The sequence below is a fragment of the Camelus bactrianus genome, chromosome 1 (assembly GCF_048773025.1).
Source record: "Camelus bactrianus isolate YW-2024 breed Bactrian camel chromosome 1, ASM4877302v1, whole genome shotgun sequence".
Lineage (NCBI taxonomy): Eukaryota > Metazoa > Chordata > Mammalia > Artiodactyla > Camelidae > Camelus > Camelus bactrianus.
In genome coordinates this window covers 82391468-82463556 of record NC_133539.1, presented here as the reverse complement: position 1 = coordinate 82463556, position 72089 = coordinate 82391468, and the positions used below count along the sequence as shown (strand labels likewise).

The window sequence follows — 72089 nt, the reverse complement described above, 5'->3', positions numbered from 1 at the left end:
CCACGTTTTTAGCATATGATTCTCATGGTGCTTAGCATTTTACGGCCATTAAAAAAATCACTAAGATCAAGTGATATTTTTTAAAAAGTACTTTGCAGAGCAGGAAATAATTCTTTAGTATTTTTTTATTTTCAGCGTTCATGGCTTTCTAAATCTTAGTAAGATTTATGTAATAAAATAATAAGTAGTCTTATTTTTTAATGGGAATATTAAGGAAACTGAGGCTTTTTAAAATTAAGGAAATTAAGGAAGATAATTAAAATTAATATCTAAATAAATGAAAACTTCTGTTGATTCTTATCTTACCATTTCCAAATTATTGTCCACTTGTACAATATATAAGCAAGAGATGAACCAAAGTCCATTGATTAAATGGAATTGACATTATAAAAATAATATACTTTGTAGATGTGAATATATGCAAATTGATGGAAAGTATATTTGTTATTTCCAACTCAGTTATTTCTAGAAGCAAATATTTTCATTTGTTCAAGATTTATGCCAAATACAGTCTTCTGTTAATTGTTATAAGATAGCATATAGTATTTAATGCTATCATATTTTTAACAAATGAATCACCACTTCATTAAGCTAGAGATTCTAATTTTTTACAAATCCAGTAGATTTGAATTTTTCACAATTTCTTTAGATCAGTGATGTTCTGGGCAAAAAAAGGAGAAGATACTGATGAAGAAGGAATATTTCCTATTGTTTTCTTTGGAAATCTGTTGTTTACATGGAAAAAGTGTCCTTGGAATAAATCCTATTATATTGCATTTCTATACTTATATGCTTATCTTACAGAAAAAGAGCTCTCAACACTATAGGAAAAATAAATTTCAAGTGCATGGTGGATCAGAAGTGTGTCAGTATCAAAACAAATGAGGGTAAAAATAGTTCTAAAGCAAACTTTATTTTCTGTATATCATCTTCACACTCAAGAGAGGTCACTAATAGTAAGTCAGTAAGAACTTTAGTAATAAAACTTGAAAGCTGACTTTATATTTTTTAAATAGATGAAGAGGATACAAAGATGTGAAGATATAAAACCAGCAGCCACTTAAGAAGACTCAGAGGCAGAGTCATGAAGTTCATTACCATAGGAACGGAGCGGGTGAGAACTCCAATCATGGAAAAGGCTGGGGGGCCTGGCTTTCGTCCCACATTTCCTTTTTTCAGCTACTTATTTGAGACATTTATCCCTGAAACTGGACTTTGTGGGAAAAGAATGGAAAACTTAATTCCAGATCATCCCCTTTGGTTAGCATCTTAAAAGCCAGGCCTGGAGGACCTGCTCCCAGTTGTACAACAGGAAAGTCCCAGCAAGTCAGGAAGAAGGTGGCCTATGCTTTGGAGCATGCAGAGTATTCTAGAGACCAGGAGAGGAGAACTGTCTTAGATGAGTAGAGGGGAAACTAAGCACAGAAGCACTCTTGCTGCACATCTCGTGGGGTTTCCTGGAAGACTTCCCAGTAAGGTGCCCTGGAACAACCTAGGACTGCCAAGAGGCCAGGTGGAGAGAGAGCCAAGTTAGCTTTCCTGAGTAACCCAGAGTGGGCTGGAAGGAGGTGCCTGCATCCCCTTGGGCAACATAAAAGTAGCAGGGACTCTGTCTGGGAAGCTTGCTAGGGTGGGTCACCAATACCAGGGCAAAAATAAGTCTGTGGTCAAGGGCTTTAGGGAAGACCACTTAAACCAAGGGGTGAACAGCCAAATCTCAGAGGCTCTGCTGGGTCAGATGCTGAGTCAGCAGTCAGGGCTCTGGGTGAGCAGACCATACGATGGTGTTCATGTGGGAAGCCAGCAGAGCCTCCAACCTGAGGTGGCACCAGGGGACCGGAAGGGCAGTATGTGGTCCCTCAGCACTCTCCAAGATCCCTTCCCCAACTCCTTCACCACAAGGACACTGCAAGCTGTCCATCCCCCAACTCCCATGCCATCTCAGAGAAGAAAAGAATAAAAAATTAAAAGGAGTCCGTTTGAACTTGGAAGAGACTAAGCCACCTGAGAAAGACTGTTTCTACATTATTGGAAAGGTTTGAATTTACCAGATTGGATTAAATGTAGTTTTCTCTCCTTTTATCTTTTGAAGTTGTACTTTTGAGGGAGACCAGATCAGCTGCAGGAAAATAAAGAGGCTTTTCTGTGTCCTGAGTGCAGGGGGCAAATTTACAATACTCCTGGGTGAGTACCAGAAAATCCCTGGGGCCATGGTGGCCTCTTATCCTCACTTGTTCCTCTCTTCCTGTGGAGCTTCCTCCAGCTATTCCCCAGATATCCAGGGCTAGCCCTCCAGTCCCCTCTCCTTTGGCAGTCATCGCCCTCAGCACTGTCATCTTCCTCTCTCACTCGCTGGCAGTCCCCTGACCAGTCCAGATGGGCACCAGCTGAGGGGCTGCAGCAGGGACCCACAGACCCCTTGCTATATTAGGAGCTATCTCTTCAGATGCTGTACTGTGGGGCAGGGGTGTCTCAGAGGAGATTCTAGAGCAACTGGATCAGGGGAGCTCATGGGGGCTCAGGGCAGTGGCTATTTTCCAACCAGAATAGGAGAATTTCACTATTGTAACAATCAGCGCAGTCGGACTGGTGTGTACTGACTGGATACCAGAAGCGTCTACCTCTTCTCTCCCACTTCCACTCAGAGCCCCAGACTCTTGGAAGCTACTGTTTCTCCCACTTCCCCCATTCCACCTGTCAGGGGTCCAGGCCTGCCTGCCTTCCTTAACATAGCCTCAGCACCCCTCATAGCAGGAGCCAGTACAGATGAGTAAGAGGAATACAACTGCAAGTGGGGATCTGGGGAATTTATGCAGGGCTGGGTCAGGAGAAACTGTGTCATTCGTGAACCCCATTGGTACTGTGATCACATTTCCCAGAAAAAAGAATTATAAATGACAGCTCCACGTTGAGATGAGCACCACTGTTGCACTGTTGGCTGAGTGCTTATGCCTTGGCCGGGAGCCTAATTTCCCTTTAGGATGTTTCAGGGATGGAACCAATGTTCCCGTTGAGCAATGTTATAAACAAGCCTTTCAGACACAAGCTCTTCTAATTTGAAGACTACCAGAGTGAAGAAAATATACATATATTATTTGTTAGCAGAAACTTCAATATACATATAATACAATAAGACAGTTTAGTAAAGAAATCAAGTCAAAAGGAAAATAATGGGAAAAACAAGATGAAGCCATAGATAATTTCTAGTTTTAAAATGTATGCTTAAAAGCAGGCCATAAATTTGGCCCTGAGCTTCCTAGCAGCCAATCCAAAATAAAGAGTCATTAGTTACATGATTCCTGAGATTTTGTTTTGGCCTGATTTCTCAGGGAAAGGCCCAATTATTCCTAGTACTATGGGCTGAGAAAAATTTCTTCCATGAATCCTCAACAGAGGACTCCATGTAATGTAGTTACCTAACACAATGGCTAACACTTAGTGGGAACCATCCAGGTACTTTGTCTATTTTGTTACCGTCACATCTCAGAAAAACTCTACAAGGCTTTTCTGAGATAAGGAAACTGAAGCTCAGAGATGCTGAATAGCTTGGCCAGGTTATATAGTTTATACATGGGGGTCAGTCATTTTAAGTCCCTGCTGTTGATCACTGCTTTATGAACAGTCATCCTAGAGTGAGGTCAATACGTCCCATATGGTGTTTTTTCATAATGACCTCAAAAGCCAATGATAAAAATGTGTCAACAAAGCAGTAAGTTATCTTCACACTAGAAGCCTAAAGCATTACTTGTATCACAACTTTAATTTTTTCATACTGAATTATTATTTTGTACTTTCCACTAGTAAAATTATTAGGAATAGAAAAATAGGGATGTTCTTTTTCATCCACAAATGTTTCTGTAGTAAATAGAACACGTCACATTTTCAAAATTCCCTGATTTCTCTTCTATATACACAGCTCTCGCAGTGAATGACAGGTTTTTTCACTGTCTATAGGAATTAAAGTGCAGTTGTCAACTCTAGAAGCTCCCTCCTTAAATAGACTACCGTCTTTTGTTTAATTTTGTAGCTCAATGGAAAATTAACTTTTTCCCCTGCTTGCAAAAGGAACTTTTGCACTTAAAACCTGTTGAAAAATACGAAATCATTCTATTTCCATCAAAGAAAAGCTTATTACTTATTCTCATAGTATTTTACTTTTGTGTCACATTGAAGAGTGGCATTAACTGAATGCCCACAAAGCATCTTAAAGGCTAAGGAAGGATTAAGGTAAAGGCTAAACGCTGAGACAGGTTTATGTACACTGCCATGCACTTTCCTGGGGCTTAACGTCTTTCCGCCTATCTGTAGAGGATATAGAGGGCAGCGTTTCTGTCATGAAATAGGACTAATCAACTTAGCTGAGTTCATATTTAAGGCAAGGTGAATTCATTGAGGCAGTCTGAAACAGGTGCTGGATGTGCTTTTCAGCCTGCAGTTAGAGAAGCTTCAGCAACTGGAAGACAGAAAGTCTTCGGATGTTTCTTCCACGAGCAATGTCAAAAACCACAAAGTCTTCACAGTGGATGTAAGTACACAAATCTACACTAGTCTCCAAATTGAGACTAGTTTCTTTCATAAAAATGTTTGCACATAAAAACTGAGGGACAATTTTGTCTCAAAAGGAATATGGTTCTATATGGGCCTGATGACCAAGGGAGACGTAAGGAAATATTCTTTCATGAATACCCTCAACAGCAGTCCTCCCAAGACCATTGGGCACACTATAACAATAAGACACAAGATGCTTGGGAAAAACTAAATTGTATAAAGAAATACTTAGAGTTATCTATAAATGTTATTGGTTTCATTACTAACAGAATGTTAGCTAATAAATTCTTATTTGGCTAAAGTTACTGAAGAGTAAAGATGCCATACTGCTCCTGCCAAATAAATAAATAAATACTGCCTTGCTTTAGTTTTTTTGTTTTTAAGTAAAAGTAAAAGGAAGTTTATTTAAGATAAAGTCATCTGAAAGTTGTATATAAATTTATTAAGTGTTTATCATCTTCAGAAGTACCTACCTCTGTGTATTACTGCTATAGTTTACTCTCCATTCTCATTTTAATGGCCTCCCATTACTGCAGATAACTATATGCAAAAAAACTGTCATCAAGTATGGACCATCAAATGTCAAGAGTACAACGTTTTGTGAAAAAACACTGAGGAACAATCAATGATAATCATAAAAAAGTCTCTTATGTTAATATTTCTTAACTCTAAAATATCTAAAATTCAGTTGAATTATATGAGTTACTGCTAGAATTTCACTTTAGTCTGTGTACAAATTTATATATAAATGATTTTGCTTCACAATCTTTCGAAGAAAATGAAGTATACAAGTATACTTGTATATATTTAAGTGTCATAACACTTAAATTATGTTGATTTCAAGAAGATAGGAAATTACGTAATTTCTACTTGCTTAATGATGACAAAGGTTTATCCCTTTTTATTATATTTGTAGTAGACCTAGAACTTTACATATCAAGAAAATGATGAACTGACGACATTGAGCTTCCAGAGGGAAAAGAAATAGGAGGTGAGGGAAGCATGCATATTCCATCTGTCTTCAACAATGCTTTCCAGGGTACGTGCTGTGATATGATGCATTGAGAAAAGTGCTGAAGTATATATGCCTTCAGTGAAAGTGAAATATGTGTTGGGGCTGCTGCCAAGCGCTCCGGTATTAACTGTCTTTGTAGTCAGTACTGCTTACTACTACAGTGAAAACTCATTTTCATTTATAATGTGCTAGTGTAGCAGAGAAAGTGCTTATTGTTATTTAAAACCAAAACTAAGTCTAGCTGCCTCCTAAAGTGAGATGTTGGTGGCGTAGTTCAAACCAGTAGAAAATAAATCTCTCAAATTCTCCCCACCCTTGGCAAAGGTGAGTAGGGAAGGAAGAGACAAAGAGACCCAGAGTCAAAGGCCCATTGAGGAAAAGCTCAGAGCAGAGTCAGGGAGAGGGGCTGGAGAGGCCTCTGCAAAATAAAGTGGGAGGAATTGCTTTGGAGTAGTTGGGGTAGCAGCTGAGAGAAGGTTAAAAAAAAACAAAACAAGAAGCCAGCGCTTGCATTGTCAAAATTACCAAAGGAATGTTTTACAATGGAGAAGTCTAATGTTCAATTTTAAGTTATTTTTGACACACCCCCTCCAATTGGCCAAGACCTCTGTAAAGTCAGCTACACAGATGTGTTACCTTGTGTGAGTGATTTTATGTGGATATTGAGGGCAGGGGACTGCATTCTGAGTCAGCATAGAGCAGAAGGGGGAAACAGCTCAGGGAGGTGAGCTATGAGGTAGACTGGGAGCCTTACAGGAGCATAAACTCAGAGCCCAAGCAGCCACGAAGATGAAATCCCCAGGATTGAGCAGGGCTGTGCAGAACATGTAGGATGGGGGCTGAAGGTGACATTAGCTGCTCAGATTTTAAGGAGCAATGTCATTTGTCCTGTTATAAATGACCATGATGCACATTTGGGTTGAAGATATTTTAAATGTGACTATTCCTTCCACTTGAGATAAGTGCTTGGATAATTTTAGAATTCCTGTGTGATCATCTCTGAAAATGTGTGTATCTACAATTAGAAACAATCAAATATTTTATGCCAATTTATTCATCTAGAATTACTTTAAATTTCATTTCAATTGTAGCGGGGAGGGTATAGCTCAGTGGTAAAGTGTGTGCTTAGTGTGCTTGAGGTCCTGGGTTCAATCCCCAGTCCCTCCATTAAAAATAAATAAATAAACCTAATTACCTCCTCCACCCCCTAAAAATTAAAAAAAAAATTTTAAATTTATTTCAATTAACAAGTGTATTTTAAATATCTATACAATTATTTTTATTTTATACAATTAAACAATATTTTATATAATTTTTTTTAACTCTCTTTTCTCAGCTAATTTTTCCGCTGAAAGTATTTGATAATGAAATACTTTGGGACAGCTCTCTCAGCCTTCCTAATTAAGAAAAAATTTCCTATTTATTATTCTAAGGCTGAAAATATACTCAAAAAAGTATGAATTACATTTTAGCATTAATATGCTCTTCAGAAGTTTCATTAATATAAGACACCTAGAATAGTAAAAATGTGAAGCTAGTAAGAATTGATTTATACCTTAAACAAAAGACTTCTAAGAATATCTCCCTCTAGTTTTAAGAATATATATTTTTCTCAGAATTATAGAAACATTTAATTCTAATGATCTACCTTTCAAACGTAAAAACCGTACCAAATACAGCAGCTATTTTAAAATTTTAATTTATCTTAATGAATATAATCTGAGAATTCACGCATCATACATGCTAAAGTTCATCGCTGGCCAAAGTCAAATTGTATGACATTAATGAATGGTCACAGTAAAGCCATGAAAGAAATATAATGGAATTGGCACCCGGCTGCTGTGCACAAGGCAGGCAAGCATTCTCAGTAGCAGCAGTACTCAGCAAGTATCTGCTGATTTGGCAAGGGCTTTAGTTCACGAAGTTCATGTCTTACTACTATGGCCCTAATCAGTTGAGACAGAATTAGCACTAGCTAAATCGTCTGTGTGCTGGCTGGAGGGGTTTGTTGAGGGTAAGAGTCTGAAGACAGAGATTAAAGAACCTTCATCCTCCTAAAGTGCTGGGCATCCAGGATTAAAGCTTCTAGGTCAGAGAAATCCAGCCCGAATGCAAACCTAAGCACCAGTGCATTCCCACGTTTGGGATTACCTGCCAGACACATTCTGCATTCAGGATGGATATCCCAGTCTATACTTTGACTCAAGAGCATTTCATCTGCTACAGCAAAGTCACATTGGTTCATAAATTGTCTGCATATTTCTAAAATAGAAGAAGATACCCAGAAAATGTGAAAGTAAATGTTTAAAACTCATGGGTTGATACTATGACTCAGGAACTCCAAAATGGTGAGTTTGTAGAAACACAGATTTGGAGCTTCAAGTATTTATCTAACTGACTGATAAAGAAGTGAAAGATCTGGTCAACCCAGAATATTTTCCTGGAAGTGTCTGATTATATTTGCTTTAAAATATAATTTGGTTTAGGGCAGTAAAACTGTTCCATATTAGATTATAACAGTGGGTACAAGTCATTATACATTTGTCAAAACCCAAAGAATGTAGAACATTTAAGTGAACCAATCCTAAGGAAAACCTGGACTTGAGGTAATAGTGATGTGTCCATGTAGGTTCATCATTGTAACAAATGTACAAATGTAACAAATCCGGTGCAGGATTTTGATAGTGAAGGAGGCTGTGCATGTGTCTGGGAGAGGTATACGTGAGTTCTCTGTACTGTCTACTCAATTTTTCTGTGAACCTAAAACTGCTCTAATAATAAAGTCTGCTAAATATATATATATACACACACATACACACACACACATATGTGTATATATATATAAAACTATAAAATATATCTATAAAATTTGGGACATACAAAAGATAACAAGCATATCATTAAAAAGTGTCTTAGTCCATTCAGGCTGCTGTAACAGAATACGTAGTCTGGGTGGCTTATAAACAAAGACATTTATTTCTCACAATTCTGCAGGCAGGGAAATCCAAGATAAAGGCCCTGGCAGATTTGGTGTCTGGTGAGGACCTGCTTCCTAATTCATAGATGGCCTTCTTCTCTCTGTGTCTTAACGTGGCAGAAGAGATGACAGAGCTCTCTAGGGTCTCTTTTTTAAGGGTACTAACCCCATTCATGGGGGATCCATCCTCATGATCTAAATCACTTCCCAAAGGCCCCGTCTCCAAATATCGTCACATTGGGGATTAGGTTTCAACATATGAATTTTGGGGGGATACATTCAGTCTACAGCACCAGAAATGATTTTTTAAAGGAAAATTGGGGCCTCAATAGTTATGAGAGTGATAAATAAATAAGCACTTGCTCACAAGTGTAAAGATGAAAAGAAACTAAGGAAGCCAAACGGAGGCAAGAACCATAACAGTCAGGTGTGGTAGATGCCAGAGACTCGTTGTCCTTCCTAGGGACCTTCATGACATAGGAACATTTCCCTCGATTTGGGAATAGTTTACAATTTAGGTAAAAATTTGGTACGTTGATTCAAGATAATAAACTGCCATATTGGAAGTATAACAAAAATTTATAGATTTTATTAAATTCCACTGGCATAGCAAAAAGAAAGAACACCAGATCCAAGCACCACAGAATCCACAACAAGTATGGTACCAAGGAGGGTAAATTAGATGAGACTTCTCTCTGATGCCTCATTTCTTCAACTCCATTAGCCTTGAGTCCCCCCACTCATTTCACAGAATGCATGACTAACAGTAAAAAAAAATCTTGCTGTGTCGTTGCAGACAATGGATCCTACAGAGCCTCGTAGAACTATGCCTATGCCTGGTGAACCTGGTAGTCCAGAAGAAAGGCATGTGTGTCGATTATCTAGTGGAATGACATTAGAAGGTAACCACATGGCCGCAACAGCACCAAACACCGTTGCTGCCTTATTCTATATTCCCTTCCTAAATTCACCTACAACCACAGAGGTCATTTCCCATCTCAAGCACCTGCATCTCTCTGCTTCTCAGTCTGAAGACTTTCCCTCACACCATAGGCGCTTGTTGGATCTAGTTCAGGCATAACCCAGATGCAAGGGATAACTGTGCCCTTCACCAATGGCTGACAGAAACCAATAGGCAAATGGCCAACTCCTTGTCTTTCACTGGGACAATTATAAGGTGTGTACTACGGGGTTTCTTAGCGGGTCCCCAGCAGGGTTGACGGCAGTGGTAACTCATACGTTAACTCACTCCTTATTGACTTCCCTTCCTGATCTCATTTGCCCACTCCTTCATGTAGGCTTCCGGGGATCAGCTCCCAAATGCATTCATGTCCTTGTCCAGGCCTGCTTTGGGGGAATCCCATCAACTTTTGGTGACTAACATCCATGACATTTCTCTGTGATGACGTGTGTGACATAGGGGGTGGTCAGCCTCTAACGCTGCTTGCCCCAGAGGGATTCTGCACTGCCCGCTTTCTTCCCTCTCCTTCCTCCAGATTTGTCTCAGGCATCACATAGAATGCAAGATGAGCACTATGTGTTATAGCTTCAGAGATTCTCTCCCACTCATAGGTAAGTTCAAACTCCTACCAGAGACTTTCAATTCATGACGCAAATCAAAGTTCAGTCATGTTTCAAAAGGAAACACCAAGCTGTGTTCCACATTGTTCTGTTGCATAATGGAGCAGGAGAAAGGAGGTGGCTGTCGCCAAATCTCAGATGTGCAGGACCTGAGATTTCAAGCTGTGGAGCAGTGTTCTCGCCAGAGTTGCAAGCCCACGGCTGACATACCTCTGGCCTGAGTTCTTCGTTGGCATTCTCACCATGGTTGGTAGGCAACAGGCAAATATTTTCATCCTTATCCTGATTTGTCCTACTCCGAGGCCACTATCAAAGAGGAAATTATATTGACCTCACAGAAATACAGTGAAAATAAATCCACATAAAGAACTTTAAAAATACATTTATGAATGGTGAAAGCTAGTGTTAGGTGTCCCATGGGCTTGAATTTCCAATTTGATCGCGAGTTGAGGTCTGAAAAAGAAGCTAAAGAAGTGATTGCTTATTGAAATATTATATTTTTAGTTTTTGAACCATATGAATGTATTAACTATTTTAAATTTTAAATCAAATATACACACAAGAAAGGAAAGAGAAAGACTACTATTTTGAAAAGCAGAACATTTTCTTCCTAATTTCCTTTTTTTCCCCAAACAGTTGTAGGTATCTTAATTTTTTTAAGTAATAATTGAGAATAAAGAAGTTAAACTGACCTGTTTGACTAGCTCTCACTTAATATATAAAATTATTCAAAGGACATTAATAATTAACAAGAAAACATAAGTCAAAATTTTGTCCCTTTTACAATGGTCCCTTTTTCTGATCTCTAGGTTTTAGATAAAATTATGAATGCTTATGTTCCTGTATATTTGGATAGAACTTGGTTGCTTACATCTAGATAGTCTCATGCAGTCAGCCTGTATGCACTTTAGTGAGATATATTTTTAGCATTAAGAAGATTTCCCCCCTCTTTTCTGTTTTAATCCTGTCAACTAAATAGGAATATTTTCTTCAAAGATTGAAAATATGAGGGCATACAATCATTTGTACCTCTGGAAATATAAAAATCAAAGTAAGTTGTAAGAAAGAAAGATGGTATTTCTATAATCTTGTGAAGTTGGTTTAATTTTATTATTGCTTGTAGTGTGATGTGGAATTACCTGTGGACTCTCCAACAAATTCCAAAGGCACACTGAGTTCTCCAGTTGTATCTGGGTACCTGCAGTGGAGGGATTTTTGTGTAACTAAAAGCCTGGTGTAGCAAGTCCTCCCATGTGTTGGGAAAATGCAAAACATGTTCATTATGTTCAAGAAGAATTCAAACAGTTTACAAAAAGTAGAGTTATCTGCTGACACATCTATCTGATTTTTTTTTTTTTAGAACTCCATCAGTGGCGAGAGATACTGATGATAAATCCAATGATGGCTGTGAACCCTTTATTGACAGCATCAGGGCAGCAGAGGATCCCACTGGTTCCTTCACCATTTGAACCTCCAAGTGTGGATAGGTATTTCTCTCCAGTATGAAATTCCAGTCATAGGAGAAGATGGATATCATTACATTTTTGAAGGCTGTTAACCCCAGTGCTGTATTATTGTCTAACATTACTTCAGGGAACCATGGTACAGGATATCTGCTGGCCACATCTTCAACAAACTTCCCATCACTTCCCCTTTGAGGCCTGCTTGACATCCTCACTCAGTAAATAGCTAATGAGCACTATGCGACAGGCATGGTATAAGTGCAAACATTGATATGGCCTGCTCAGGCTGCCGTAACAAAATATCACAGACCAGGTGGCTTAATTTTATTTCTCACAGTTCTGGAGGCAAAAAGTGCTAAATCAAGGTGCTGACAGGTTTGGTTTCTCCTGAGGCTTCTCTTCTTGGCTTGGAGACAGCCACCTTCTTGCTGTGTCTTCACTTGGCCTTTTTCTCTGTGTGCATGCGCTTATGGTGTCTCTTCCTCTTCTTATAAGGACACCAGTCCTGTTGGGTTAAGGCCCCACCCTTATGACTTTATTTAACTATAATTACCCCCTTAAAGGCCCTATCTCCAAATATAGTCACATGGGGGTTAGGACTTCTAACATAACGGATTTTAGAAAGGGACACAATAAAGTCCATAACAGTTGAGTATCCTGGATTTCTTGTGATAAAACAATTCTTTCTTTGCAATAAAAGTAAAACCATCAGTATTTTGGTTGCAAACCCTGGCAGTTTTCTATCTTCTCTTTAAAATATTCTGACATTCTGAGAAGAAAGTAAAATTCATTATTTATCTTTGTTCATGGAGTATGAACAATAGAGGTGAACTTCTAGAGACCACTGAAGTTCAGAGAAATAAATTGTCTACCCAGGTAGTCAAAAAGTGATCCCAGAGGGCAAAACTCAAGCCAGGGTATGTTCATGAAATGAGAAAAGAATATTGTGGTCAAGAACAGTATATTGGTCATGGAAAATCAGAGATTAGTGTTGATTTGATTAGATCTTTTCTCCCTGACGTCCCTAAAACTTTCTTCTCCTGCTTTCTCCGTTCTGTTGTCTGCTGGTTCCCTCCTTCCTTATAGAACCCTTCCTTCTAATCTTTCTCATCATATTTCTGCTCAAACTAAGAGCAACTGCAGGACTTTTGTACTCATTTTGAGAAGAGATGATGGAATCCCATATGGCAATAAAAAATCTGCCTATGCAATGGAAATTTAGTACAATTCCACTTTCATTTTATTTATTTTATATCTTTTTTCCCTAGAGATTTATTGCCTCCCACTGTAGCTCCAACTGACCCAAGGCAGTTTTGTATTCCTTCCCAATTTGGATCCTCTGCTGTACCAAATGCAAATGTGCCGAACATGCTGTCCAGTCACGTCTACTCAGGTATGAGCAATAGATGGCTGTCTGTGGAGCCACTGTGAACTGGATTGCTGCATTAAGCTTGCTGCCTAATTCACTGTTAATTTTGGAGGTAAAACTGTATGGTGATTAGGCTTGTAGTTTCTACTGTTGCTACCCAGGTGTAAATCATGATTCTACCACTGTGTGACCAAGTGTAAGTTGCTTAGCTCCTCTAATCATCAATTTACTGATGAAAAACATGAAAATCTGCAATTACTATCTGTTTTAGCTTACATGCAAGACACTGATGAGATCATGAGGAGGTGAGCTTTGAGTTATAGGCCTTGGGGAAGTTTGTATGTGGCCTGAAAGATCATAGTGAGGCCTTGCCTTTTATTCTGGGTAAGAGGGAAGACATTAGAGGAATTTGAGCAAAGGAGTGACATGGTCTGACTACTTACATTTTACCAGGTTCACTCTGGCTGCTGTGTTCGGGACATACTTGATAGGATTAAAGTTTTGGAGTTAAACTGACGGTCATTAATGGGCTATTAGGATAGTCAAAAGATTATGATGGATTTGCCCTGGGTAGTGACAGTAGGAATAGTAAGAAGTGGTTGGATTCTGCAATTATTTTTGAAGGTAGAAACAACAGGATTTTCTCACAGATTAGATATGAGATGTGAGAGAGGGAGAAGATAAAGAGGAGCAAGTAAGGGAGAAATAGAGGGAGCAACCAGTGAGGTGGGGGGAAACCCAGGAGAGTACAGAGGCCTGGAAGCCAAGCGAAGACAGTGTTTTAAGGAGAGAATGAGGAACTGTGTCAAGTAGCTGCTCTCAGGTCAAGTAAGATGAGGACTAAGCACATATGAGTAGATTGAGGTGTGTGGGTGTCCAGAGGTCACACTTTGTCTTCTGGACCCTGTTGGTATGCCAGAGGGATCATCCTTTTAACTTCTGTCTACATTCTATAGATCATCTCATATAGTCTCATGTATCCTGATGACTCCCAAAATTCTACCTCCAGGCTGTCTCCAAAAACTGCCAGTATTTGAACACAAACAGGCAGGCTGACCACCTGTCCCAGAGACATAGATCGGTCTCCCACCTCAAGGCTGATGTGTAAGAGAGTAAGCAAGGGCAAGGTAGGGCCTTAGTCCTATAGAAACTAAGCTACTAAGTAAGTGAGCAAAACAGGAATTAAAACAGGGATCTATTTCAACAACTGGGGTGTTAGGTAGGGAGTGGATTACTAGAACTGGACTAGCACTAAGTTTGACGTCACCTATTTGGGAAAGAGAAAGAAACATGCAATAGGTTTGATGAGTCCAGACGTCAGAATGTCCTGAGATCCAGGTAATTAGAATTGTGCCCTCCACACTAGTCGTCTCACATGGACGTGCTCTGCGTCCTTGGGCATTACGCCATGGGCTGGCAGTTTCATGCATGCAGGCTGTCTCAAGGAGAGTATATTGAAACCACTGAGCTATATAAAAACATAGGTTTTAGAGTCAGAAGGATTTTTAGAGGTCACCTCATCTAACCTCTGAGTTTTACAAATGAGAAAAAATCTCATAAAAAAGATACAGTATGGTTTATTACTAGGTGGGTCATTATTAATAGGAGTTTAATGAGTTCTGCTGGCTCAGTACAAAGAAAGTATAAAGAACAGCTCTAGCCTTCATGATACTTGCCCTCCTGTTGGCCAGCACAGATTTAGACATGTAAAACTATCACTGAACAAAATTCTATATGTAATAAGTACAATTTGTGTGTTTATTATTGCTAGAGGGTGATCTGTACTCCTGGGCTGGTCTGAGAAGTGTTTGTACAAATAAATGCATAAATAGAGGGTAAGGACTTAGAAACTTTTATAGCAGTTTGACAGGGTAATTTTACATCTACTGGTCTAATTATTTTAAAACGTTCTTGTATTATTTCTTGTTTTTATTTCAAGTTTCTAAGATGTTGTTTTATTGTATTTTTTTAAAGTATTGGTCTATGATGGCTTAGAAAATTTTTTAAAAAATTAGTCCTTCACCATGGATAGTTTGAGAAGCACCAGTAAAGATTCTAAGTGCATTAGGAGTCCAGAGAAAGAAAAAAATCAATATAAGCATGAAGTTATCAGGCGAGAATAGAGCCTTGAATCCTGTCATTATTCAAGACATTTTGGAAGGTTGACACAAAGAATGTAGTTGGTGTTCAATGCCATTGAAATTGTTTTGAAAAAAGTATTTACCCCAGCTACACCAAAAATTCCACATAGAGTACTTCATACTTTATCCACTTAAATCATTGCATTTATTTCCAGGGATTTCAGAGCATCAGGAAGAACTTAGTTACTTTTTTTTTAAAGGTCAACTAATTCTTCCTGTACCAAAAAAAAAAAAAAAAAAGCAAGAGATCCACAGTTAATTTAATCTTTTTCCTTTTGAAGTATGGCAGGGAAACAATTGCCGATCATGAGACCCCATACCGAAAGAAAAGAAATCTAGCATTGTCATGCCATCACCAAAGTGACTCTAAGATGCCAAACAGCCATGAACTGATATTGTTTCCAACATTGTGCTCAATTGGTGGTTTTTTGCAGATACTGCTTAAAATCATTATATTTTATTTTATTATTTTCAAATGGATGTTAATTTGCTTATGGGGTGAAATGGTGATTTTCTTGTTTAAGGTTGGGGCATTTTGCCACCAGAATCCATAAAGGCAATGGCTAGAAGGAATGAAATGATTCAAAGGCAGCATACTGCCAGGTAACGTAACAATGTTGTTTTCATTATTTTCTATTCATTCAATTGTTTGTTTATTCATTTGTTATATATATACTTTTATATGTTCATTGATTCATTTGTATTTGTATATATTGTTATAGTTGTGTATATATAGTCACTGATTATATGTGTATGTATATACCCACACACAGACACATGCACACATGCCCTGATTACTTACAAAAAAGTATTTCAGAAATATTACAAAAAGAAATATATACAAACATCTACATGAGTTGGTTAAGGATAAAAGCAAGATGACAACACAGTGAAGCTAAGTCTACAGATTGTAATAGTTTGTCAGTGTCTCATAATTAAAATGCTTAGCTGTGATTCCTTGGAAATTCATATTGGCATTTCTGTCTTCAGTGACTTCAGTTCTGCCCAAAGATAGGGGCCAAGCTTGCCAACCCCACTTCAGACTACACTACAGTATTAGAGCCCAAAAGTGGCCTTGAGGAACGAGGAGAAAGAAACACACAGCAGTAATGACTAGGGTACGGCTGTGGGTGAGAGAAGGCATCAGAGTCAACCTTCTCATCACCAAACACTAAAGGGTCCAGGTGATGATGACCAATAAGCAAAGTCACCAAGTCCTCCCTCTCCTCCCTCCCCCGACCCCAACCACTGGCATTAATTTGTAACAGTTGAAACTTACTGTGTTTCTTGAGCCTCATTAAAATTGTACTGAAGTGTTTAAAAGCTTCTTCCCAGAACTTTAGTTTCTTTGAGGATTAGTCTCTGGCAAGAAACTACACTGTGCTGCATTATCCCTAACGCTGCTAGATTTGCCAAATCTATTAGAGATGATGCTCTAAAGACTGGCCTTGGACTTCCATCATGAGTTTCAGCCAGACCCTCCACCCTCTGGTCTTAAGCCAAACTCTCCTGCCCAGTAGCTTCGTGGGGGACTTGTGCTCACACCTAGCAAACTTCAGATAGGTCCCAGGAAAAGCAGAGGTGCTACCTTAGGGAAGGCAGAGAGCCATTCAAATTCTATTTCTGATGGTTTTCTTGAGTTCTGTAAAATATACTGTTTTGTTTTTAGGATGGAAATGGAAATGCATGCCATTTACCAGCAAAGGAGAATAGAGAAAGTTAATTCCAAGAGACTAGTAGGCCTAGGGATGCCATTCCTCTGTGGCCCCAGTACCCCAGCTGGCCCAGCCACCTACCACGGCAGGGGCGTGCTCCCTGCCGGGGACCTGCATTTTCACAGGAGCACCCTGAGAAACCTTCAGGGAAACCCCATGGTAGTGGCAACTAGTCCACGCTTTCTAGAGAGCTGGGGGCAGAAATGTCGTCGTCTCAAGAGAGGTACAGGGAGCCAGAAGGTTCTAGACAGTGATACCGAGAATTCCAAAAGTCAAGTAGAAGAAAAACCCGTAGGCCAGACTCACACAGTTCCCTATGAAGAGGACGACTATGCAAAAGACCCAGAAACGGACCCTCTCAGCAATCAGAAGTTGGGTGAAGCCATTGAAAAGCCAGCTACAGCTCTTGCCAACACCTGTGGAGAGCTGGAGCCCGGCCACGGAAAGCCCTGGGGAGCTCATGGCACTCCCCTGGAAGAAAAGGCCTGGGCTGATGGGAAAGAGAAGCCTTCAGAGCAGGTGTTTGCAGCCTGTGTTGAAAAGAATGGGGTTTCCCCTCCAGCTCCTCGACCATCTCTCCCAGGTAGGTGTCCAGGGGCCAGTAGCCAATAGCCGATCCTCATGAACTGCAGGTCATTGAGTCCATGAAGTTATTACATAGCAAACTGCAGCCACTTCTTTTTATCCTTGTTTTTCTTAATCCTGTTTAGAATTACCACTTCTTGAAGTCACTTCATTGCATTAGGTCCAATCAGCCTTAACAGTGAAGTTCACCTCAGTTTATATATTGCTATATAGAGAATTTTTGGCAGAGGCTGGGAAGGTAAATATGAGGAAGGAATTTTTAATTAAAATTTTAATTTTTTAATTTAATGTAATCTCTTTAACATGAAATAGAGGGGCTTCTTGCTTAGAAGTATGAATTCTATCTCCCATTTTAAGTGTGGAAAAATAGACAACCAAACCGAAGCACTTTCAGTGCCCATTATTGTTATGATACCTTCTTACCTGAAAGTATTAGCATACTGTCCCTCCAAAAACATGCTGAATAGTTTTTCAGAACTGCTTTAGATAAAAATATTTTAAAACACAGGGATTTGGGGGTATATGTTATCTAACCACCATGCCAGCTGCTTCTCTGACAAAGTATAAATTTGCCATTTTGACGAAGATGTAGCTAAATTCTTGTGTGGCCTAGAGAACATAGTAAATCATATATCACCATAGAATATGGTAGTATTAATCTGGGGAATGAAAGCCACCAGGTATTTATACTGGAATCTGAGAAAAGCTGGAGGAGTTCTGGACCCTTGGCTTTTATTTACAATAATGCTGTCATTAAAGGTCCTTTCAAGGAATAAAAGAAAGGAGGCAGCTAAGCGTTTTTAGCAATCATCTCTCAGTAACTCAGTATCTTTCAAGGGGGTTACATACAAATCTGCGTAAAGGGACGGCTCTGTGGCAATGGGATATGGGGAAGTAATGTAAGTACACATAAAACTGTGCTCACAGAGTTCCCCTTTCCCCTGGAAATTTTATACCACAAAATAGTCTCCTTTCCATTTTGAAGGAACACATGTGCTGCTTACAATCAAGGAAGATCTATCTTTGGATGAAGATATTCAGAAATGGACCGTGAATGATGTATACAACTTCATCAGTGGCCTTCCAGGTTGCTCAGACTATGCTCAGGTGACTTTAAGTATTTTCTTAAAGTTAGGCATTTTGAAATATATGTTCTTCATAATGAGTTCTGTCAAACTTGATTTTGACCCCAGAGAGGGTTCCTAATAATCTTTTCCTTTTTATGTCATTGGCTCCCCTGAAACGGGAGCCTCTGATTGGTCGTGTGCCCACACCCCAGCTGCAGGGGAGGCGGGGAAAGCCAAGGTCTGCCTGTAGTTCCCGCCCCATCAAGACTCCCGAGATATGGGAATTCTCACAAAATTAGGTTCAGAGGCCAAACATCCAAGAAGAATGAGAGAGGTCTGCTGTATTCTCTACTTGTCCATTTAACAAACGTTTTAGGGGCATGCGTTTCTGTGTCAGAAGTTTTTGGGCTACTCATCATACATAACAGAAATACATACTTTTTTCTAAAAAGGACAAGGAAAATACATCTGAAAAGTAGGAAATTAACTCTTTTTAAATTCCATTTTTATGCTGGGGCAGTATATAAAAATGCCTACACACAAAATTCAATCTGGTAAAGAAACACTATTTCTAAAATTATAATGAAATGTTAAGATAGTTGGAAAGTAAAACTAGTCTCACTTATATGGGAAAATTAGAGATAAAAATGGTGGGTTGGCAAGTTTTTGAAGCTTATGACAATGCTACATTTTCATGCAAATAGTTTACTTTTTCAAGTGATTTAATAATACAATTCTAAGCAACAATGTGACTACTAAATTTGGTATCATTATCTTTGGTTTACAGATTAAAGGAAAAGCAAGAAAAGGACATTATGATTGAACTACATCATAATTTGCTAATGTTAGAGATAATCTTTTTAATCTCATTTTGTAATAGCATTTTCCTTCAGTGTAATGCTGTTAATTTTTTTTTAATCTTTTTTTTTTCCCATTCTTTTTATGGAACCAATGGAAAAGTCATATAGACTAGTAATTTAAAGTATGGCTTATAGGTGCCTGGCTAGTTCAGTCGGTAGAGCATGAGACTTAAAGTATAGCTTACAAAGCCAGAAAATACAAGTTCAAATCCTGGCTTTTCTACTTTCTAGGCATGTGACCTAGGACAAGTTGCCTCTCTCCTCAGTGCCTCAGTGTTTTCATCTGTAAAATGGGGATAATAATATAATATATTCTCAAAGAATTGTTGTAAATGTTAATGCCTGGCACCTTGTAAGTACTCAATAAATGTTATTTTCATCATTATATCAGAGGCTTCTAGAGAAAGCAGAACCTTAAGTTACTTATGAGGCTAGTTGTATTGTTTAAGTCACTTATTTTATGTTTTTGTATACCTGATAAAAATTTTTTTCCTATTTTTTCGTATTCAATGAGTATAATCTTATTTTTTTTATTAGACATTAACCCTGAGAAAGTCACTTTTTAAATTTATCTATGCCACTTATCATGTACCACATCAGCCACTGGTACAGTGAAGTTACCAAACTCTGATAGCCAGAAACAAGCATCCCTATCCGTAACGAACATTTGATTGCTGACTTCTGATGGACTGAATTTGTTTGAACTCACTATCCTTAGTCAGTGACCCACAGTCAGAAAAATGCAATTTATAATAACCACTCTTGTAATAAATAACGTTACATGCATTTTATACTTTATAATCCCAAACATCCCCTTGTAGATACATAGAAACCCCATAAACATGAATACTCCAAACTTTGCTGACTCATTATCTCTCACCACCAGGATGTCATTACTTCCTTCCCACCCCAAGAAGTGGTACAGTTATTTCTAGGCGTTTCTCAAATGTGTTTGGGATCAAGTCCTGCCCTTGTTTACACACTAACGTCTGTTCCCTCCCAGCGACTGCTGGTGACATCAACAGTAAGAATGCCACTGGTCTGCTGGGCATGACTTGGCTGTGCTCAGTGACGGTGTTCTGTACAGAAATGGGAAGGACCTCCTCAGATGCAGCCAGGAGCTGTCTGGGTGCAACAGGCTCTGAAGCAGCACTGCTTGTGCACAACTCTCACAGGAACCCTTGTCCACAACATGCCATCTGCTTTTATTCTCAGCCCCTGGGATCACTCAGGGCCACACCCACTGGCCCCTCTCTGTCTTCACCTCTGCCTTAGGTGCAACAACCTCCAACCACCTGCTTTCTGCAGGTAGAAAAAGTAACCACAGGAAAAAATAACCGCAACTAAAACCCAAAGCACCTTGCAAATGAAATCTTTTAAATAGATGGGAAGAGAGGGTAGGTAGTTCAGCTGTTTAGGGACATTCAGGATACCTGGTAACACATTTTGTTTGTTCAAAATCCTGTCTAGTTCAAATAAGTCAGCAGATAAAATATTCTCTCTAAAAATAACTGAAATTACTAAAATATTTGCACAATTATATCATGCACTTGGCCCAGACTGCTCTCATGAGCATGCAGTTGGGGACATCATCTGAGAGACAGAGGCATGTTCTGCATCTTTGCCTCAGGCCCAGGGTTCATCCACCGTGTTTGAAAGTTAAGCCCTCATGCATTTCAGCCCTGGCTGCCAACCTACCTGTGCTTCTTGGACAGCTCACTTCACCTTTTCTACATTGGTTCTCTCCTTTATAAAAGATCATAATAGTGCCTACTATTAATTGAGAACAGACTATATACCAGGCATTATACTAGGCACATCATTTAGATTATCTTTCAGATTTAATCTATGTCATACTTCTGCAAAGAAGCTATTAACTCCATTTTGCAGCTGAGTAAAACTGAGCTTCAAGGTGTCTAGAAGGGTACTTCAAAAACGTGTGTGTGACTACGAGTCTAGCTCTTACCTTTATAATTACTCTACATTGAAGGTATTTGGCCATATGATTTTCAGTCAGGAGTACCTGGGCCCCATGGAGTTCTCAAAGGAGGTAAGAGGAATGCTTAAGTTGTTCACACTATTACAAAATAACCTAAGAAATATCATCCATTTCCCCAAATTAAAGCTACACAGACTAACCCAAACTGTCAACTTCTTTGCTTTGGCCCAAATTGTTACTCATTTTAGCCATTCTACAATTTGTTTAGTTAAAATTTGAAAAGAAATAATAACTTAATAAATATAGTTTGTAAGTAACTAAACTCTGTTAGAACACAAATCCTGGTACAGAAGTTCCCCAAGAAGATTCTAATTTTCTGCTTGTCCCAATACAACACACCCAATACTACATGTTCCAAGGCATGGAACATGCTGTAGAAACAGAACAAATATGGTTCCTCTCATGGAGCTTATGGTCCAGAAGAGGGACACCAGTAAGGGATTCCACTTACGTGTGACCAGGCTATAAGAGGGCAGGTACAGGGCATGGTAGGAACACACAGGAGGGCCTCATGGCTTCCTGGAGGAAGAGGCATCAAACATGAGTCCTGACAGTGAGCAGTTTACCAGCTGAGTGGGGGAACTTAGGTGGGAGGAAGGCAAAGGAGGAATTTCCAGGCAAGAACCAGAAGCCAAATAGAACTTAACATGGATGGGATTTGAGAGCAGTTCTTAGCAGCCAGAGGGCCAGGGCTAAGGTGGGAGAGGTGAGGATGGCAAGAAAGGGGACTAAAGAATGAGAAGTGTCCAGATCACAAAGAGCCTTAAAGACCCAGTGAAGGATTGTGACTTTATCCCGGAGACAGTCTAGGTTTTAAGTAGGAGTGGCATGCTTAACTTTTCATTTCAGACAGGTTGCTCAAGTTGCTTTTATGAAAATAGGTTAAGGGAGGCAAGACTGGGGAAGCCTCCTCAGATGAGCAAGTATGGAGTTTGATCCAGGGTAGGAGCAGTGGGGTGGACAGATAAGAATGCTATCTAAGAAGCAGAATTGGCACGATTCAGCTTCTAAGTTTAAAATATACATTCGGGAGCCTTCAGTATAGAAAGACACTCACTACTCACTAAAACCAGGACAGAGACTGAGATGAATCAGTAAGGCCAGAGAGGACCTGGGTCAGAAGCCTAAGGGACTCTAACACGTAAAGATGGACAAAGAAACAGGAGCCACAGAGGTGACTCTGAAGGAGACAGCAGAGGGTACCCCGGAGGGAGAAGGGAGAAGTCTCATGAAGGCAAGGGAAGAGCATTTTTCTTGAAGGAGTAGTCAACAATGTCAGATGCAGCCCAGAGCATAAGAAATATGAGGACTCAAAAATATCCATGTGTTTAGTAGCAACAGTCACCAGGGGCCTAGAGGAGAGCAGGTGTAATGGACTGATGAGAGTGGAAGTCAGACTCCTTGAGACTGAGCAAAGTAAGAACATGGAAGCAGGGAGCATGAGAACTCCTGGGAAACTGGGCTGTAAAGGAAATGAGAGACCTGGGAGAGTATTGAGAGGTGGAATGAGGAAGCGTTGGTGTATTTTCATTATTTTTGCTTGTTTAATGGTGGCAGAGACTTGCTTAAATGCCAGTGGGAAAGAGCCAGCCAAAGAGGAGGGACTGAAGATGAGAGAGAGGATAATCTATTGAGTGAAGCCTGCAGGTGGGAAGGGTGAAGACACACGGCCCAGGTGGAGAGATTGTCTTTAAACAGTGTGGGACCATGCTTCCACTGTATTAGGACAGAGCTTTTGGGTTTGTTGGGCAGAATTAGAGCAAGTTCTTACCTACGGATTTTTTTGAATTAAGAAGTTCTATGATTTGCTGAAAATGAGGGAGAATTCTGTAGGGTCTAAAGTTTGAGGAGTGTAAAGAAAGCTTGAAATAGAAAAGAAAGCTCATCGGTATATACAGGATTGCCAGGCAGGTTGAAATTGGAGATCATGACCTTATGATACTGCTAATTGTCCTAGTTTTTTCTATCCATCTCCTCATCTGCCTGGAACCTTTGTCCCCCAGCAGCCTCCCTAGTATCTGGAAGAATGGAAGGCATGGTGGTATCCACTGCAAAGTCAGAACAAACAGGCCCCATGGAAGGTCCAGCATGACAGCTCTCACCTGCGTCTTCCTCTCCTCCCTTTGGCACTCACCTAAGGCAGTGAACAGAGGCACTGCGTCTGTAAAAATGAGAGTCTGAAATTCGTCTGCAGTGGTTTTTACGCACATCCCTTTACTCAGACTCTTGTCCATTCATTGACTGGTCCAGGAGCATATCTTCTATTATGTGCCAGACACAGCGTTACTGGTACATTGGTGAGTAAGACATGGGCCTGTCCTCAAACAATGATGATGACTCCAGGTCGGAAATGAGTTCTAGATACAGAGAATTACAGTGTACTCCAAGGGTTATTAAAGAGCACAAACAACATGCCACTGGAGCACAGAAGGGAGGGTAACTGAACATAAGATATTTTATGAATTTCTGTTATCCTCAAGAGCAATCTTAATGTTTCCTCCAAAGCTAAAATATCTATACATTTAAACAAAGTTGACATCTTTTGTGTTTAATAAGGTATTTAAAGATCATGCAATTGATGGAGAAACTTTGCCATTACTCACAGAGGAGCATCTTCGAAGCACTATGGGATTAAAGTTAGGGCCAGCACTAAAGATCCAATCACAGGTAAGGTGATTTTTTTTCTGTAACTAAATATATATTAATGGTATGAAGCTTAAGAGAAATATGTTACTTTTATCTTGTTGTAATAGTAACAATACCTATTGAACCTCTTTATTAAGCTTTTCCCCTCTGTGGGCGGGCACAAGAGAGAAGTGAGGGCACCTGAAGACATTGAACAGGGCACTGGTGCACCTTCCTGTGGAAAGTGGGGAAGGCATAAAGCAGAGGTGTTGTGTGCTGGTCAATGTTTAACAACCTGCTCTCTTTAAAAACAAAAATGAACCCTGATTTCCTAGCATTTGTCAATTTCTGTAGTGTAAATACTCCCACCATGGCTGACAAACTCCAAATGCAATGTCCTTGAATACAGATTTGGGGGGACATGCTCTGCAGCACAGCATTTTAGAGTGTTTTCACCATGTGGATGGCACAGGTGTGAACAACCTCAAAGGCAGAGATCGTAATTAATCATTGCAGTTGAGTAATTAGGTAAAAACAATTAAGAAGTGATAAGTTTGGGGCTTTTATTACTTTAGTTTTCAATATAATGTATCTAATTGTAATTTTATAAAATTTAAATTTTAATAATAGCATTTTTAACAACTAGCTTGCAAATTTCCTAAAAACGTAACCATTGGCTCTCAAGAGCCGGAACGACCCAGCTCCAGCGCACACTTCTCATCTCCTCCTCCACTGCTTCGTTCTGGCCTAAGGCACCTTCATCCCTCATCGGATTACTGCATTAGCCTTCTAACTCTTCTCCCTGCTCTGCCCTTGCCCACCCAGAGCCTATTTACACAACAGTAAAGAATGATCCTTCTAATACTTAAGAAGGATCAAGTCACTCTTCTGCTACATTCTGCTTGCATTATTTGCGCTCCTCCCCACCCACCACCACCCTTGCCTTCCTGACCTCATCTTCTGCGTCTCTTCCCCGTTTTTGCCCATTCACCTCTGGACACCGCTTAAACATCTAGGCCTGCTCTACCTCAGCGTCATCCCCTCTGCCTGCGATGCTCTTCCCCCGACATCCTCATGCTTTGCTCCCGCATCTCCTTCCCCTTTGCTGTGCTTTACCATCTCAGTGAGGTTTGCCTGGTTCACCCTGCTTAAAACTGCACCCAGCGCAGCCCCCACACATACTGCTGCTACCCCTTTGCTGCTCTTCTTTTTCCCTGTAGCACCTATCACCTTCAGCTACAATCTGATTTACTCACTTGGTATATTTATATTTATTGTTGATTTCCCTCTGCCCTCACTAGAATGGAAGCTCCATGAGGGCAGAGATCTTTATCTGTTTTGTTGACTGATGTAACCTTAGAAAATGCAAGACCCATAACAGATCAATAATTATTTGTTGAAGAAATGAGTTTCCTAAAAGTGAAACCAGGAAGCATCAACTAATCCTTCCCAGAATTCATAAGGACTCTACCTGTTCTATACAAGTTTAGACCAGGAGCTAGATTCCAGAATGTCCTTCAAAAACCACTTTCATTTGTGTAAATTTTTAGGATAAAGAAATTCTTTATTTCTAATGCAAATATTTCATTGTGTTTTCTTTTTTTCAACTTACTATTCTGGAATAACTTTAAATACAGAAAAGTTGCAAAGGTAGTACAGAGACCCAGCTTTTCCTAATGTTAACATCTTACATAACATGGCACATTTGTCAAAACTAAGAAATTAACATTGGAACAATATGATACTCACCTTAAAATGATTTATTTTTCTTTAATGAGGATACTACATCTCTTGGCATGCTTACTTTAACACTGCACGGTTTTTTCTCAAATCAGATTTTCTTTGACTTTAATTTATCACGTTGCTTTCACTTTTTGTTTTTTTGTTTATTTGTTTTTTGGTTTTTTGTCCTTACAATGTGGGCAACCCCAGGTCATTCTTAATCTTCTCACTTGCTGTTAGCATTGCCCCTCTATATCATTTTCATGAGGCTGTAGTCATTTCTTACGCTCCTATCTGACATGTATACGTGCCTCCATGAAGCCCAGCTGAGCTGTTATATCTCAGGCCCCATCTGCCCGCATAACAGGACAAGGCTGCCACAGAAACTCGGGGGGAAGGGGGAGAATTCCAGCTGATGCCGGCTGTTCAGCCTAACAGAACAGTTGTAGAGTCCTTGGGAATGGGGATTTCCAGGGGCCCAGTTGAAGCAGGAGAACTGGAAAGTTCTGAGTAACATCTGAAAATCCCAGAAGGTGAGCAGGCAGAAGTTCATCATGGATAAGATCGCAAAGTCTCAGTCTCCAAAATGAGAACCAGGGGCAAAATTCCGTTATAGTGAGAACTGCTGAGAAGAAGGAAAGCCACCCTCCAGAACAGAAACTTAGAAGTGGACCTGGGCTGAGCAGACAAGGAAAGAGGTAGGAGAAGAAAAAGTTACTAGAATGTGAGAACTCAGATACTATTAGAATGCAGGGAGCTAGGGGGATTTGAGCTGTGATGGTGTGAGCAATATAGAAGCCTCCTGGGTCACACTCAGGGTCAGGTTTGTGTGGGAGCCCAGGCAGCACTGAGGCGCCAAGCCCCAGAGCCTTGTTTATGTCTCAGCGCTAAGCCTGCTGAAGGCCAGCTGTGTGCTGAATCTAAAGAATTCCAGCCTCAGCCAGAGAAGAACAGGCTGAGTGTTGGTCAAGGTGCAGCAGGGTACCTGTGGGACCTCTTGTGGGACCATTGGAAAAGGGAGCACTGGAGTCAACTCAGAGTGAAACAATTATGTGTGCAGATGACCCACAGCAGAACCAAGAACAGGGATTAGTGAGTTCTGCCACCTTGGTGTCCAGTTTTACAGCATGAGCACTATGATTCTGAGAGAAAGAAAAAGCCCACCACGTCCTAGAATTGTGTCCCCTCCACCTGTGCAGATGCTCCTTACCTGAAGTGACCTCAGCCTCCCCGAAATCTGTGGCTAAGCAGAGTATGCTGGGTTATTGGAAGAATTCATAGATGTTATTACTGTAATTATTTTGTCTTCAAAGGTATCTCAGCATATGGAAAGTATGTTCTATAAGAAAAGCCTTTCACTTCCTACCCACACAAAACAGGCATTCAATCAACCAGCAGATATATCCCCACTTTTGGATCTTAATTCCTGGAATGATACATTGGACATTCCTTGTTCCCAGGATATGATTATTCCTAAAGGAACTGAGCAAGATAGTATGAGAAATTAAAACCCCCGAAGAGCAAGAACAGTCTTAATCAGTTTTCCAAAAAGTCTAGGATATTCTGAAGGGTGTGTGAGGGTTTCCTAAGACCAGAGGGAGGCTGAGAGGGAGAGAAAGCCTGCCCTCCTGAGCTGTCCTAGAGGCAGCTTTGCCCAGGTTTCCTGAAGTGACCTCAGTGCAAAGTGGCTGGAGACGTATCCTTGGAAGCAAATGCTAAATGAAGAGGAGCATTTGCAAACATCAAGAAAGCTACAGTTGGATGTTTCCATGAGGAAATCTGTGCAGAAGCCAAGACTGGAAAAAAAGAGCTCCTTGCTTCTCCTCACTCCGTTCCCATCTCTCAACCAAGGGAGAGACAAAGGCAACCCAGCGGAGCTGGAAGGAGGCAGAAGAGAAGGTGGAGAAGGACAAAACAGAGAAGCGGAGGAGATGGCCCCAAGGCCCCCACTTTTCTCATTGCAGGCTTCCAGCCTGAAGGAGGCCCATGCTAGGAGGGGACAGAAGCTTTAAAAACCTTAAAGTTCACGGTTTGATTGTTACTCAGCATTCTCCTTCTGATACGAAACCATGTTGTGACTAAAAACAACTGGAGGACTTCTTATCTGAGAGGAAGGTGAAAAGGCACAGTAACCTTCCTCTCCCTGGGGCAGGGGCAGAGTATCTCCACAGTCAGGTTTGAACTGGCAGGATGGAGGGGAGACGGTGACTGCTTTCTGCTCGTACCCTGTTTGAACTTCACATTTAACAGAACGCCTCGGAAAGGATCCACAGGAAACTGATAAGAGTTTGCTCAAGGAAGGGACTGGGCGACAGGGGTGTGAGGGAGACTTCTTCCTATATACCCTCTGGTACATTTTTAACTTTTAACTATGAGAATGTATTTTCTATTTTTAAAATTTACATTTATAATAAACTGTAGTAAGCAGCCTCTAAGATGGCCACCAGTGACGCCCCTGCTTCCTGGTATTCATATCCTGTGAAATCTCCCCTTCGGGATGGGCTGGACTGAGGACTCCTTTCTAATGGATGGTATGGAAGACAAGATGGGATGTCACTTCTGTGGTTTCTGTCTTGAGTGCTCTCTCTGTCTTTGGATTACGCTCTGGAGGAAGCCAGTTTCTATGTCTCCAGGCAGCCCTGTGGAGAGGCCCACATAATTGAACTTGGAAATGGATCTACTGAGGCTGCCAAAAGCCACATGAGGGAACTGGAAGGTGGCTCCTCCCCAAGTCAAGCCCGAGATGACCCTCCAGCTCCTGATCATAGCTTGATGGCAGCCTCCGGGGGCCACCCTGAGTCGGAGGCCCTCAGCCAAGCCTCTCCTGGATTCCTGACCCACAGAAACTGAGATAATAAGTATGTACTATTTCTAGCCACTAATGGGATAATTTGTCTCTTAGCAATAGATACCTAAAACAAAAAATTGCATGGATAAACATATAGCATGCTTCCCACATTCACTTTTTGATCTGAAAAGTGGACTTTTGAAGTCATTTCCTCACAAGCCATGCTAATTTCATTGATGTTTGCTTTCTTTCATTTTTAATATGAAAACAACAGAGTTTTTCTGACATAAAATTATACTATCAAATGGTCCCTTTGAGGGGAGAGAAGGAAAGAAAGAGAAAGGGAAAGGAGGGAGGGAGTAGGAGAGAGAGGCTTGGGGAGAAATGATCCCTTCAGATTTCAAAAGTTTAAGAATTGTTTTGTCACATGACCTTTCACCTGCTATAATTCCCAGCGTATAGACGTTTCACAAGGTGCCAAATGTGAGTTACAGATGTTATGCTGGGGGATAAAAAGAAAGCCTAATTGATACTTTTAGTGGCAAAGAGATCATGTGGTTCAATCCATACAAAGGCTTTTGAATTTCTTATCCCTGCTAAAGGAGTCAATTGAATTGGTAACGGATTCACTTGAACAGATGTGTCTCAGTGTGGCTCTAAAGAAAGGGTTCTGATATGCCATCCCAGAATGTACTATCACAAAAAAAAAAAAAAAAAAAAAAAAAAAAAAAACTGTGCTTAACTTTAGAACAATGCATTAATTAAACAAAGCAAAACAAAACAAAAATACATAAAGGAGGCACTCCCCAGCCCTCAGAACTCTTCTTTGGAAGAAAAGGATATTGAAATTGCTTATCCATACTAAGATTGTTTTTTCCCAGATTCACAACTCTAGGGTACCTTTTAAAAAATGACTCCCTTTACTAATAAAAATTATCTTGAAAGGTGAAAATTTTGCTCACATTATCATATAGAAATAGTTTTCCACTTTTCTGCAAATGCAACTTTAGTCTTGAGCACACTCTGCATCCTTTGTGAAAGTAAAACGAACAGCAGCAAAAACAAAAAAATTCTTATGTTTGAAAACCAATCACAATAAGAATGTATTTGCTAAATAGGGTTTTCTGATTTATGAGACATTCTGTTTAGACAGACTGAGTAAACATCCACACGGTGGAGTACTATGCAGCTGTTCCTCTAGCAAAGTATTACAGCTATTAAAAAGCAATAATAGAATTCAAACATCACCATTTTGCACCCCTAAAAACTAAAGGATCTAAACAATGATCATAAATGACTGTTAACAGCACAAAAAGAGAAACAACCAGACATTCCTCCTTATGGAAGCGCATGAAACAATTAAAAAAATAGCAAAATCCAAACTGTGGGAAACCAGATAGTAGAAATGACCTGATTTTCTCCAACAAATAAATTGCAATGAAAAACAAAGAAAGGGAAAAGGAAAGCCAATAGATTAAAAGATACTAAAGATTCAAATCACCCAGATGTAAAAGCTTTAGAAACAGACGTTGATGGTGGCAATGCATTATGAATATAATTAATGCCACTAAATTGCACACTTAAAAATGGTTAAAATCACAAAGTTTATGTTATATATATGTATATACATATTCTCCCACAATAAAAAATTTTAAAGATCCATATCACCCAGTACAATTAATTGGATGCATATTGAATACTCTGTAAAAAAGAATTGGAGAAATTTGAACACAATTGGGGATATTCAATGCTATTAAAGAATTACTCTCTGTTTTTTAGATGTGATAATAGTGACTTTTTATTAGTGGTAAGAACATTTAACATGAAATCTTTCCTCTTAACAAAATTCTAAGTGCGCAATGTAATATTGTTAAGGTACGATGCTGTGCAGCGGGTCTCTAGAACTTACCTAAGTTTTTTAAAATTTCATGTCTCTTAGAAGTCTATACTGAAATATATACAGACAAAAATAATATATATTGGATCTGGGATTTGATTTTGCCTTACCTACAATCTAATAAATTATCCACTTATTATTTTATGGAGCTTGGGAGAATCTCATCTCTTGAGTCAGAGACAAAGGACTTTATTAATCATGATGCAATAATCAACACAAACATCAGCATTTTGTGTTGGTTCCCTTTGCTTGCCAGTGCCACTGGGGTTACACAGATGGGCCTAGAGGAAGCCAGCACATGCAGCGGGTTGTGTCACAGCTGTGGAACACTGAATATGGGGAACCCCCTATTTTTATAGCAAGCAGTAAGAGCAAAGACCTGCTCTTTGTCCAGGGGTGGGAGTGGAGTGTGGAGGGGTGGGGATGAGATGTTCCCTCATTTCTTAAGGTTACTGGGTACATAATCAACCCTGAGAAATGATAAAAGCACAGTCGGGCCCTTGCCATCCGCCCAGCAAGATCTGTAGGAATAAAAGAGGCCCAAAGAAGAGCATCTCTCCCAACAATATCATGACATAAATTTGCTTCAAAACTCCATGGAGAGAGGAGGGTGTAGGTAAGTCAGTGGGAATATGATGAAACAAGTTAGGCCACGAGTTGATACTTGTTGAAGCTGAGTTGTGAGTATGTGAGTGCATGAGGTTCACTCTATGCTTCACTGTTCTTTTGCATATGTTTGAAATTTTCTGCAGTAAAAGTTTAAAATCTATTTACTAAACAGTTATCTTATATAATATGTCAGGATGCCAAAATTTTTCATAAAATAGAATATGTAAAAATACATATTTGCTATTTTAAATTTATGAAATATTTTACTCTGGCCATTAATACTAAGAATATACAGCAAGCAAACGTTTTTCCTCATTATGGTAAATATATACTACATATATTGTTATTTTATTACAAATATATGAAAGGTCTGTTTTACAGAGGGTTCTAGTCAATTTACTGTACTTGTCCGGCCTGTACTCTGGAAAGTGAATCTCTTTTCACATAAGCCAACACAGGTCTTTGACTTATCTGCTACTAGTCCCAAGATGTCACTGTGCAGCTGTGTGAAGTTAATCTCCCCAGGAAAGGTAATAGTTTACTTGAACATCACTGGGTGCCATTTTGAAAAAAACTGAATGCTTTTAGGCTGTGCACATATTTTTTTAAACTGCATTTCTAATGTATTTCACACACCCCCCACCACCCCATCACCCTGTTGGCTTATTCCCTAATGTGTGATTTTATTTTGCTAGCTAGATTGTTCAACTGAATTAAATTGTTTCTTTCACTTTGCAAAGAAGTTATTCTCCTCAAATAAAACATAAAAGCAAGGATCTGAAATACCTTGTTACTGTAAACAAATCTCTTATCACCTTTTGTCTTAGTTCAGGCTGCTATAAAAAAAATTATAGATTGGATGGCTTATAAACAACAGAAATTTATTTCTCAGAGTTCTGAAAGTTGGAAATCCAAGATCAGGATGCCAGCATGGTCAGGTTCTGGTGAGAGTCCTCTTCCAGGTTGCAGATTGCTGACTTCTCACTGTCCTCCTGTGGCAGAATGCAGAAGGCCAGAGGAAACTCTTAGGCCTCTTCAGAGAAGGGCATTAATTCCCTCATGACCTAATCACCTCCCAAAGGCCCCACCTCCTCAAACCATCACATCGGTGGTTAGGATCTCACCATCAATTTTGGAGGAACATAAATATTCAATCTATAACGCCTTCATCAGCCCATTTTCTGTCAGCCCTCTCTCAGCATTCTAGGGTACTCTGATGTCTAAAAATTATTCAGCAATATCAGATGTCCTTCTGTGTCTTTTGGGGGTGGGGGAAAAAAGGAGATTTCTGAACCTTTTTTTTTTCACAGTTGCATTCCTACATAGAGAATAGCTGGTTTCAATTCGAAAAGAATGTTTCCCTCCTGAGGTGGGCTGTGCCACCAGTTGCCTTGAATCACAGACTACAAATGCCATTCAACTGCTCTTGGAACACTGCAAAGTTCTGTGCAAGCCAGAAATTTCAGTACTTTCTATATGAGCCAGGCAGATAATTCGCTAAACTATCAATTTGGTTTTTTTGACATTTATGAGACTAATCCAACCAGTTCTGTGAAGGAAGCCTAATATTTGCTGGAGTTATGTCAAATGCAGTGCTGTGCTTTGCCTTGATAACAGAACTCTGCTGCTGTTTTGTTGGTTTTTTTTTTTAATCTACAAAACAGAAATTACAAGTGTTTACCAAAAGCATTGATATAATTTAATAAGTAATAGTAGAAGACAGTTTCCTGACATTTTCAAAACTTCATTTTCAGACCTCTACTATAGCAACTTTTTAGACATACAGTTAGGTCCCTAGACACTGAATAAATAGAAGTAACTTCATTCAAAACAGCAGAAAGAAATTTTGTGCATGTTAGGTTTTTTTTTAATGAATTTGATGATGAGGTGGTTCATTATTTTATGAGACTGGAGTTATTGTAGTTTAATAGTTGGTTTAGAATCCTTTATCATTCAGCTTTCCCTAAATTATCTTGGCTCTCTGTGCTTTGTTTTAACACCAATGGTTTGCTACTAAAACCACTCATTTAATTGAGCAAGAAAACAAATAAAAATTTTCAGCACAAGAATCAGAATGAACCAGCAAACATCTGATTGTGCAGGTTATACATGAGAAAGATATTGGCAGTTCCAAAAGCTAAATCTATAAAAAGCAACATTTTTAGTCCTGGGAGCCCATGAAAAGAAGTCTTTATTCCAGGCCTGATAATTGTTCCCTTGCAAGAGGCATAAGAAAAACTTCATTCATCAGCCTTTGTCTATACTCACCAGCTCTTTAGGTAAATGATGCACAGAAGATTCCAAACACTGCTTCCCTGGTAGAGAACTTTCCAAAGTGAATGGTCTCATTGGGTTACTTCTCATGATTACTATTCCTGAAACATTTGTTAATTCATATATTAGCGCTTTGTTTTAAAATTTAGGATAGAAGTTAACAATAAAATGTAACCATTCTTGTGAAGACACTTTTCACGAACATTAAAACCTTCAATTTTAAAATAGTATTTTGTTTCAGTTATCTTGTTTTAGGGTTACGTATCAGGATGCTCTATAATGCAAATGGCAGAAACCCCAATTCAAACTGGCTTAAACTATATAGAAGAGAGCTTAGTGGATCGTGTAACTAAAAACTCTAGATGTCTCACTTCAGACAAGGCTCACTCCAGTGGTTCCAATGATGTCACTAGGGATCCGGTTTCTCTTTCTGCTGCCTTCCTTTGACTCCACCTTTAGGTTCTACAGAAGTTGCTTCTGGGCAGCTCCAGGGCCTCTTCTGGCAGTAAAATGCCTGTAGCAGTCCAGACAATATTTTCAATTCACAGGGTAGAAAGGTAGAGCACATGTCTCTTCTAATAGATTCAGGTCCTGGGAGTCTGAAACCATCAAGAAACCACAGCATTTGCTAACTCCATCAGAAAACCCCTGCTTAAAAGGAGTGCTTCACAAGTGAAGGAGCCCTTAACTTGGAGCTAGAAGATCTAGGTTTGCATTCCAACTGAGTCATTTTATGTCTCATTTTACTTCTTTAAGCCTCCATCTTCTAATCTGTGAAATGACAGCATTGACCTGTGACATATAACATCCCCAACAGTTAATATTCTGATAGCTATGTCTTTCCATCCATCCATCCATCCATCCCAACATACATACACATATGTGCATATTTTTTTTTTAATTTTTGGTGAAGAAAGGAGTCAGAAACTAGGCTTTGAGGTGCTAGTATGACAAAATCTGTTTTGTTTGCTTGTTTCTAAAAACTGAAAGTCTTATACAAAGTCCAGCCAACATGTTTTTCATGCCCACAAACACTTTCCATGGCTAAGCTGGGAAAATCAAAAGCATGAAAACAAAAAAGAAAAATACAGAATAATGAAAGCATCTCTCTTTATAAGGCTTTTATTAATTCTCAGTCAGATTCTCAGATGATTGTTGTAATTCTGTCCGAGGCTCCTTTTCTTGTTTCATAGCTTTACACTCTGTGTGTCATTTTTCAAAGTACCCCCTCCCCCCATTTCCAAGGTTACAAGCAGAGAATAGCTCTTCACTGATCTGTGAGCAATGAGATCTGTTTGGTAAGAGAATTTGACAACTGAAGCAAAAGAAATCCTAATATCAAAATATGATCAGTAACTCAAGTGTCTGGGTAGAAACGGAATATGAATTACCATTGCCTGCTTATTCCTTCCCAGCGAGCTCAGAGCCATTTTAAAACCCCCTACCAATTCCTGAGAGCATTTAAGAAATGAGATGTTTCCAACATGTTCCGGCTGATGCTGAGGGCTCCTTTCTGCATGTGTCTCTTCACCCTGCCTAAGCAGAGGGTATGTTAAGCATAGTGGAGGGGACCAGAGGGCACCATGCTTAGAAAGCCCTGCTGCTAGAAGGTTATCCACTCAAGTGCACTAAGGCTTTGGACCTCACCACCTCCAGAGTGTCTGCTTTTTCCAAATGATCAATCAGAACAGGTTTGTTCATTGCCAGCATGGGTGAAATGCACCCAATTCTTACTCATTTCCTCCAGTTTGGGAAATTTTGCCCCTATCCTTGTAGCCCTACTGGGCCAAGCCTGGCTGGAAGTGCTGTCTTCGATTCCTGGGGTCCAGGCCAGTTCTTGCTGACTCAGCTGCCACTGCCTGAGCCCCCAAATGGGATGTGTACTTAACCCCTGGGCCCTTCTGTAGTGGTGGGGAGCCACTGCTGCCTCCACCTTGGCTAATAAATGCTGCTCTTCCTCCTACTTCTTTTGCTTTTTTAAATTTAAATTTTATAGTTATAAAAAGTTTATAGTTTTTTATAGTTTAAAAAAAATCAGTGCATAGGGTCACATGGCTCAAGAGGGTACACCATGAAAAACCTCTGTTCCAATCCTGCCTTCCAGCTACTAATTGCCTTCCTGTTACCAAGCAAAAATGTACATCTTTTCATCCTCTTTTTATGCAAATGTTAACATACTACATTTGAGAGGTTTTTCCGTGTAACAAAATATTACACTGTTGCTAGCAATGTGTGAATGCCTGTTGTCCCAGCCCTCAACAACAGTTTTATCAAAACTTTTGATCTTTGCTAGTCTGAAAGGAAAAAATATTAGTATAGTTTTTAATCTAGAATACTTCCCATGTAGGAAGTGACAAAATGCCTGTTAAAGTTACCCATTCATTCTTTACCTCTGGAAGAGGAGAGAACTGTGACCCGAGTGTTTCCCTCATCAAGCCAGCTCCATCCACCACAGGCATCCAGCATTGCCTCAGCTCCTGGTCCTTTCTCTCACTGGGCAGGGAGTCCTTGAGCCAATGGGCACACAGCTCCCCATCCCAGGATTTGGCTGGGAATCTCTCTAACTCTGAGTAACTGCATGTAACTGCACACCCCAAACAGCTTCTCCTGATATTTTCTTTCTAGAGAGATCTTTGTTTATGTCCTCAGGCTAGTAACAGCTGGAGCCTATGCCTGAAGGGCCAAGGGGAGAGAACAGTTTCCAGAATCCTAGCTGAGGGAGCTGAATGGAGAGGACCACCTACAAGAGCTGTGACCTTCTACCAAGGACACAGCCAGACCACTGCCTCCAGCAGGGAGGGAAGCCAGCAGACTAACCAGCCTGAGCTCTCCTCCCACCTTCCAGTCTCCTGCCAGCACTCTCCATTGGCTGAGCCTCACCAGAGGCCAGAGGTGGGGAGGGAGACCATGGATGTAGCCTCCAAGTCACAAAGTAATGGAGAAGGGTGGAGGCGGGACCTGAAAGGGCAAACAAGACACCCAGTGTACCTACAAAATGGCAAAGCCCATGTTCCTTTGGAATTTGTTCCCTCATGTTCTTTGCTTTGCCTCTTGAATTTTCCAAGATCCTGGAAGATAAAGTCTAATGGGCACTCAGGTGCATAGTAGCCATAATTGCCTCTGGGTTACTTATAAATTTTTAAAAGTTCAACATCTGGATCATGGATGAGTGCAGTTAGAGTCATATGGGGGAAAAAAAGATCTAAATAAAGAAGAGGCAATACTTATTACTTATTTGCAACAGGAAGATAATGTTTCATGAAGATCTGCCTGTTTTACATGCTGAAAAGAGCTAAAGTGTGTGCTCTGGAGATCAAGTAGGTTAGGGCACATTACTGTTATAATTCTAGAATCTTGGTGTTTCACCATCGTAAGACAACGGGTACAAATAAAGCCCTACTGGTCTTACTGTATAAATCTCAATGGCACCTCACTCCTACTTGCTCAACTATACGTAAGTGACTCAATTTTTAACAGGGTCCTTATTTCTGGAAATTTGCTAGAATCATTAGGTATCTTACATGTGCCCACAAGTCAGTCATGGTCATTATTTGCCATTCTGGTGACTGGACTAGGATTCCACAGCCTCAGGGACTGATTGTTCTGTAGAAGTATCACACAGAGCTGAAACTGCCCTGTGCTTATGACTGTCCCCAGAGTACTGGTGGAGCAGGAACTCAGCAATGCCTACAGCTGTATCTAGTGTCACTGAGCTAGGACCATGTAGCTGGTCTGGTGGACTTGGAATTGAAATGCTGTCCTTGAGGTTAGAGATCCAAGTATTGATCTCACATAGTGAGAAGGAGAGGACTCCCTCTGCTTACACTCAGCTTGCAACAGTGAAGGATACCATAGCAAGGTTGCTTGACCCAGCGTGTTAGAATATTTAGTCTCGCAGTTCTTCTAATTAATACACTAAGCAACTTTTAGCAAGGTTCATGCTTACTGCCAGAGGTCTGTGTTGAGATAAGTTCTAAATCATTGATCTAAAATCTCCTCCCCCTCTAAAGTTAGTGCTCTGTTTGGGTCTGACTTACCAGACCAGGCTCCTTCTTTTCCTAGAAGGAGCTCCCATTGCTCGCATGCAATACACTGTTTTTTCCAAAACTGTGGCCCCCTTGAGGACCACACCAGTCCATCACACATGTTGTATATACCTTCACAGAGTTCAAAGCCCCTTTCTTGGAAAGATGTTCAGCCCCAGTGTCGATCTGTGGATGCAAGCAAATTCATAGTGAGAGATACTCCCTAGGTCCTCCCTACAAGACCACACAAGTTCTTTTCCAGATCCTCCTCACTCAAAAAAAAAAAAAAAAATCAGCTGCACAGATACCACAAAAGGGAGCAGTTCTTGGGAAGTGGGATAGAGAGTGCAGTACCCAAAGATCCCCATATTAACTCTCATTCACAAACCATTCCTAAGGGATGGTCTCTAGAGAGTCAAGCAAAACTTATAATTTAGAAACTGAATAGATAGGTGACTAAATCAATAAACTCTTCCATGCTACCTCAATTAATAATATTCCATAGTATCCCAATTAATAAATATAGAAGGAATAATGACAATAGAAAATCACCATTTGGCAAACACAACAGTAATAATTATTTCAGGCAGAGAAAATAGCTAAAAATGAGTAGGCAAAAGTATGATGAAAAGCAGAATATTTAAATTGTTTCAAAGTATCCCCTTAGATGCTAATTAATTTCACAGAGAAGAACTGTAACTTTACAGTGGTGAAACTTGGCAGATGCCACTTTCACTCAGCGATCACATCAACTACATACTGAGCAGGGGATGACGTCACTTCTGTGATATTCTTTCCAAAAATGCACAACCTGAATGTAATCATGAGGAAATAACAGACAAACCTAAATGAGCAACATTTTACAAAATAACTGGCCAGACTCTTCAAAGAGTTAAAGACGAAGAAAAACTGAGGGCCGTACCAAATTAAGGACTAACAAATGAGCCATGAAAATTAAATGCAGCATAAGATGAGGGATTGGATCCTGAGCAGATAAAGTAGTAGGACATGACAAAATTTAAATAACGTCTGCAGATTACTTAGTAGTACTCTGTCAAGTTAGTGTCCCGTTTTGAAAATGGTACTGTGGTTATACACGAGGTTAACACTTGTAGAAGCTGGGTGAAGCGTATATGGGAATTCTTCATACTATTTTTTCAACTTTCTCCTAAGTGAAAGTATTTCGAAATGAATAGTTGAAAAAAATTTAAATACATTTTAAAAAAACATGGTTGAGAAAAATTCACTTATTACAATATTGGTTTGTAGACAGAGTAAAAAAATACATATTAATTAAAAGAAATATCATCACTCTTGAATTTAAGACTAAACAAGGAAACATTTTCTTTGATTAATCATGAGTAGGATTATTCAGGCATTTCTTAAAGGCACACTCTAAACTCTTAGCATTTATTTTATTACTAAAAGTTGATGTTAAGAATAGCAATTGTACATAAAAGTACTTAGGTAATCCTTGGCTGTCCTTGTCAAAATATCAATAGACCTCTGCTGGGAACTGCTTTATTATGACAATCAAGCACTAAATTCACTGACCTTCAGATCAGCAATTCCTGGGTGGAAGGTGTATAGAAAAGGAAAGCTTTTCCATTTGGCAAATGAAAAATCAAGACCCTCAAATCGCTCTCCTAGGAAGCACAGCTTAGAAAAAGAACCTAATAATTTTTGCTGTTTGCTCTGAAATACAGCACTTCAAATGCAGCAAGTTCATTTCTGGCAAGGGTAGAGGTGACTCTTCATAACTTAGAAGTGACTTGTAGGGCAAAAGACACTGGAGCCAGAGGAAGCAGAACATTTTACATATCACATAGGAATATAAATTTTGTATTTTAGTAGTTTCTTACAAAAATGTACAAGAAAAATTCATTGAATAACTATTGGGGGGTAGACCCATAATTACTACAGCCTCTATCTACCAAATTATTTAGATAATTACCTAAAAGTTAAAATATCCACTCCAGAAGATTACTGGCCTTCTGTTCCTTTCATTTCAGAGAAATCAGCATTTTTGAACTAGTTCTTGAGCACAAGAGCTTTCTGAAAATTATCTGAGGCTAATATAGTGTTGATGAAAAAATTAATAGTCAATCTAAGAAAGGAATGGAAAATTTTATTTGAGTCAAAGTGAGGATTGTAACCTGGGAGACAGTCTTTCAGAAAGCTCTGAGCACTGTTCTACCTATTAGAGATCAAAACACAGTTATATAAGTTTTTGAAACAAAGGGTTATATGTCAAATGACTATTGACTTTACACTATCCAGGTCTACACATACAAAGCAAGTAGTAGGTCATGCTAACTCTTCACAAGATTAAGAAGGAACATTATCTCCCAAGGAGGTCTGGTTAATACTGATTCACAATACACACTAAAGGGAAGGCAGGAAGCCCAAACAAGCAAAGAAAAAATGTTTATGTTTAAAGTTTTCTTGTCTTGCCATAAAATATGAATTTTACTTCATCAATAAGAAGAAAAAATGTTAGAATTTTTCTCCCAATCTGCACACGAGGTCCAGGTCTAGAAGCCCTGGTTTTCTTGGCCCTGCTGACTTCAAGTTCCATGAATTGAGCCTCTGTTCTCACCCTCGCCACCCCTCTCTTCTCTTGCCATCTTCATAGATGTTGGGTTTGGACAGAAAACAAGTTCTAGGTATGCTAATAACCCACGAGGTTTAGCTTTCTTTCCTTGTCCCAGAGGTTTTAATGTGGGAGATTTTTGCTTTGCCAAACCCTGAGTTTTCTCTCAAATTGCTGGGTTGGAGGTAGGTTGAGAGGGTGAATCCTTACATGCCTCTGTTAGATAATTGTACACTTATCAAAAAACCAGGTACAAGGACTGATCGCTAGTCTCTCTTCTTGCGCAAGGACGTGCTTCCTTCATGAAATCTATAGAAACTTCTTATTAAATTGGTTTCTTCTAAATTCATAGAAGACTATAGAGATAATAAAGGTCAAGGATATAATGAAGACTTCCTAACATAATTTTGTTGCCTTGTAAGTATATTTCTCTCATTTACTAAAGCTGCAGAGGATAAGGACCATGTCATTGTCATCATTCATTACTCACTCCATTAACACTCATTCACCCTGAGCTACGTGCTAGACTCGACACTGAGAACAGGAGAATAAGGCATAGTTCCTGCCCTTAAAAGGTTCATAGGTTAGTAGAAAGAAAAATAACAAACTATTTGTTATTTAAGTTATATATTTTTAAATAAATAATTTATGTATATTTCATTTAAATATATAAAAATTACATTAAATCATATATACTATAGCACTGATTGTACAAAATGTTGTGTAAGCCCAGAAAAAGAAACAATTAAGTCTACTGAAGAAAGAATTCAGGGAAAGTTTCTCTGTGGAGGTGATAGGTTTCCTGACCCTTGAAGGATATGCCCAGTGGAAAGGGGAAGAAGAAAATGGGAAACATGTAGGTATGAAAGGGCATTTGGCAGGAAGGGGGAGTAGGGGGAGAAGTATGAAGCTGGAAAGGAGTGAACCAGGTGATTCGAAGGAAGGAGATAATAGTTGGATATGGTCAACGCACACAGCAGAGGATAGAAAGCTAAAGTCTTTGTTTCCCAGATTCCCTTGCAGCTAAACTCTGTTTTAATACAATGCACTGGTTGGATATCAGAAGGAAAAAAGTGATGAGGAGGCCATCTTTCTGCTGCTGTTGGCTTCCACTCTGCTAGCAAGCAAGGTCATGATGACACAGGGTTTTTCTTCAGCTCCAGGGTCCAGTCTTTATTATGAGAGTTAAGAGGCAGTTGTAGCAGTGCTGGCAACAACTTCTGATCCTGGCCTCCCGACAGATTGATCATAGCTATCTAGTAGTTTCTTGAACTCAGTGTTGCTATTGTGAACACCTCACTCCTCAGAGGTAGAGATCCCCCTAAGTAGTCAGTTCTGCAGGGTCTGGTGGACATTCGAGCAGGCCCAGCCTTGATCTTGCTCTTGCAAGCTTTCAATGATTTTTGGAAGTATCTAAGGCCCCTAATTAAGTCCTTATTAAAATACACAGATTAGTTTCTCTTTTTTGCACTGAACCCTAACTAATAAAGCAAAGGTAAGGAAATCATGAATACCCTGTATGTGAATGAGAATGGTACTAATGTTGCTGTTTGAAATGACAAAACAATTACTATTTCAGTTAAAAAGTCAAAGTGACTTTTTGAAATGTTCTTAGTCTAATATTAGCATGCTAAAATTCATGTATTATACTTTTTTGAAACAAAATATCTATTTTTGGATAATACATACTCTATCTTATACTGTTTCTTGAGTGGAAGTCTAAAGAATCAACTCATTTTAAAACATTAAATAAATTTTCAAATAAAATTATTTTCATCATATTTTATTTTATATTAAATTTTTGTTTGTAATAAAAAGCATTGTCACTGACGTTATTAACTAACAATTTTTTAAATGCTTTTACAAAAGCCATGCCCAAAAACGCCCTGGCCATTATTTGCTATACTTCCCTACAATTTTTTTCTTTTCAACTTATAGTCACACAGATACTTAACATATAAAATGGACCCAGAAAAAAGTGTTATTTAAAACAAAAAACTAAATGTATCAGTTTTCAGTTTGCATAAATCTGATTAATGGAGGTATATGTCTATAAACTATTCCCTTACACTTACTAGGATGGTAGGCCTCAGGAAACTGAATTTTTCAAGTCCCTACCTATTCATCAGTCCTCCAAAAAGGGGATCTAGATCAGAGAACCCTTTGTTTAGCAGAGCATGGTAGTGAGTTTTTACACGTATGTACTGAAAGGAATCCAGTAAAGAGTGAAGACCTCAATTTCTCTACTCTACACAGCAAAAGAAATTCTGAGTTTCAGAGACAACCCTAGGGAGAAAAAGTGGCAGAACCCAGGGTAAAGAGATGTTTTGCTTTGGCAAAAGAAAGAGAGGGGCAATGCTTTTCATTTGGGAAAGAAATACAAGTCAAATGACAAGAATGAGATTGCAAATTCAAAGGGAAATCAGAACAAAAAGTAGCCAGGAGAAACTTCCTTCCCACTATCACCATCAAAGATAAATGGAGTGATAAGAAGAGTGCTTGAGCTATTTTTAAATAAATATTAAATGGAAAGAGGACCCAGAAATGTGACATTTGGGTTATATGTGCAACCATTAGCCATCCTTAATGTTGCTGTACAAAACTGGAGTAATGGGGTGGGGGTGGGGGGCGGTTAACAAGGGAGTGGAAGATGGCCTGGAGTGTAGAGAGGGTAGAGTTGGGGAGACTGAGTAGGAGGCTTTTGCAACTAATAGTTCAGGTAGGAAATGATAAAGACTTGATCAAAGCAATGGCAGTACGAATGATGAGGAAGGGAAGAATTCCAAACATCTCAGTTGTAAAATCAATAGCATTGCTTACTGATTGGCATGGTTGGGATACCTACAAGGTTTCTAGCATGAGTGATTAAGTGAAGAGTGATGCAGTTACCAGAGTTTAAAAATACAGTAAAGGGGGCATGTTTTGTGGAGAAAATGGTGATTTCTAATTGGACATTCAGTGGAGATATCCAGAAGACAGCTAGAAATAAATGTTTATGCAGTATTTTGGAATTAAGTTGTAAGCATGAATAGGAATTCCCAGAATGCATAGAGAAAATGGAAGAAGAGGAGCATGGAAGCATAGTGGCCAGAAACATTGAGGAGCTAGGTAAAGAGAGAGGAGACAAAGAGAAATCAGAAGGAAGAACACAGTATCATAAATGCCAAAGAAGGAGAATAAATTAAGGAGTGGTCAATATTGTCAAATCTTTAATAAGATGTTACAAAAGAAGCTGGACTTATTAATGGATGATGGAGGTAGAAACCAAATTGTTGTAGTCTAAGGAGTGAAAGTTAGTGAGAACCTGGGCATAGTAAACTAAAGCTCTTCTGAAGAAGAAGGTGGTAGAGCATAGAGTATGAGTCATTGACCACAAAGGATTTTTGTTCCCCATCACATCCCTGGCATTTTGCATACGGTGGGCACTCAACATCTATTAAATGCGATAGCATTTTTATTTATAAACCAGCTTTCCTATGAAAAGAATCCAATGAATAAAACAGTACAAAACACATCCATCAACATTTTGGATGGGGAGAAGGACTGAAGGAAATAAAGACATTGCATATCCTGTGTTATGTTTTGGGTTAATTGGTACAAATCATTTTTTTTCTCACCCACTCTCTGACAACACACACCCTAATTATAGATTATAAAAAGAGAAAGGAACTAAATGACTTACTTATTCTGTCCCTTGAGTGCAGAATTGCATAGTCCAAAAGAAGAACTTTGGCTATCTTACTTTGTAAAAGAATAGGCATCAAATAGGTATGCCACTATTTGCCTTAATTGCATATTTAATTGCTATTAGGTTATATTTACAATATGGGAAACTTGGTTTTTAAATTATATAATAAATGCTCATCATAACATTAAGTGAAAAAAAAAGACTACCATATTACTTATGCAATATGATCTCAATTGGGAGGGAAGAGGGAAACATAAACACACACACACAAAGTAGGAATAAATAGTAGAAGAAAATAAACTAAAATGGTAACAGATCTCTGGGCGGTGGCATTAAGGATTCTTACTTTCTTCATCTTACTTTCTTGTATTTTCCGAATTTTCTACCGTTTAAAATGCTTTAAAATCTCCATAAAGTCATGACAATTTCTATGTAAAAACACTGGCAATTTAAAGCCATTCTCTTTGCTCTAAGTAGCTCTACAATGACAATGGTTAACTAGAAGTACCCTGCAGTCTTTTTCATTCCAACTCTTAGAATATTTCTCCTATTCGTCTTATTAGTTACTTGCACTTCCCTGGGTTCTGTCTCTTGGATTCTAAAGGCGCATTTTGAGAAACAACGTGGAAAATGGAATGGGGAATCTAAAGTGTGTTTCAGATGAGCTCGACTATCACCTACATTGTACAGGGAAAGATAATTGGCTTAGGTCTCAGCTGTGCCTTCTACCAACTGTGGAGCCTTGGTTAAATTAGTTCACATCGCTGCATCCCAGTTGTCTCAGTTTTTCCATCTTTAAAATGGAGTTAGAAAAATTCACACGTGGATAGGGCAGGACTCATTGGCAGGATAGCAAGTGCCACACTCAGAGACGTCTAGAACACCATAGGTCTCAGTAAATCCTCTGTGAAAGGCTCCACCCTAAGTGTACTCCGAGGGGTGGGGCCCCAGGAATCTGTATTTCAGTAGCTTCCCAGGTGATTCAGATGCCCAGTCAGGCTTGAGAACAAGGACTCTTTCCAGCTCTCCTGTTCTTTGATCCACTTCTCAACTTTCTTTTGTCCCAGAGATTTCCAGTTCCCGCAGTAAAAGGAGCCGTGGAAAGTTGGGAGAGAAGACGCCGCCAAGGCCCGCCGGCCTGCCTGGGTACCGGCCTCTCGCCGGCCTGCCTGGGTACCGGCCTCTCGCCGGCCTCCCTCCTCCCCCGGTGCCAGCAGCCAGGTTACATAACGGGCCACGCGACGCGCTCTCGCGAGGTTTCCACCGCCCCCTACTCGCTCCACGTCAGAGGGAACCGGGCGGAGCGGCCAACATGGCGGAACGCAGGCGACACAAGAAGCGGATTCAGGTAGCAAAGCCGAGCCTGGGGTAGGGGACTTAGGGCGCTCGGAAGTGAAAAAAGCAGGGGAAGCTCACGGGAAGGGCAAGCGAAATCGAGGGCGCTGTGGGGTGGGGTTCCGCCGCGAGGCCGCCGGTTGCGGGCTGCGTCGCTGTGAGGGGCCTGAGGGAGGGCTGTTCTGGCGACGGTGGAGACTAAGACGGAGGTGCTGGGGCAGCGGTGGAAGGCAGGAGGCGCCGCGCTCGGAATCCGCCGCGGAGGCGCGGCCGCCAGCCCTGGGTTCCGGTGGCGGCGCCGACCCCGGCCTCCGCTGGGAGGTCCGCGTCTTCAGCGCTCAGACACCGACCCTCCCGGGCTCCTCCCCTCCCTTCTTCGCCCCATCCTTTCTCCTTTGCTATCCCGAAATTAAGGCCGCGGTAATAGGTAGGAGGCGGAGGACTGACCTAAAGCTGCCTGTTCTTTGTGCGCAAATAGAAGGAGGAGGGGGAGTGATTTGTGTTTGGTCAGCTGCCCCGGGGGCCCAGACGGCGATCTGCCTATCCAGATGTTCGGTTGCGTGTACCCTCCTTTCTCTTCAGGGTTAGTTAAGAGTCCAGTTGAAGACTTCTGGCTTTCTTTCAGGCGACACAGTGTAAATAAACACAGCCCCGTTGGTACTGTAACGAGCGAGTCGCGCCCAGAAACCTTTCATCTGCCAGTGTGTCATCCTCATAACCTACATAGCATCCCTCATTCCACATGCATGTCACCTCTGTATTTCTTTCCTGCAATTTTCCTCCTGTTGTTTTTCTCTCTGCCAACAGGATTAAATATATGGAATTTCAGGGTGTTTAGTCTCATTATTAGCTCCTGTGCCTAGAAACCTTCGTATATCATCATAAATTGATAGCATGTTATAAATTGTTAATATACCTAGTCACAAATTGTTACACTCATCATTGTCTTTCTGTTCCTTATTGTTTCATTGCTTAGAATGACTTCCTGTCTAATGTCTTATTCCCCATTAAAAAAAAAGTTTATCATTTAACTGGCATTCACCACAGGTGTTTTAAGCTATGCAAGTTAAAATTCTCCTGAAAACTTTGAAGTACTAGGGGAGAAAAGATGCCAGTGATCAGTAAATTTGGAATTTTGAAATTGGGCAGAAATAGTTTCAAAAAGAGTGCAGAAGGGGATCAGAAAGAGACAAATTCCCCCAAGTTCAGACATGTCATAAACCAAGGCATAAGGTTATTACGGAAGAAGTTTCTAGTTGTACTATTCCTAGTCTTTCAAAGTTTAGTGTTATTGGTCAGGTATGGATACATAATAGTTTTATTAAGATTTGTATTGAGTTGTCAGATTAGTACTTACTGGACTTATGTTTACATGCATGGTACATTTTTTGGCCTTAAAAAAACAGTTTTTACAGTGTCAGCTGCATTTAATATTGTAAAGGTGATCCTAATTCACTTTGAATAGCTGCTGTATTTCAGTTGTGATCGCGTTTTGAGCAGAAACATAGATTAAGACCCTGTATAGTAGTGGTAATGACTGGGAACTAAAAGTTGAGCCAGACTGTGCCTGTTTATACCCCAGTTTCAATGATTAGTAGCTGTGTAACTTTGGACAAGTTTACTTTTTCCCTCAATTTCTGTAAGAAGGAATATTTACCTTAAAAAAAAAAAAGACACTGATAGGGTTGTTGTGAAAAAAATAGATAAGTCAGTGACTTGTTATTAAAGGTTGTAAAAGCTATTAAAACAGTGCTTGGCATATAACTCATTCCTCTCCCTCCCCAAGGATGAAGACTTTAGGATGACTTGTTTTGGTTTTTGTTGAGTACTCTGATATGCTGAAGAAAGATTAACAGTTATCTATTCAGTAAATAAACCTTTGAGTTGTGAGTTCCATAAAGAATAGCTGTTTACTTACTATTGTTTAGTTGGGGATCAGATAAATATGTAGGATCTGATCGTAAAAAATCAGGTTGGTATACTGCTAAGTGAAAATAACGTTTTTCACATCCTCTAAGTTTTCTACATAGCACAGCTATGTAGAATGTTGTGGAGATCTTGGGAGTGCTACTTGGAGTACTACTATGCAGTCTTCACGAATTAATAAAAATATACAATATCTTATAAAACTTCTTGGATTTTTTTCCTCCAGAGAATCAGAAACACTGTAATATTGACATTACTTTAAACAAAAAGACCAAATATAATGACCAAGTTAAGAGTTGAAGTTACAGAAAAGATTCTATCATAAGACTTTTTGAGCAAAACAGTCTGTAATATCAACTCAGTTTCCTGTTGTTTGTTACTTAATATTGTCATGTTGAGAAAAGATTTTTATGTTTACCTGTTAAGATTTAGTGACCTTGAATTATAATTTGTATATTGGGGGAAATGATTGATACAAACAAGTTCAGAGTTTTAAGAAGTAGTTAATTTGTATGCGTTTTCTAGTGTAGCCTAATTTTAGATTCTGGTATCCCATCAAAGTTGAAAGCAAGAGGACTATTTTGTCACATTTCCTTCTTGGACTCACTTTACTGGTCACTAAAAACCAGAAGTGAGCTATGTGTTCATTGACATTATATTGGGGAGTTTTCATGATTGAGATTCTCAAGTGAGATTGATCTCAATTCAAATTAATAAAACATTTGAAAATAAGTAGTTGTAAGTTATCTAAGCTTTTAAGAACATACAATAAGTGCCTATAGATTAACAAAGTGCTACTTACTAGAAAGGTTAATTTAGAATGCTAGTACCATGACATTTTAGAGCCGAAAAGGATTTTCAAATAGTAGGGTTTTCGGAATCTTTTTGCACAAATGCAGTTCTTAGGTAAAAGCAGGGTGGTGGGCCCAAAGCCTTATCACCTCACTACCCCAATACCATTATCCTTCATCCTTTAAGCTACTTTTAGGACCTACATCTGAAAGTATTACTAGGTACAAAACTTAATGATCTAAACCATTACACCCATTTTACAGAAACACTAAGGTTTACTGAGGTTATGTGGCTTGACCCAGGGTCACTCATCAAGATAGTAAAACTAGATTTAGGCCAGGTCTTCTAATTCCAGTTGAATGTTCATTCCACTGTGCCACTGATAAAATAAAAAATAAAAATAAATTGTTCTGAAATACTTAAATCTTGAAATCTTTATATTAAATTGATAACAAAGACTTAACATGACTTGTCCCTGTTAAAGAGACAACCATCCCATTTAGTATTCTGCTTATGTGTAAAGTATCTCGTTGAATTTTGGGACATTTAAATGGCTTACTCATTCTTTAAAATTCTATAATACCTACATCTCAGTTAAACTCCCTCCAGGGGCTTAATAGAAGGCTTAAATAGGAATGGGGAGGAGGGGAGGAATTATAGAAGGACACTGCCAAAGTCAAGATACAGAGACTATTTTGTAAAGCTTTATTAGTAACATATTGTGGCTTTAAGTAAAAGATTTATCTAAGGTCTCTGCTTTCAGATTTTAATGTGTTAACCTATTTGCATACATTTTCACAAATATTGTATACTGCTTGTATAAAGATACAAATTAACAATTGGCGAACTAATCTTTTGCTCAAATCACTCAACAAGCTTATTTATCACTAAGCTTATTTCATTGAGTACAGCAATTTAAAAAAAAATTCTAGTCATTTTAGGGGTGGGAAGACAGGGAAAAATATTCTAAGTCAAAAATTCTGTAAGATTGAAGCCTATGGCTTACTGACTCTTGGTCTAATTTCTTTTCTCAAAAAGTTATCTTAAGTACTGGCTAGTACATAGTTACAAATGGCAACCTCAATTTCATAATAATATTTGAATGTTGATACGTTCTAAAATAAAAAATAGTATTTGTTAAATAATTTTAAAAGAATATTCTAATCGAACTTCCGGTTATGGTAATTTTGTGAGTTGAGGCAGCCGGCCTCTTACTTGGGTGGGATTGGCAGTCCAGCCTCAAAATTTACTGGTTCTTCGCTTCCTCATTCTAAGATATTTGAGCTCATCCATTGAGCTAAAAAATTCTCTTCATTTGAGGGTTCATGAGCTGATTTCTCTTTATTGGTGGGTGATGCTATTCTCAAAAGGCCTTCACTTTTTCTTTAAAGGTTTCTAGGAAAGTTATGAAAATATTCTGAAGATTTGTTTTCATCAAAAGGGAACAAACAGGGGAGGTACTATAGTCTAACGTATAAACAGGAAGAGGGTAAGACTGTTTTATACTCTCTTTAGCCAGCAGCAGGGGAGCAGTGAGAATGAAGACTCCACGACAGGAGCTTCTATCTTACTAGCTTCCCAGGGTCATGTTGTTTTGGTACTCTTCTGTAGCAGTCTTTTCCTGACTTCAAAGCCCCAGCAGATGGCACAAATCCTATGCTGTTAAGGCAGTCTACAATATGTATAACTTATATGTGGTGTAATGAACATTTCCTAGTATTTCACAGAAGGTAATAGAAGTTTTTTAAGGATTTGAACATGAAGAAGGAGCAAGGAAGGTTATCCGTTCCATTATACCAGTATCTTGATAGAATTCACTTCTTTTCTGGTCACACATTTAAGGGAAGTTACTGATACTTTAAGAAAGTATCAATGAATAAGTAACTGTGTCTAATTGGGAGAGTTTATCCAAGTCCATGCTTTCTGGGTCTAATCTTAGTAGTGCCTTTACCAAGGAGGGAAATGGAATCAAAATAGAATTCTTGAGTGTGTTTTTGCAGTTGTGGAAAAGAGTTTGGTTAACTTGAAGTTAATTGTTAAAGTGAGGTTTTAAAATGTTGTGGATTCACATAGTATCAGGTTCCCTATTGTGTAATAGTAGAACGAACTTTTCAGTTCCTTGTGTATTCTAGTAGCAGATTTTACCTGTGATGCCTCTGTCAACAGTCAGTAGATTAGTACCGGTATGCTTGTGTTCAGTAAATGGTTTGAATGTTGTATGAGTGTAGATTTTTCATGCCTAAAGTTGAAGTGGTTGTTTTTCCCTCAGAATCACCTTCCTCCCAAATTTGTTTTTGAAAAAATATCCTTTCACTTGATGAAATGAGGAATCTGACATCTTTTACTCAGTCATTTCATTCATCCTTCATCATTGAGTCCTATCTGTTCTACATTTGAAATGTTTCAGATATCACAATCCTTCCATTCCTAGTCTAGTATCACAGCACATCTTACTTGAATACTAACTAGTTTCCCTGCTTTGTGTATTATTTTCCCAATTCAGTCTTCATGCAGTCTCCAAAATAATGTGTCTACGTCATTTTTTTCTAATTATTACCTCCTTCTGTTCAAAAACTACTAATGGTCTTTCTACAACTTACAGGGTAAATTTGAAATTTCTCAGATTGCCTTGAAGACCATTTACCTCTATTCTACTTATGCATACTTAACTCACAGTACTTCCTAATCTGTCTCGACTGGAGCCAAATTTTGTGCTCATGTTCAGCCATTTTTATGCTTTTCAATCAGCTTATTCCATATTTGTATGTCTTTCAAAATCCAGGTCCCTCTTCCAAGAGGTCTTTCATAGCTGTTCTCATCCACGCTGATAATCCTGCTCCTTTTGTACTCCTAAAATACTTTTTCTACCACTCATTTTGGAAAATAACAATTGCTGTTTTGGGTAATTGTAACAAAGTGTAGATATCATGACTTAACAAATTTTTTATCTTAACTATAGCACCCAAAGATATTATAGGGTAAACCCTCAGTAAGTATATATTTGAACAGTTTATGTTTATTGAGACTTCTCCCCCACAATCATTTTTATCAAGCAAATCCCTGTAACAAGTTATCAGTTAATTAGATAAACCTTTAAGTTGACAACAGATGTATCAGCTGAGGTGAAAACAACATATATGGATGTGATTAAAATAGAATTGTTAATTATAGTATCTCATTATTTCCAACTATTTATATATTATTACTTTTTCACTGTACCATGAATATGTAGGATATTATTTCTAATAGTTGAAGCTCCTAGAAATGCAGTGTATTATACAAGCATAATTAAATGCTACCATTTAACATATACTAACATATGTTAATATATTTCAACGTGATTTCAAAAACAAATACAGAATTTTTACTTTTTGGTTTGTCAGAAACTGTATTTCATGACTAGGCCCCAGATTAAATAATTATGAACATTGTAGATGTTACTAAACTTGGAGTGCTAAATTTTGAATTTGTAATTTTTTTAAGATTCTATTTTTCTGTGGTATATATTTATATATATAAAACTGAAGTTATTTTATTCACAAAAATATTTGGGTTTTACAATAGTCTTCATTTGGAGTGAATGGTTTGGGCTTGTAACTTTTATTTTCATACACAGTAATGCACAAGTGGGGTAGTAGTAGATAGAAGAATGTTAATTGCTCAGTTAATTGAGCTACTGGAAGCAGAGGAGTTGGAAAGTACAAAGGAAGAAATAGCTCAGTAGCTGCCAGGTGACCCAATAATCAAAGCACAGACTTTCACTTCATCTCACAGATTTCTATTCCTCTTCAAGATAAAATTAAAGTTGAAATCTTGGTTTGTTAATTGTTTCTTAATTTCAACAAACATAACTGAATTCAGACTTAACCTGAAATTTGTGGGGAAACTGATAATGTACTTTTCCTATTTGTGTTATTAGACTGTCTTCCCTGAAACAGAACTGTCTTTAGCATTAACTGTTCTCAGCAGCTTAGATTCTTGACAGAAAATTATTATTATTTGCCACTTTGTCTTAAGAAATAAACCTTTTTGAAATCATTCACATTTAAATTGCATAGTGGTAGAAATATTGCTTGAATGCTCTATGTATTGTGATTAAACATGTAATTAAAAACAATACTTGTATTTCAATAGCTTCAGCAATAAAACAACTTCTAAAAGTATATATATATGATATATGCAAATGTAGACTGCCTTCATTTTCTTCAGTATATGGGTGGGGAGAATAAGTACATAAGAGGAATTGTCAAATTATAGCAGTTCGTTCAGAATGTAAGGAAATAAAAGCAAGATGAGGAATGATAAACAATTTAGGTGGTAGAAAATTTGGCAGAAGGGATGGAAGAAAGAAAACAGGGAAGGATTAAAGCAACCTTTCCAAAACTGTGCACTTCCATTAATCAATTCTTAAATGAGATTGTAATTTGTCTGTCTGTTGCTTTTTGGGGGGAGGGGAAGAAAAGAAGAAAACAAGATGAGAAAGGAGTCTCAGACAGCATCTAGAATCTGCAGCTGCAAGGGGAAAGGGAAGAAAATGCAAATGTTCAGCATCTCAGCTAGTAGCTCATGTTTGGGATGACACTGGGACAACTATCTGGTTAACTTGAGAACTCCTACGAACTGTTGTTCATTGTGCAGGGTACGTAGCTTTGGCTGTTGTTTAACATTTATTTATGGCACCTGTTTCTCCTTACTTTGACATCTGGGCACTCATTATTGGCAACCTCTTAATCTTTTGAATTATTGCTTTATGGCTTTTAAAAAGAGACCAGGCAAGAGTAAAGGTTAACTGATACAAAGAAGTTACCCTATGGGAAAAAAAAAACTCAAAATGAACGCCTTGTAGTTGAGGCCACGAGGCAGAAAAGTTTTGGCCCTGTCAACGTGTATTTGAAAAATGTGTGATTTTAAAATCTCCATTCTGTCTTCTGTATATATTACCAGGTGTGCTCCCAAAAAAGCTTGAAAGAAAGGCCTATAATGCATTTTAAAAGATTTTCAGAACAGATCTGTAAATTATTCTTCATTGTATGAATTTCTCAGGTAAATGATTACATTAAATTAATATTCTTTGCAGGAAGTTGGTGAACCGTCTAAAGAAGAGAAGGCTGTAGCCAAGTTTCTTCGATTCAATTGTCCAACAAAGTCCACCAATATGATGGGTCACCGGGTTGATTATTTTATTGGTAGGATTACATCAATAAAATTATATTAGTGTTTGTATCTTATGAAGATACCTAATTTGGGGATATGTAGATGTTCTAAAAGTGCTTTCCAGGAGTGATTGGTGAAGTTGGGTGATGAGCATATGGTAATTGATTATACTATTCTTTCCTTTTATTATTGAAAATGTCAATAATTTTTTAAAAAGTGCTTTTTAATAATATTTGTTGGAAGTTTTTAAAGTAGGATTTATTTTCAGTATTAATACTAACTTTTCTTTAGATAGTATATGTACTTAAAGATAATCTTTTTGTAAAACTCTGTTGTAGAATTCAGTATGAAACAAGTCTATTGAAATCAACTTGAGAGCTTTTTTCTTCACATAATCCAAACAACTTATTTATAAGCTAATGTCATCTATAATATTGCCCCATAGCTTTTAAGTAGTTGTTGTATTTGCCTGTCTGATAAATTAAGATTGAATTACCATTAGAAAGAAGAAATTCCTTTGTCTTCTCTTTAGTTTATGATTAATGATTTGTTATTCATTAAAAGTTTAAAAAAACAGACATGCTTTTCTTTTCAGATTTCATATGTTTAGCTTCTTCTAGTGACAGCAGTAGATTGTTCATAGAGCTTATTCCTTGGTGGGTAACAGTAAAGCTTGATGACAGAATTTTTATTACTGTGGTAGAGGAGGGTTTTTGGTTTGTTTATCCTATATTATGATTATTTGGTAAGAGTGATATTTTGAATTTTTTTGTTTAGAGCTTTTCCTCATTAATTTATCTTGCTTTAGTTAATATATGTCATTTATTTCCTAGCATTACTTAAAGATGCTTATCAGTATGTTTCACAAATTGAGGTTTTGAGGAACTGTTTACCATGATTGTGTCAGACTTAAATTTTCTGTTGAGCTTGGTTTTATTTTCTGATGCCAGAATGTTGAAACTTGCTTTGTAAAATATTTAGATAGACATAAATTCCTCTGTATACTTAATTTAAAATAATGAATTTCTTCTTTAGCTTCAAAAGCAGTGGATTGCCTTTTGGATTCAAAGTGGGCAAAGGCCAAGAAAGGAGAGGAAGCTTTATTTACAACGAGGGAGTCTGTGGTTGACTACTGCAACAGGTAGTTTTAATTTCTTGGTGAAGAATAGTGTAAATAGTAATTTAAAAATATTCTCCTTGGCTCTGAAGCTCCTTGCCTCTTTCATCATTAAGTGTAGTGATATTACAGCATAGTTCAAGCTTAGCTTTTACATAATAACCTGGATTTCTTCAGTAGCTCTGGAAATGCATTTATTTGGTGTGAGACTACCATATTTTTATAATTTTTATTCCATTATATTTGTACATTTGCCAGATTGACTGAACAAGGGGTCAGCAATAAATCACACACTAGTGCCTATCGTGAACAAACAGTCCTTTCTTTTTTACAGCAAACGTTTGGGGAATCTTTTCTAAAACTTTGTAAGGGACTCCTAATAGACCTGTTGTCCCTGTTTTGTTTTGTTTTTTAGTGCCTGCACAGTAAGCCATTAGCCAGATTACCTTTCCCTATTTTGTTTGTGATTGCTAATGTACTCCTTGTAAAATGAAGGCAACTGCAACATCTTCCTTTTCTTGATTCCAAAATGAAATATAGACAGTTCAATAACATAGCCATGTTTTTTATAATAAGTACGTCTCCTTTGGGAAAAACTTTTCGTGGTGAATGGTGTACAAAAGTCACTTTTCTCTTGAAAAGAAGTATGCTGGGTTTTTGTTTTTGTTTTTTCCCCAATTTTTCCCTTGGTTTATTTACTACCAAGCATATTTATTGAGATGTTAGTAAATCAAATTTTGTTTTTGTGACAGTAAATTTTATAAATGATGGGAATTTGACATTTTAGACTATTTTATATGTTTAATAGGGAGCTACACATAGCATTTACTAACATATTGTTTAATGGCATTTAAATTATCAGCTACATGAGACCCCTCTTAAAATTCACTCTCTCACAAAAGCTGTAAAGTTAGAGAATTATTAAATATTTCTTTAAATTCTTAGCTGCCAAAAACTAGTCACTAATGACCTTTCAGAGACAATGAAAATTTCATTGTTGATGCAGGGGTTAGCTAACAATGGTGCCGTCAGTATTGCCCTTTACGGCCATTTGTGTATTGAAACTCCAAAGTGCAAATTTCCCTGCCTGCCTCAAAATAGACTTACTTTTTATATATAGTTTAAAAATTAAGAGATGCTATAAATGCAGAAACAAGTTAAATAACTTACCCAAGGTAGTACAACTAGTAAGTGGCTGAGCCAGAATTCTAAACCCAACCATCTGGCTCCATGGTCCATGCTCTTAACCACTGCACTGTACTGTCTCCTCCAAGAAAATGATCATTCATTTAATGAACCAAAAATTAGGATGAAGGATTCACTTCTTAATACTATTTAAATGTTAAATCTGTGAGCCTAATCTCTGAGGAGAGCTGCCAGTATTAATCTACATCACTTGACCTTTTAGAAAACTTGGTATCTTGTTATACGGAAAACCCAAAAAATCTCAGTACAGAGATTATCCTAGAGATACATTTAATTTTCATTGTATATGTTATTCCCATTCATATCAGGTTGTGTCCTTCCCACACTAAGACAGAGAAGCATAAGTACATCAGTTTTTCAAAGCCACTTTTAATAACAACCATGGAGACCCTATGATGGCCAGCCCAAATGGGTTCCTTCCTGCCTGACTCCAGGCAAAACCACAAAGAGACACTTGTCTTGCCTTATTTTCTGAAGTGGGCTTGAGGGAGTCTGAGGAAAAATGAAAGAAAATAGGAAACTGTAGGATGACACACAAAATCTTTTCTAATATGCTCTATGCCTCTTTATGGCCTATTTCAAGTACAGACTCTTCAACCTTTTATCTCGCATCATCCTAACCCTCCATGTGACTTTACATCTCCAGCCCCCCAGTCCAGTAATATCCTTCTCACTCTCATTCATATACCACACTCATTCTCTTGTGGTCTTTCTTTGATAATAACTTGCCACTTTCCCCAAAGGGTTCTTCCTCTATCCTGTCTGCCTCTCTATAAAAATATCCCTCAAGTTCTCCATGTCTACCACTTAGTATTCCCTGGATCCTCTGGCGCTCGCATTAATCTTTATATCTAGTGTTCTACAGAGTTTATAAAGTTAGTATCATACAATTTAGTCCTTAACTATTTAAATAGGGTTGTTGCATATGTGTTCATTTTTAAAAATTTCTTGCTAGCTAAATCTAAAGGCAATTGGAGGAGTGTTTTACACCTTACTGTAGTTCCACAGCAGTTAGCACAATGTGGGCATTTAATAAAACCTCACCATTGTCAGATAGGTGAAAGTCCTGAACACATGTCTGGCATTCAATAAATGTTTGTTAAACCTGTTAAAAAAAAAAGAGAGAGATGAGGGAAAATAAGCAATTTAATAACTTTTTACAAGCTGCTTTTGATCCATTTGTTTATCCCACAAGTATTTATCAAATACCTATCATATGCCAGGCATCAGGAATACAAAGATGACTGTGACTTGGTTCTTGCCTCCAAAGCACATATTACAGTCTGTTAGAGAAGATTCATGACTAATTTGAATGCAGTGTGATCTGTAAGAAAGACAGAAATGGGGAAACTTCAAGAATGGCTTCACAGGGAATATGTTTTAATCAAATTTTGAAACATACATAGGTGATTACCCAGCAAACAGTGGGAGAATAGACATTAGATCCTGGCAGAGGGCACATACTGAGATAGGAAAGTGAGTAGTCTCTAAAATTGTTAGAGTTTATGTAGATGATTTATACTATACAGTGTGTTTAAAGCTAAATAGATGAAGGCAGTGATTTTATTACAATAGTAAATGTCATTTCATTTTTTGAGGCATAGAGTGAATTGAAAATAGACATCCTCTAAAGACCTATCAAGGAGTAAGTCAATGATTCTACTTATTACTGAATGGAATGATTGTATAATGTAGTGATTTATAAAACCAAATGTGTTTGTGTGTGTGTTTTCCATAACTATTAAATGAAATTCAAGATTTTGCTATAGCAGTAGTAATGGCTAACATTGAGCACATACGTGCCAGGCACTATGCTAAACAATCTACATGCTTCTCATTTAGTCCTAGAAATCCCTATGAGATAGATACCGTTTTTAGAAATAGAAAAATTAAGTAAGTTACCCAACACTACACGTCTAGTTAAGTGGTAGAGGTAATATTTGAACCCGTCTACCTGAATGAACTTCTCAATACCAATTTGATTGGTTAATAGTCTTAACTTGTCTTTCATGAGGGTAGGGCAGCTGTGCAGGAGGAGTGACAGAAGCAGATGTTCCTGCTGATAAATGTGCCTTTCTGTATCTTTTCATGAAAGAAAAATTTTTTTTTCTCCTGAAGTTCTATGGTTTATTTTTTTAAATTATTTATTTCTTTATTAACATTTTTCCACTAAAATAAATTTGAGAAAACTTTGAAAATGATACAGAAGAAAATCCAAATTACTAATAATGTTGCCTCATGGATGATTACATTACCATGTGAGAATATATACTCAAGTGTCTGTGTGTGCACGTATATCCAGTTGTATCAGTATATGGAGAGTTATAATATGAACTGTAATATGAACTGCTGCTTTTCAGTTAACATACAATAAGATGTATTTTTGTTTTCATAGTAAGTGGTAATGAATGATCCTGATAGGAAATCTGGAAATCATATAAGTGTAAAAATAAAGAAATTAGAATATTTTCATTATAAATTTTTATAAGAAATTCTGAAGTAGAGTGAAAGTTAAAGTTCCCCTTCATATTCAAATACCCACCACTATTAAATCTCACTTACTCATACATAGTTAATTATTAAGAGTCTCATTACAGATTTTTGCTTGTTTACATACATACATACATATATATGTGTGTGTATATATATATATACGTATATATATATATATATATATGTATGTGTATAGCAGGTATTAATGGTAAATTCTTTGGGGGCATTTCAGGCAGTTGCACAATTATATGCTATATAGGTCTTCTGAACAAGTAAAGGGCCAAATGAGGAAACCTAGAAGTTAGCTTTGTGGAGATGTTCATGAGTGGACCTAATTGGGCAGCAGAAAGAAACCTAGCCGGGCAGGTCAAAACACAGGTGCTCCTGGCAGCACAACATAATGACCAGAAATAAGTAGTCATTGGGCAAAAAGCAGGCATTTAGTTAACAAGTGTTATGATATGCTGGAGCAGGTACCATTGGAGGTAGGAAGGTGGATAGTCACTGTTAACAGGCACAGATGGGGCCAGTGAGACCTAGTTTCTAGGTTGTGGTTTGGTAGCTATACTTTTATGAAGGCAGGAATGAATAAACAAATCACAAACTTTGAAACTGGAACATAAGATTTGAAAAGATGGCTTTTAGATGACAAAGGTAAGGGTAATTCAGTTTCTTTAGTAGGATTAGAAAAGATTGTCAGCCAGAGTTAACTTAATTTGGGAGTCAGCTGAGTTTCTAAACTCATCAGATAAAGAAATGAATAAAGCAGGGAATATCACTTTTAAGAAGTTTACAGTCTAATGAAAGAGGCAAACATATAACATAAATTGTATATTAAGTTAGAAGATAAATGTGATGAATAGAATAGTAGGAAATAGGAGGGAGGATGAATGATGGATTTATAATTTTAAACAGGTTCGGCCAATTAGAGAGGGTCACATTTGAGGGAAGATTTGAAGGAAGTGAGGGAGTAAACCAAGAGGACGTGCTTATTTGGGGGAAGAGCATTCCAAGTGACGGGAACAGCCAGTGAAAAAGCCCTGAAGTAGTAATGTTAAAAACAAAAACAGAAACAGAAACAAAACCCCTGCTAAACAGAGGAAAGATCAGTGTATTGAGAAATTAGTAGAACAAGGAGCACATAGTGTTATTTTGCCAAATATATTGTACAGTTTCTAGCTTGATACTATGAAGAGTTGTCTTCAGAGTCCAGAAATCTCACCTTAGCATATTTAATTATTCACTAGTTAATTGAAGATACTTCAATATAGTGGCAGGCTGAAGAGTGAAGTACATGGAAAGAAAAAAATTACAGCAAGAATGACAGCTAAAGACACAAGTTGGATCAATCAAGTCATGGGCACATTTTTAATTTGTTAACATTTCTTAAATTGTTGTATTTATTTTCCCCATAGATTTATATTCCACTTATGTCTGCTCTTGAATTTGAGACTTCACAGTATTATATAAAGCAGAGTTTTGCTTATTCCTAATGAACCTAAAGAAGAACTTAAGGATAATTCTAAACCTATAATCTCATTTAAATTATATAATTAAAAAATGAAAAGTAGATTGACAACTTTCATGCAGTCAAATTGGCTGCACAGTTTTTTGATTAGAGGTGGTTGATTGTTTTTCTGTGGGCTTATTAGTTGTAATTTTTCTTGAAAGATGCCATTGTGTGTCTTCTTTACTTATTTTACTCAGGCCTTGATATTTTTGCTTTTAGTCTATATCTGTATGATTGATAGTGAATGTAATGTCATACCTTTTCCCCAAAGGCTTTTAAAGAAGCAGTTTTTCCATCGGGCACTAAAAGTAATGAAAATGAAGTATGAGAAAGACATAAAAAAAGAAAAAGAGAAGGGAAAAGCTGAAAGTGGAAAAGAAGAAGATAAAAAGAGCAAGAAAGAAAATCTAAAGGATGAAAAGACAAAAAAGGAAAAAGAAAAAAAAAAAGATGGTGAAAAGGAAGAATCCAAAAAGGTGATTTCAACTAAAATTAAGTAAAATCAAAAATTACTATGTGCACATTATCACTACTGGCATATTAGCACTTTTAAATTTAATGTGCAATAACCATTTAAGAAACCATTTTAGGGTTCTCATAAATACCGTAGTTGAGAATTTCGATTTTTTCAAATAGTGAAACTTTTGACTGTGTGAATGTCATATTGCTTTTTGCTTGTTTGTAAAAGTGGGGTTTTTTTTTTCTATTATTTTTTTAAAGGAGGAAGCTCCTGGAACTCCCAAAAAGAAGGAAACTAAGAAAAAATTCAAGCTTGAGCCACATGATGATCAAGTTTTTCTGGATGGAAATGAGGTAAGAGTATCTAGCTTTTAAGTAGAAATCTAATTTTCCATAGGAGTTTTTAGAATTATCTTTGATGCATTTACTAAGAAAAGAAGTAATTTAGATAAATTTAACCGTGTAGATACAAAATCTACTCTCTTTAAAAATCGGTTTCTCTGCATTTAGGTTTATTAAAAATGTATTAAAAAATCAGTCAGAATCATGTTCATGTCTCTATGATTGATAAGAAACCTGAAATAACAGTGGCATAAAACAAAATAGTACTTAATTCTCTCATCAGTTAAATCTAAGGGCAAGCAGTACAATATGGCAGCTCCATGACGGATCCGAACTTTTCCAACTGTGTGAGGCAGTTAGTAAAGACGACCTCATGGTCCAAAATGACTGCCAGCCTTATATCTGCATCCAGAGGAGGGAAGAAGAATGAGGGACCTGCTTCCTTTTTAAGGATACCTTTCAGGAAACTGATAGTTTATTTCTACTTGGATTCCATTGGCCAGAACCTAGTCACATAGTCATGCCTACCTGCAGTAAAGTCTTAGAAATAGGCTTTTTATACTGAGTGGTCATTTGCCCAAGAAATATGCTTTTTATACTGAGTGGTCATTTGCCCAGTAAAATGTAGGATTTCCATGACAATCAAAGAAAATAAAAGTAGAATGGTTAATGAGGGACACCTACTGATTTCTGCCTCTTATAGTCAGACACACTACTATAGGGGCCTAAAATTTTCAACATTACGTGGTGCTTTATTCAGGGAGATCATTTTTATTTATTTTATTTAATAAGATATTTGTGTGGTGGTAGCCTTCCATGAAGACCGCTTAATTTAGTCATTTAACCAATACAGAAACATTTAGTTACATACTGGTCACTGAATTATTGTGAATTTCAAGACATCTCATGGTACAGGAGTAGCTCACGTTATTGTGCTTCTCTTTATTGCACTTCAGAGTTAATGCAGTTTTTCTTTGTTTGTTTGTTTTACAAATTGAGGGTTTACAACAACCCTGCATTGAACAAGTCTGTCAGCTCCATTTTTTCCAACAGCATTTGCTCACTTTGTTTCTGTCACATTTTGTTATTTCTCACAATATTTCAAATCCTCCTCCAGCAAAAAGATTATGACTCACTGAATGCTCAGATGATGGTTAGCATTTTTTAGCAATAAAATATTTTTTACTTTGGATATGTACATTGTTTTCTTAGACATAATGCTATTGCACACTTAATAGACTATAGTATAGTGTAAACATAACTTTTATATGCACTGGGAAACCAAAAAAATTGCGTTATTGCAGTGATCTGGATCCAAACTTGCAGTATCTCTGAGGTATGCCTGTACTGTATTGTGGCATGGTAAATGTTATGATGGGAGAGCACCAGTTGGGGATAGTTAATTTAATCACTGCAGGATGTGGAGGGTCTGGAGATCCTGAACACTTGAACTGAGCCTTGGAGGTTGACTGGCAGATTGCCAGGTGCACTGAGAAGGAGTTACAGATCTATTAGGCAAAGGAAGCAGTCTGAGCAAAAGCACAGGTCCTTACTTACTCAAAAAGGCTAGATTTTATGCTGTAGAAAGAAGCATGCTTTCAAACTTTTAAAGATGGGAAACGTCTTTAAAAACTTGCTTATTTAGAGTGCTAACTGGCAGAAGTGATGTCTGTGGATTTGATTTATAAGATAAATGTGCAGAGTTAAAAAAGAGGAATGTTAGAACCAAATCAGAAAGACAATAACAAAGAGCTCTGGGCAAAATAAAACCAGGAAATAGAAGAGTACTGTTATTTATAGAAACTAAGAGATAAAAAACTAAGAGTTTTGTGGATGATGAGCAGAGTTCTAATTATTCTAAATGAAGTAAATTTCTGTTGTATAAAGTAAGCTTTAAAGCATTGGTTCCCAGCTTTTGGGCTACAGACTCTCCGTGGGGAGCTGGCAATGAAATTATTGCAAGGAGTCACAGACAGACTCTTTATGTTCACTAAGCATCTCATCAGCAGGAGAGAATAGGGTGAAATTGAGAACTGCTGGTTTTGTAATAGGGCCTGACTGGACTCTGGCTTTATTGTGCTCTTAGACTGGTTGGTTCTACTCATGCCAATGTGCATCATCACATTCGGGAAAAAAAGGCTGTATAATTGCTGGTCTTTAGGTTGAATAAGTAATGGTTTGCACACATAAATATTAAAAACATGCAAGTACGTAGAAATGTACTTAACTGCATTACATAATTTATAATTTTTAAAATAATTTTCTAATTGAGTGGATACCAAAAGAAACACTACTACTGAAGGAAAGGTCTCTCAAATTTATTTACCTTAAAAAGTAGTTTTTATACATTAAGAAGTTGGAAGTGACTGTTGTGGAGTATCTGAAATAAAGAATTAAGCTTGACTTACTAATGTGACTATAGAACTTTAAGCACTGGGGTTTCTTGATTCTTCCAGGTATTTGTGTGGATCTATGACCCAGTTCACTTCAAAACATTTGTCATGGGATTAATTCTTGGTAAGTACAATCTCAAATTTAGAAAGGAAAATAAATAATGCAGAAGCCAGAAAGAAAAATGTTTAACATAAAGTAGTTATTTTTTAAAGTACATTTTAAATAAAGCCAGAATATGAATGATAAACAGAGCAAAATATTTGTACTACACTGAAGCAAAGATCTTTAAGAGATTAATAACCTGCTAGAAAAATGGTAAAGTTAGCTCACAGATAAAGAAATGCAGTGACCAATAATCTGAATGATACTTAATCACAGACATATTAAATACAAATTAAAACAACAGCAGTTATCCAGAGGATTACAAAGTTTAATAGTACCTAGTCTTAGTGAAGGTCCAACACTTAAGAAAAACCCACAGTCTCCAACAATTGATGGTATGTCCATTGTTTTAGTTTTTATGGAGGGCAGTTGGCAGTATGTTTTAAATTTTAAATGTATACACACCCAGCTTTTCCATATCCAGGAATTTATTCCATGACTGGATACTAATACAGTTGTACAGAGTATCTGTTCAGAAATATGCATTGACATGTTATCTATTCTAATCCCTCGGACTATATTTAGGAGAGTGATTAGCAGATATCTTTCAAGTTTTAACACAGTTGCATAAATGTACATGTGCATGCATGGTATTTGTTGCACTATTGTCTATAATAGGATAAAACTGGAAACAGTTTAAGTCCCTCAATAGGAGGACAATGAGATAAATTACAACTGCATGCTGTAATACCATGCAGCTTTTAAAGAGATAGGGTGTACTCACAGAAAGATAGCTAGAATATATTAAATGAAAATTGTAAAAGAGTAAGAATATTACAAGCTCATTTATGTAAAAAAAATTCCGTTTTAATTGTATAAAGGCAGGCTCTGGGAGTACAGATAAGAAACAATAGTAATTAACCTCTGGATAGTAGACCAAGAACTGGATGAAAACTTTATACTATACCGTTTTTGTTTGTTTTTTGTTTTTCCTTACCATAGGTATGTGTTATTCCTGTAAATTCAGGGGAGGGGGCATGGGAGGTGCAGAGAGAATGATTTAACAAGTAGGAAAAAATAGCAGTTAAATAAACAAGTTTGATCAATATGATATCATAGGATTCCATTCAGAATAATAAGTCTAACTCTTAGCTTATAAATAAAATAGCTGGGATTTGAATTCTGATCTCTCTTGCTCTAAACACCTAAAAAGGGCTTCCTTGTGATTGTTCCATCTGGTCCCCCTGAGAAATAAAACTGGAGATCCTTGTATCGTTTCCCTAACTCCCAAAAACCATCTGTATCAGAATCACCTGGTGAACTTTTCAATCAGTAGATGTGAGAGCGCTCAGAATCACTCTCCAGGGAGGGATCTTTGGAATCATTTTGGTTAGTCTTGTCATTTGGTTGTTTCTTTAAGCTCCCTTGTTCAGTAGCCAGATATTTTATAGTCAAAAATAAGGTTGAACACAGCAGCAGTTGATCATTTAAGGAGCTAACAATTTCACATTTTTACATGGCACTTTTTCTAGTATAAGTTTACATAATTTATGTAATTTATACTAGAAAAATCCTAATCTAAGAACAATAGTTAAAATATTATGAAATTATAAAATATTATGAAATAAAATGTTATAAAATACTATGAAATGACTGATAATTGACCATTTTTTACCTGTTTCCATATGTTTATGTTTCACTTCTCACCCTAGGAATATATTCACTATTTTGGTAACTAAGCCATTTAAAATTTTAATCTAAAGGCTATCTGTGTAACTTTGTCATTTCTTGTTCCAGTGATTGCAGTGATAGCAGCCACCCTCTTCCCTCTTTGGCCAGCAGAAATGAGAGTAGGCGTTTATTACCTCAGTGTGGGTGCAGGCTGTTTTGTAGCCAGCATTCTTCTCCTTGCTGTTGGTAAGTACTGTTATTAGTAAGACTGACCCCAGACTTACTAAGAGATATTGAGCAGTTTGGATTGTAATCTGGAGCTTCAGTAAAGCTTAATAGCAAAATTAATATTGATGAATCAAGAATTATATGGGCCTACTTTTTGATCTTATCCCAAAACTGACTCAGGCTTGAAGTAGCATGTATACTTAATTAGATGTGGTCTGGTCTGAGAAAAGGATTTAATATGTCTTATGCAACTAGATATAAGTAGCTTTAAAATTTAACTACCACAGGAACTTTAATATTTTTACAATGATCGATCATTTGTTAACATAATACTTTCAGTAAGCATTTTTATATTTTGACTTGAGGCAAATGAAACTTGTATTCAGCATTTCCATTTTGTACAGTAAATTATTCTAGACAATTGATTTGCCGTTTTGGGGAAAAGTCAGTTTGCACCATGTGCCAAAATAAATTCTCATTGCATTAAAAAGTTTTAAAATGTTTTTTAAAAATCAACAAGAAAATGTAAATAATGTTATTTTACATTTCTGGATGAGTGGGGTCTTCCATAGCTAAAAATAAGACAATATGAAAATAACCCAATTCAAAAGATGAAATTAAAAACAAATGATTAATAAATGTATGAAAATGCTCATCACTAGTATCAAACAATAAAATTAAGATAATGAAATATATTTTACTTACATCATTAGGAAGATATTTTTGAAATGGAAATACTCTGCTAAAGAGGGTTTGACTATAAGGAAGTACGCCTAACTATAAATGGTAGTGGTAGTTATGAATGACTTTAATGTTCTTCTTTACATCTGTGTATATTTTTCACAGTGAACATATTACTAACTATGAGAAAAACAACAAATAATATTTTGCTTAAAATCCTAGTCTTTAACAATTTCCCAATAAAGGATGAACTGGTCTAATTTAGTTTTTGATTTGGGGAAAGAAATAGGATTTTTTCTCAGCACATCTAAAGCTGTTTAGTGATTTTTTTTTAACCTTATATGTAATTCTTTGATCCATCTAGAGTTTATGTTGGTGTATGGTACTAAGTTCTGATTATTTTCATCACATGACAAATCAACTTTTCCATCAAGACATATAGGAGTACTTCTTTATAAAAAATTTTTAAAACACTCACATTACTGACCTAATATCTGTTGTTTTGTTAGAGGACATAATCTAACCAAGATTATGTGAACTGGGTGCATTTCTGGGATTCTATGGTATGTAATGTAATAGATGCTTATATTTATAAAGCATTACTGCTACAGCCTTAAGCAGGTTCCCTCTGCACATCCCTTCACCCTGGGTATTAAGGTGTCGTCCTAAGTTGGTGCCACCATCCATGGACCCAGGAACTCATGTAGCATTTTCTTTTAACATTTTTTTTATTGAGTTATAGTCATTTTACAATGTTGTGTCAAATCATGTAGCGTTTTCATTCGGTTCATGTTTATGGGCTTCCTTTTTTCCTGGGATCTCTGACTGTGTGTGAAGCCTTTTTCACCCACCTTTCAGTTTTCCTTCCTCTAGCTAAGTCACCTTGAAAATTGCCCCGGAAGCTTCTGCATGTAATATAGTACATTTGTAGGCCAAGAAATAGTATCTAAGACTGTGAAGCAGGTAACTGGTGGTAGTGTACTACCTGCATCAAAAATGAGAAGCCACAAACTTTGATCTGGCATTAGATACACTAATGAGACTGATGTCTTCTGGCTCCCAAACCCATGACAATTTAGAAGCTCTTTGAAATTTTTCAGCAAACGTTTAACTCCACTGAATAGAATTAACCTACTTGGTTATCTTTTATTTAAACCAGTATTCTCAATAATTTATGGTTATTATCTTGTTTTGCCTTTTAAATTATTTCTTCAGTAGTATTTCCTATAATTTTTCATTTTAAATATACTATGGATTTAAGTAGCATTGTGCATTAAATAGTCCCATGAATTAAATAAATCAGAAAATAAACTGAACATTTTTGTTTTTTCTCTTAGAAAAATGAAATTCTAAATTAACTTTCAAAGGGTTTTGATCTGTACCCCAGTTGCAAATCAGAGATTTATATTATCCCATGAAGTATTATATATTGGTCAAAATTATCTTTGGTGCTACTTGGAATATGTATTGTTAGTATTTCTGTTTAAAATAGGACCTTTGACAATTTTGTAAGTTTGTCACTTTTAGAATAGAAACAGTATGACTTTATACATCACAGTGGTTTTCCCATGATTCTCCCTCTTTGGCTCCTGGTAATCTGCTGCCACATAGAGAAAAACAGTAAAAAACGTTAGAATTCTGTTACACCCAGTTTGTATATGGAATGAGAATTTAGATTTGCCATTTTGATACTGCTTTTTCATGGATTTGAGGCAAGATTTCATATTACGAATTGTCTGTCTTAAAACCCTTTAAATCCTATCGTACATAATGCTGTATGCAGCCTCCTTAAAAGATGTTCATTGTTTCTTTTTTATCACTGGGATTTATTTACTTATTTATTCCATAATTTCAAGCATATTTGCCTTTTCTGTTTGTACCACAAAAGACACTGATGTATACAGAGTCTTTCAGAATATTTATGTTCTTTTATGAAAAATAGAAATTACTGCTTTATAAAAGTCAAGGGAGCTATAACCATTTCTTTTTATCTAACCTAAGCAAAATAATGGAAGATGCATTGATGACCTTTTTTTAGGCCTTATTTAAAAATAGTAATACAGTTATTTGTAAAGAAAACAAAAACTGAAACAAAACCGAAAACCTGTCACAATTGATTAGTTCATAACATTCACATAATCATGACCTCGGGGTGGGGGGGAACAGGAAAATTAGGCAAATCACTCAGCTCTTTGTATTTGGTAAATTAAGAGAAAACTATATGAAGTTTTGAGGTTTGTGTTCCTGATAGCTCATTATTGTAAACTTTAAAATTCTTAATTTCTTCCATTATCTAAATACAGTTTTGTCATATATTGCTATAAAAGAGTAACCTCGAACCTATTTGTTGAAGCAATCTGGCCTTCATTAGCATTGTATTGTTCCCTAATATTGGGAGATAGCTGGTCCTTCAATAAGCAGAAATTATATATTTATTTAAGAAAGTTATAACTTCTAGGAAAATGTTCTCTTATTGTTCAAAAGTATTTTTCCTTAGAAGATATCCTTTAGGCAGAGTAGGCACATGCCTTGGACTTTTAGGGGCCACAGAAATGATTTTATTTTCATTTCTTTTAAAATCAAGTACACATGTATTTACATGTGTAAATATTATTACATGTGTTACATATTATGTAATATTTATATGTAATAATATGTAATATATAAAATATTATTACATGTGTATGTGTTATGAACCTGTGTGGGATTATATTTATACCAATATGGTTGTAAAAAGCCTAATTTTTAATATTTTTTTTAATGGAAGAATTGCCTTACAAAGGCAAAAATGCCTAGGTTCTAAAGAAGTCATGATTCAGCCCTGCTTTTTCATTTTTAAAGGCTTCTTAAGGTATCTTTCATCCCTTACTTGCATTTATTTTCCTCTTTCTTCTACCGTGTTCTTATGTATACTTCAAGGTCCAGCTGGCACCTGTGCTTATTGAACTATAACATAGCAAAGTGCGTAAATCATAAGTATCTCCATGAAACAGCACCCAGACTAAAAAAAAAAAATGAAAGTAAGTTTTTGAATGGCATTGTAGCGTTACGCCCTCAAGTTCAGAGCAGAATGCTGTGTGCCTAGAATACTGTCAATAGCTGCTAAACTAGTCAGGATTTAATTGTTTATATTTCAGGTGCATGTGGTATGCAAATAATAAACTTTGTTTTCCCATTAACAAATATTCCCTGCTGTCTGAGTCACTTGAATTATTCAATTAGAGAAATTTTTCTCCCGCAGCTCGTTGCATTCTGTTTCTCATCATTTGGCTCATAACTGGAGGAAGGCACCATTTTTGGTTCTTGCCAAATCTGACTGCTGACGTGGGCTTCATTGACTCCTTCAGGCCTCTGTACACACATGAATATAAAGGACCAAAAGCAGACTTAAAGAAAGATGAAAAATCTGAAACCAAAAAGCAGCAGAAGTCCGACAGTGAGGAAAAGTCAGACAGTGAGAAAAAGGAAGATGAAGAGGGAAAAGTAGGACCAGGAAATCATGGAACAGAAGGCTCAGGTGGAGAACGGCATTCAGACACAGACAGTGATAGGAGGGAAGATGACCGATCCCAACACAGTAGTGGAAATGGGAATGATTTTGAAATGATCACAAAAGAGGAACTGGAACAGCAGACAGATGGGGATTGTGAAGAGGAGGAAGAAGACAACGATGGAGAGACAGCTAAATCCTCACTCGAAAAATCATAATCTGACTAATTTGAGGACTAAATGAGTGCAAGAGGTTGGATTTTCTATGTTGGCTGATCATCACAATGTACACATGACATTTGTAGCATTCTTTAAATCCATCTACTGCAGTGGATTTGACATCCAAGCAGTTATATTCAGTCCTTCATTTCATATAATACTATTATTGGTACAGTCTAAAGCCATTTATAAGTTTTATCTATTTGATAATTTTACAGTAAATAGGTCTCATTTATTTTGATAGTTATCAAAGATGCAATTTCCACAATGACATTTAGATTGATGGCATTTTTGATAGTTGTATGGCTTTTTACTGTTAGACTAATCAAAATAAATAAAAGGGATAAAAACAAACACCAACATTTCAGAGTATGCATAGTTATGTAGCCATTTCACAATTCCTTTGAGATGAAATGCTTAAACTCATTGTTTTTGATACTTAAGCTTTTGTTAATTATAACATTTTACCAGGAAATTTCTAAGATTCTGAGTTAGCAGGGTTCAAAAGCATTTTGTGGAAATAAGCCAACTAGTAATAATGCAGCAACACTTTTTAGTTTAGCTACAAATTCTCCTTTCCCAACTTAGGAAATCCAAACTGATTTGTACCTCTGATTCAGAGTGAGATAGATGGTCACTTCCAACAGTGGAAGCGAGCAGCATTGGTTGGAAGGTGATGGCTCTTCTTCCCATTTCCTTATCGTAAAAATGTATTCTGTACATAATTTACAAATAAACATTTTATTTTAATTGTTACTTATTATTTAGACATTTTCTCAACACTTAAATTTGTAAAATTAAGACCATTTAAGGGTGTTTTTAGAGAAATGGAAGTTTCATAACCCACAGAACACCTGTGATCTTTCTACAGCAGCTTCAGTTTTGTGCCAACATTCCATGTATTTGAATATGAGTTAAAACGATCCTTATTAAATAAGAGCAGACTTAAAGTAGCTGTTTGTACGCCTTAATGTTCATTTGATTTTTCTTAAATCTCTACATTCAGAAATGGGGTACTGTATTTTCAGACCAGAGGACTGCTATGAAAGATAATTTACTGTTCTAAAATATCAATTTAAAATAAAGAACATAAAAGAAAACATAGAGAACCATTGGACTCTAATTGCTTTAAACTAGTTTTGCAGTTTGATTTCATGTCTTGCAAACCTTAGTTCAAATCTTTACAGAAAATCTTGTGTTTACTTATAAGCATAATCATTCCTTGGAGTTATACCCTTAAATGATAATGAATATTAAATTATTTTCCTTCAGTCACAGTGAGAGCATTTTGCTTTGTAGTTGAAATAGATGGTATGTATAAGTCTTTCTTTAGGCTTTTCCCATCTGAGTGTAGACTAAGGATATTAAATTTTTCTAATTGTGAAGAAACACACTTTCTGTATACTGACACATTTTGTTAAACATGGCTTGTTTGCTTCTTCATAGTATTCCTTGTAAGTGGACAGAAATGTGGCTTTTTGATGTTAATGCAACTCTGTCAAGGCTGCAGTCAATCACTTTGTTTCCTCCTAGCAGATGTTCATTGATTTAAGTGCCTGGGTGTTTTCCCCTCACATTTTCAGAGCCTGCTGCTTTATTTCCACAGTAAGGGATGCATAATTATACCTTCTGAGCTTCTTAATTACCAGTAGCATTAATACCTATTTTGGGATATGATAATGGTACCAAAAGTATTTTTCAGAAATAAAAGTGATTTAACCTTTACTGCTATGATAATGCCCAGGCACTCAATATTTATCCTTAAGCTCTTTATAATATATACACTATATCTGATCTTAAAGACATTTGGAGCATGGCAGGAAAGTCAGCTTCTTATTGATATTTGTGGATTCTTAAAGGACATCAGTGCAAACTTTTATAAATATTTGGTGGTCCCTGGAGGGGAAATGTCACGCTTACTGTGGTTGGAAAGCAAGTTAGAAATTTCAGCTCTTTTACTATTCAAGATTGTATACTTTAAACAAAAAAATTAAAAGGCTGCCACTATTACATTTCTCAGAGTAAATAGATGGCTGTCTTTGTTGACTAACATTATTCTTAACGCCAGAGCATGGAAAATTGTTTACATTAGTCAGTGGAATGGTGATTTTTTTTAAAAAAGAACTTCAGGTTTGCTGTGCTACTGTAAATAGAAGCATGAAGCTTTTGGGTAATGTAGGATTTATTGTGGAGTGGGTATAAATAGGCCTAACTAATAAGCAAGATTGAATTAACCGAGTCCAGATAATAATAATGCATTTGTGATTGTGAAGTCAATGTATTAAATACTGTTTTTCCCTTTTCCCTCCTACTGATTTTTTTAATTTTCAAATTATATGGCCTTCTAGACAACTTTAATTGAAATAATTTGGATTTAGCCAAATATTATCAAAAAGTAATAAATTTTAATGTATCACATTGAAATTATGCAGTAGTAATGGGTTTTAATGTTTTTCCCTCTTCTGGTTTTACATTATGTGTACCAATTAGCTGCTAACTGTATAAAAATCATCTTGTGTCTTTTGCAAATTGAATTTTCTTTTTTGAATCTTTATTAGGAACTGGAAAACAGCAAGTACAGTTGATTGTCATTATTCGTGGTAGTTAGAGTCTATAAAGTCACCACCAACACGGGATTAGCAAATACTGAACCATTGCTCCTAGTGGAAATACTGGGGCTATTGTTCTGTTAGCCTCTCGCCACATTTTCATCAATTAATCAATACATAAACTTGTTTTAGGTGTCCTTCTGTTTTGTTGATTTACTATATGGTCAACAGCACCATAACTTTGTGCCTGACCCAAGCTTGTCTAACACGTGCTTTCTCCATAAGGCCCATTCCAGCCTTCTAGTACTTAGGAACACTAGGCAGCATTTTGGCAGTACATTTGGGGGCCTTTATTTGTTGTGCATGAATAATTCAGAAATGATGCTGTACACAGCAGAAGGCGCATAGTTTCTGGCCTACATATGTCCCACTATTGATCATGACAAGATTAAACAGTAGGTTTGAGTGGTGACAGACTAATTCCTCCATTGTAATGTTTTCTTCCTAGTGATTAACACATAATCAGTGAAGTGATACTTTGGCATCATGGGAAAATCCAGTTTCCCGTCAGCTCTTCACCCAATTATTTATAAATCCATTGATGATTTTGGCTTGAATCAGTTATTTCAGTATTATGGTGAGGAAGATGGTGGTTTTTCTCATTTCTTCTTCAGGTTTGGCTGGCATTCTTCTGAAAGAACTTTTCCTCATCTACTGTGCCTGTTAGCTTTTTGTTTTGTGTTCATTTTTATCAACAGGAGTCTAGATTGCTCAGTTTGTTGGCTGCAGGAATCCCGGGTTGGGGGGTACTAAGCTGGCAGGTGATTGGTGGACAAAAGTGAGTCTTTCTCTCTGGTAGTCTAGTTGTAACTAGATTGCTT

The 72089-nt window shown here is 37.6% G+C and overlaps 2 protein-coding genes across 4 annotated transcripts; both read left to right on the top strand.

Annotated features, from left to right (window-relative positions):
- Window positions 1-11522: 11522 nt before the first annotated feature.
- SAMD7 (sterile alpha motif domain containing 7) lies at window positions 11523-29169 on the top strand. Its single transcript, XM_010952089.3, has 7 exons — window positions 11523-11608; window positions 12853-12977; window positions 15619-15697; window positions 16764-17392; window positions 18380-18501; window positions 23877-23987; window positions 26981-29169. Exons 1-7 carry the CDS (start codon window positions 11523-11525, stop codon window positions 27173-27175), a joined length of 1347 nt encoding a protein of 448 aa, XP_010950391.1. The 3' UTR covers window positions 27176-29169.
- A 15563-nt stretch (window positions 29170-44732) lies between these two features.
- SEC62 (SEC62 homolog, preprotein translocation factor) lies at window positions 44733-71086 on the top strand. Of its 3 annotated transcripts, none has more exons than XM_010952090.3 (8): window positions 44733-44889; window positions 52672-52780; window positions 53784-53889; window positions 59346-59550; window positions 59795-59887; window positions 62332-62392; window positions 64169-64288; window positions 68193-71086. In XM_010952090.3, the coding sequence occupies exons 1-8, from the start codon at window positions 44854-44856 to the stop codon at window positions 68657-68659; spliced, it is 1197 nt and encodes a 398-aa protein (XP_010950392.1). In that variant the 5' UTR covers window positions 44733-44853; the 3' UTR covers window positions 68660-71086. The 3 variants fall into 3 exon arrangements, with proteins under 3 accessions (XP_010950392.1, XP_074224147.1, XP_045370529.1); XM_074368046.1 differs by having other exon boundaries at window positions 44889-44909; XM_045514573.2 differs by lacking the exon at window positions 44733-44889 and adding an exon at window positions 52054-52233.
- Window positions 71087-72089: the final 1003 nt, after the last annotated feature.

Bases quoted from the DNA above. Each gene is read 5' to 3' on its own strand.
- SAMD7 (XM_010952089.3), top strand. From the start codon at position 11,523: ATGGCTGTGAACCCTTTATTGACAGCATCAGGGCAGCAGAGGATCCCA. The intron at 12,978-15,618 runs GTATGAGCAATA...TTCTTGTTTAAG, and splicing joins GTCCAGTCACGTCTACTCAG to GTTGGGGCATTTTGCCACCA. The intron at 15,698-16,763 runs GTAACGTAACAA...TTTTGTTTTTAG, and splicing joins CAAAGGCAGCATACTGCCAG to GATGGAAATGGAAATGCATG.
- SEC62 (XM_010952090.3), top strand. From the start codon at position 44,854: ATGGCGGAACGCAGGCGACACAAGAAGCGGATTCAG. The intron at 59,888-62,331 runs GTAAGAGTATCT...TGATTCTTCCAG, and splicing joins TTTTTCTGGATGGAAATGAG to GTATTTGTGTGGATCTATGA. The intron at 62,393-64,168 runs GTAAGTACAATC...TTCTTGTTCCAG, and splicing joins TGTCATGGGATTAATTCTTG to TGATTGCAGTGATAGCAGCC.